Raw genomic sequence first — 69,753 nt, forward strand, 5'->3', positions numbered from 1 at the left:
GATAGCGAGGAATATACCTATCATAATATATAAATTTGTAAATCTATAGCTAGACTTAATAAGAAGAGTCACCACCAATCTTTTTTTCTATGTGTGATTGGTCACCTAATGAATCTACCATTTTAAGGAGCTCCTAAGCTTGACTAAGGCTCCCTAAAGAATAGGTTCTGACCTTCTAAATAGAATTAGGTTTAAAAGTTCAATTATTTGTGAGAAAGGTTATAACACCACTACAATGTGCATCTTAAGATGATACCATTTAATTTTAAATTATTCTAACAATTATCTTAGTTCTAAAGGTTTTTATTTTAATGTTTAAATATTGAAAATGACTTTTAAGATTTCTCCATCAATTTGGTAGAATTCTTAAAAATACTTCCTTACCTCAAGAGTATTTAACAATCTCATTTGTTTTCTTGCAAAAGCTCTATCATCAAAAAAAGGTTTAATCATTTTTATTTTAATTTTTTTATTAAAAATATATCTAATTATTTCACTATTTGGACCAAATTAGAAATATCTTCTCACCTAAAACTTTCTTAGATGATCAACTGTTTGCGATTACTAAGAATTTATCATTGGGATTTATTTTTATTTTTAATTTGTAAATTTTTTACTATTTGGGTCTATTTAGAAAATTTTTTTATTATTTTTGGAAAGAACATAATATAACAATTATTTTTCTTTATTTTCATTTAAATTCTTTCATCATTTGAGATAAATTTAAAGAAAATTTCTCACCTAAAGATTTCTTAAGAACTTTACTATTTGAAATTTCTAAGATTCTCATCCTTGGATAATTGTCAAATATTTTTAACCAAAAATTTTTATTTGGAAAAGAATACATTACTTTTATTAATTTCATCTAAATTATTTTACTATTTGAGATAAATTTATAGAAACTTCTCACCTAGGGATTTCTTAGAGAATTTATCATTTAAATTTCTACTAATCTCATCCTTGGGTAATTAGTATTTAATTCCAAATTTTTATTAAAATTTTATTTTTTATTTTGAATTCAAAATAAATATTAATTATTATTATTGAAACTTTATCTAGATTATTCTACCATTTGGGACAAATTTAGAAAAAATTTCTCACCTAAGAATTTTATAGAAATTTACCATTTATAATTTCTAAAAATTTCGTCATTAGATAATTATTATTTATTCTAAAAAAAATATTAATGTTTTATTTTATTTTATTATTATTTCTTCTAACTTTTTTTAAAATTTAATCAACCAAAAACACTTTCAAAATAAGTAAATAAATAAAATAAAAATACAAAAATAGGAATCGGCTTGGCTGGTGTGTGTGGCTAGGCTGCAAGCACGAAATTGGCTAAAAAGGCTTGGAAAATGGCTTAATTTGGCTTAGGTGTAGGTTGCTAGATTCTAGGATTAACTACCAGAATCTGAATTAATTACATTAGAATTTTACCCTCAATTGCTGTCAAACCCTTGCTTTTACTTTCTCCTCTATTTTTTTTTTCAATTGCTCTTTGATTGTTCTCGTTTTGTTCTGTGATTTAAATGTCTATTTATAAGGTACAATATGGAGAATTTCATATTGATTCTAACTTAAAAATTAGGATTATCATGAAAAAATAAAATTTATCTTTAAAAAGTTTAACTTCAAATTTAATCATGATAAAACTACATTATCACCAGCTATTCCTTTTTAATTTATTGCCATTCATTATTTTTTTCAATTATCAATTTTTTTTTAAGTATCCAAATACATTTTAAAAAATTAGATAAATATAAGGAAATAAAATTAAAGATAAACAACAAATAAGTAAGATAAAATAAGTAATAAAATAAAATAAAAAAGATAAATAAAATATATATATAGATAAATAATGTAAAAACACAATTTTGACAATTAAACTTGGATCAAATTTGAGCCCAATTGATTTAGGCCTTCGGCCTTGAAATTAAATCAGGCCTAGTTGATTTAGACCTTGGACTAAATTGAGTGTCTACAGTTGCCTCTCTTTGCTCATTTTCTATGCAATATGAATTGTGCAAAGATATAGATATTCATTACATCTGAATGTAGCTTACCAACAATTATAAAATCTCGAAACTCCAATGATTCACAATTTGAAATATTCAAGAACTTCACAATTGGACAATTAGTAATGCAAGTTGAAACCTAAAGATTCACAATTTAAGTTCAAAGAATCACCATTTTGAAATTCTAAGGTTTGCAATTCAACGATTAGCAAGGTTTAGTTTCGTAAGAATTTGATTCACAAAGATTTTCAAATTCTCAAAATTTCAATTTCACAAGGTTTTTTAGCTAACAAGAATTTTCAACCTCACAAGAATTTAGATTCACAAGAATTTGATTCTCAAAATTTCAGTTTCACAAGGATTAAAGATTCACAAGAATTTGATTCTCAAATTTTCAGTTTCATAAGGATTTAGATTCACAAAATTTTAGATTCGTAAGATTTTTCAATTTCACAAGATTTCAGATTTGCAAAAATTTAGATTCACAAGAACTCAGATTCATAAAATTTTAGATTCATAAAAACTTAGATTCACATTTGAGAGATTCACATTCAAAGTTTAATTCAAGGATTTGCATCAAAATTGCAAGACTTACGTACAACATTTAAATATTCACATTCTTCTAGAGATTCACTCCCAAAAGTTTAAAGATTTTTATTTAAAAAACTTTAGTAATTCATTTCTAAGATTTGAAGTTTTTCATTCAAATTCCAAGATTCACATTTGATAAATTTTAGAGTTTCACATCTATATTCAAAGGTTCTCGTTAAAAAAAAATTAGGGGTTCACATCCAAAAATTTCAAAGCTTCTTATTCGAGTTCAAAGATTTACATTCAATAAATTTTTGAGTTTCATATCTAAATTCAAAGGTTCTTATAAAAAAATTTAGAGGTTCACATCCAAAATTTTCAAAGCTTCTCATTCGAGTTCAAAGATTCACACTCGATTGATTTTAAAGTTTCACATATGATTTAAAGGTTCTCATTCAAAAAAAATTAGGGTTCACATCTAAAAGTTCAAAGCATTTTATTTGAGTTTAAAGGTTCACATTCGATTGATTTTAAAGTTTTATATCTAAATTCAAAGGTTCTCATTTAAAACGCAAAGATTCTCACTTAAAACTTAAAGTTTCTCATTTAAAACTTCTTAAAGATTCTAATTTAAAACTCTTTAAAGTTTTTCATTATTTTTAACTTTAAAAATACTCTATTAAAGGCTCCACAACTTTAAAATTCTAAATGTTCTCCTCATAAAAATTTTTCTTTTAAAGATTCTCAACTTTATAAAAATTATCAATCTTTCATCAAAGTCAAAACTTTGTATATAAAAAATGTCATGATTATGATGTAAATGAAACGATCTAGATTCTCTTAATAATGTAGACACCATATTTTAAACCATAATTCAAATGTTTACTACATGAGGCAAATGCATGGCCAGCCAAGGTTCAAATATTCACCAGATTATATACATGTATTCTTTAAATAACAATGCAAACACACTGCTTGGAATGCAAATATCAGTGTCATGAAATTCTTAGTTAATTGTGGTAGTATGGTTCTTAAGACTCCACCATCTCACCTTTTCTCTTTTTAGCATCTTAGCATTAATTATTTCAAAATAAAATTTATCAATCAATCCATATTATTTTCATCATTTGATCACAACTCAAAGGCATCCAACATAAGCAATTTTAGAAAATTTTGTCTACTGATTCACATTATTTCCATCATTTGATCACAATTCACAAGTTATGTCAACCAATCCATTACCATATTCCTCACTTGATCATCCCATGTGTCTTTCAAATAATCTTTTTAAGCTTTTTTCATCTTTTTTTTTTTTTGCCTTTTGGACTTCTTTTTAAAGGAATACACGAATCTTTTCTACATATTATCATTTATTTATTATCATTTCAATTTTTGACAAATATAATGCATCATATATTTTCTCAATTTATTTTGAGGATGCAAAAATAAAAGAGTACAAGGTGAATTAAGAGAAAGGTAATCAATATAAGAATGAGTCTGGTACAAAAATAAATGGACAAAGGAACAAATTCAAAACATATCACTAGGGATGATATTGAATGGTACAACAATGTCCACACAAAGAATACTCAGACAATTCTTCACATTAATCCAGAATTCCTTTTTAAAGACTCATTCCATTGTCTTTCAAAATTATATGGAGCTCATTGAATTTTCCCCAAACTTAAGGGATTTTTAGATGTCTTTCATCTTTTATATATTTGAACTGTTTATCTAAGTTTCAGCTCAAATGTTTTTCTACCCAAATCGTCATTTTAGGTTTTCAATTTGAGTCTTTATTTTCTTTTATTTTACATTTTTTTCATTTTCATTTTCATTTTTTCATTTTTTTTTATTTTTTCATTTTTTTCTCATTTTTCATCCATTATTAATATCTCTCACACATCAATCTCTAAAACAAATAGCATGATTCCATTATTCTATTAGAAGCATGCCTTAGCCTAACATATGATCATTCAATTTGAATATTCATATTTAATCAAAATGGACTTTTAAAGGTTATAATGTAGGCTATGATGAAGGGTCATGAAAGAAATTGATAAAATAGGCTCAAAACACATATTTACAGGGTTCAAACCAAATGATCATTTCCCATTATGTGATGCAGTTTAACATTTTACCCCATTCTATATCATTTCACTACTTTTTTTTTTTTGCATCTTATTTCTCACAACAGGATTCTCATTACTTCAACCCAAATCATTTATTGCATTCATTTTTTTTTGTAAAAGGTTATTTTTTTTCCTTTTTTTCTTCTTTTTTTTTACTCTATATCTTTAAAGCCTTCTGTGAACTCTTGTCCTTTTCCTGTTTCAAGTATGTTTTTCTCAAAACTTGCCCTTCAGTGTGAAGGATAATCTTTGGTTGGGATTCTTTAGGAAAAAAAATCATAATAGGCTCAAAAGAGGTAATAATAGATGGTTTTATGAATGGTAAAAGAAATATGGCCATATTTTATCTCAAACGTGAATGCTTTCTTTAAAGGTCATCTATTAAACAAAGACAAACTCATGGATCATTATAAATGATTGCATATCTTCAAGACATATCTATTTTATATCTGCTAACAGCTTACTTTTCTAGCTTAAATAGTTTCTATAGATCAATGTGAATGAGTTCTCAAAATTAAATCCTAGAATTATTGTTATCATTGTCTAAACATTCATCATTGAGAATGGGAATAAAAGACGTGAAAAAACAAAGCATGGAATAATAGTTGGGATAAAAGAGAAAATATAATGAAATACACCATACTTACCTTTTATTAAAATGATAAAAAATGAAATCTTATTACACAAAAAAATCGTAACATTACTCTGAAAGAAATTCCAAAATGACAAGTAACATCCAACCAACCTTAACGTCCTTGTCCATCTTAAAATTATGCCTCTGTGTAATTAGGTGAAGCATTTTTATTGACATCGTACCCCCTTAATTCATCAAAGCTCACCAAGCCTTTTCAGATCAAACTTTGCACCTTATGTTTGAAAGTAGGGTAAGTTTTAATAAAATGACTCATGTTTCTATTATAATAATCGCATGTCAATTAGCATCATACCATTTTAGATAAAATGGCTTCAATGGTTCTAGCATAACTAAAGATACCAAGTCATTCTTAACCAGTTTTAGGAATAACTCAGTGTAAGTCACAAGGATAAGATCAATGTAAGCCCTTTCTTGGTTATTTTGAGATTTTTTTAAACCACTTACTTGGTTGTTAAGCTTTGAAGCTAATGTAGTGATATGACTAGATCCATATACAAGTATTTGAAAAGCTGATTGATAAGTTGGTGGGGTAAGCTAGTTATGGAAATGGTTGGTAAAGGGCCTATGTAATACATTAACTGTGGGATAGTAAACAAGCTGAACAAGTGGTAGATATGAAGCATAGCTTCTAAATTGTTGCCTATCAAAATTTATAGCTTAGGCTTCGACTTATTTCTTTTTAGGTAACCCTCTTTTCTTGATGGTTTCTCTTTCATGAAGCTTGCCACTGTTGATGGCATTTTTAATAATTTCTCCTGAAATCACTATATCAATAAAGTTTTTTGTTGCATTCTTTATCATATTTTCATGATAGAGGATTTTAAAGTGCTTACAAACAACACTGTGATCTCTTTTTAATCAAAAATGACTGAATTTGAGTAATTATATCTCTCCACCTTTGGGCATACTTCTTAAATTATTTAGTCACCTTCTTCTCCATATTTTGTAAGGAAAAGTAATCAGAAGCTAAATCTATTATATGTCGATACTAACTGAAGAAGTCATAGGCCATTTTGCTCTAAGAGTGAATGTAAGTCTTATCCAGTTGGGCATACCATCTAGCAATAGAACCAACAAGGTTATCTTGAAATACGTACATTAATAGCTTTTTATTATTAGCATAGAAAACCATCTTATGACAATACATGGTAATGTGGGTCTTTGGACATTTTGTACCATCATATTTCATAACCTCTAGTACTTTAAACTTCAAAGGAATAACAACATATAGGATTAAATTTTGCCCAGTAACATCTATAAAACCATAAAAACCAATTCTCTCTACTGCTCATAACTTTTCCTCGAGCATATTTAGCTTTCTATTAGCTATTAAGCTTTCTAAAGTCTCTTTTTACTTAGGCCTTAGCTTCTCTTTCTCTTTTAGGTCATCCAAGTTAGATATTGGTATTGATTCTACTATTTTTTCAATAAAGACAAGATTTACATAACTTTGATAATGCCTTAGATTTGAAGTCGATGGCATTATAGGGTATGTATACCCTACAAGGTATGTGTATTACTATGATAGTGCATCCTGTGTGGACTAAGCTTGATGTGGCCCATAACTAGGAGGATAAAAAGGATCAACAACATCTTATGCGAAATAATCTTGTGGGTTGTTTTTTTTTTACACTTTTTCCCTTATTCAATTTATTCAAAAATGCTAGAATCTTACTCAACTCCTCTTCAAGCTTTTCTTGGGCTTTTTTTATTTTTTCCAAATGATTTGCATTTTCTTATTCTATTTGCCTAGCTCAAGCTCTGGTGTTGTATTGATAATGAATGTGTTGAATTGGGTTCTTAGATGGTAGAGCTATCTTTAAACCTTGTACCATAATTAACTTACTTATGTTACTAAATATGTATGTGAAGAAGCTTTCAAAATTAACTTAACTTTTTTAAGAATGAATGCATTGAATACTTGACATAACAAATTATGATTCATAAACAAATGAATGTTTTCAAGGCAATGTATGAATGCATGTATTGATGTTTGTCTCATTATGATGCGTGGTTGGATACATATGTTAGTGATACTGGAATAAGATACAACACACAACATACAACAACTTAATGAATAAGGATAAAGTAACATTTATCATGAAGGTGATATGAATGAAGTTCAAAAGGTTCACTCATATGTCCTAATTAGGGTTATATTCTAGTGATAGGTAGATATGGCTCTAACCTAAGGTTGGCTTCTTATTTTTATATGGATTAGGTTAAATCTAAAGGTTTCAAAATTGTTCTCACATCATTGTCCATCATAAACTAGTAAGACACTCAAATCTTCATCCATCATAGGCTACAAATGGAAAAGATTCAGTTTGAGTTAGAGTATTTCACTAGCCATTATAGAGATTATCATCTCATAAAAACATAGGTACTTTACTCTTTCTTAAAGAGGATAGAGCCTGAGTATAGAGCTTATGTGATGCATATACATGTGATGGTGTGTGAAGGAACACATATATCTTTATTCGTAATTTTCACAAGCCAAGTTAAATAATAAAAAAATAATAATTCAAGATCAAGCAAAAAAACAAAAGGATAATTCAAAAGTAATTGATGGCCTAACTCTCTGGTATCCCCAGTAGAGTCACCATACTATCATAACATATTGATTTGTAAATCTATAGGTAGACTTAACAAGAGAAGTTACCACCAATCTTTTTTCTAGGTGTAATTGGCAACTTAGTGAATCTACCATTTTAAAGAGCTCCTAAGCTTGACTAAGGGTCCCTAAAGAATAGGTTCTGACCTTTTAAACAAAACTAGGTTTGGGAGTTCAATTACGTGTGGGAAAGGTTATAGTAACCCCACAACGCCCATCTTAAGATGATACCATTTAATTTTAAATTATCCTAACAATTATCTTGGTTCTAATGGTTTTTATTTTAATGTTTAAATATTGGAAATGACTTATATGATTTCTTCATTAATTTGCAGAATTCTTAAAAATACTTTCTCACCTCAAGAGTAATCAAGAATCCTTTTTGTTTTCTTAAAAAAGCTCTGTCGTCGAAAAAATGTTTAATCATTTTTATTTCGATTTTTTATTGAAAATATAGCTAATTATTCCATAATTTGGGCCAAATTAGAAATATCTTCACTTAAAATTTTTTTAGATAATTAACCATTTACGACTATTAAGAATTTCATCATCGAGATTTATTTTTATTTTTATTTCTAAATTTTTCAATATTTGGGTCAATTTAAAAACTTTTTTTTGTTTCTTTTGTTATTTTTGGAAGAATATAATATAAATTTTTTTTTTGAAATTTCATTTAAATTCGTCCACTATTTAGGATAAATTTAAAGAAAATTTCTCACATAGAGATTTCTTAGGAATTTTACCATTTGAAATTTTTAAGATTCTTATCTTTGGATAATTGTCAAACACTTTTAGCGAAAAATTTTTATTTGGAAAAGAATACAATTACTTTTATTAAAATTTTATCTAAATTATTCCATAATTTAGGACAAATTTAGAGAAATTTCTCACCTAAAAATTTCTTAGAGAATTTACTATTTCAATTTTCTAAGAATCTCATCCTTAGATAATTAGTATTTAATTCAAAATTGTTATTAAAATTTTTATATTTTTTATTTTGAATTGAAAATAAATATTTATTGTCATTATTGAAACTTTATCTAAATTATTCCACCATTTGGGATAAATTTAGAAAAACAATTTCTCACCTAGGAATTTTAAAGGAATTTACCATTTACAATTTCTAAAAATTTCATCATTGGATAATTATTATTTATTCTCAAAAAAATTATTAATTTTTTTATTTTTATTTTTTTTTTTAGCTTTTCCTAAAATTTAATCAAGCAAAAATACTTTAAAAATAAAATAAATAATGAATAAATAAATAAAATAAAATAAAAAATACCAAAATAGTAACCGGTTTGCTCGGTTAGTGTGTGTAGCTAGGCTACAGGCACGAAACTAGCTGGAAAGGCTTGGAAAGTGACTCAACTCGACTCAAGTGTAGGTTGTTAGATTCTAGGATTGACCATCGAAGTCTGAGTAATTATGCCAGAATTTTACCCATAATTGTTGTTGAACCCTTGCTATTATTTTTCCTCTATTTTTCTTTCCAATTGCTCTCTGATTGTTGTCCCTTTGTTCTATGATTTAAAGTTCTATTTATAAGGCAAATATGGAGAATTTTAGATTGATTCCAACTTAAAAAATTAGGATTATCGTGGAAAAATAAAATTTATCTTTGAAAAAATTAACTTCAAATTCAATTATAATAAAACTATATTATCACCAGCCACTCTTTTTTAATTTATGGTCATTCATTCTTTTTTTCAATTATCCTTTTTTTTTTTTGAAATATCCAGAGAAATTTTAAAAAAATTAGATAAATATAAGGGAATACAATTAAAGATAAAAAACAAATAAACAAGATAAAATAAATAATAAAATAAAATAAAAATGATAAATAAAAAGATATATATAGATAAATAAAGCAAAAACATAATTTTGACATTATACTTGGATCAAATCTGAGCCTAATTGATTCGGGCATTTGGCCTTGAAATTAAATTGGGCTTAGTTGATTTAGACCCTGAACTAAATTGGATATCTACAACCAATGGTCATTCTACATCTGTATGAAACTTTTAGGCTAGTAGGATATATATATATATATATCTTAGGTCAGAGGAATATGCTAAAGAGAAACTGAGTGTGGAAAAAGGTTTTGCCAAGTTGTCCATCCAGATAGTAGGTGAAAAAAATACAACAGTCCAAGAGGAAAAGGTGTTGGTCCATTCATATCCACCAAGCTTTGAATTAAAAAAATTAGAGTATCATCGAGACTCTTGCTGTCCTTGATACCTTTCTAATATAAATATAACTCTTAATTGCTTATGTCATAACGTCTAGATCTGAGGATATATCACTAGACATTGACTTGAGGAGTTGCCACCAATTTTTTTTATTTAGGTGTGATTGACCACCTAAGGAATCTATCCTTTCAAGGAATACCTAAGCTTGACTAAGGGTCCCTAAAAGAATAGGTTTAGGTATATTAACCAGAATAGGGTTTGGGAGTTTGGTTACATACGAGAAATGTTATAGCACCCTCACAATGCCCATCGAAAGATGGTACTAGCTTGATTTTTCGTTATCCGAAAAGCTTTAAAAATTTTACCAAGTAATTAATTATTGAAAATTATTCTTAATTAACTCCAATACTTTTGGCAAAAAATTAAGAAAATTCCCTCACCTCAAGGGTATGCAAGAAAATTACTATTTCACTTGCAGAGACTCCATTGTTGGATTATTTAACATTTAAAAAAAATTCAAGAAAAGAAAGAAAAAAAGAATAAAATAAAAAGGAATAATGATTCAACTCTTGATATAAAATCTTTTTCTTTTCATAAAAAAAACTCATTGCTTATGTACAAGAAAAATTGATACTTTTAAGTTTTTCTTAAAGCATTCAAAAATTTTTATTTTAAGAAAAATTGATACTTTAAACTTTTCCTTAAAGTATTCGAAAATTTTTATTTTAAGGAAAATTGATACTTTAAACTTTTCCTTAAAATGTTTTTCTTGATAATTTTTATTTTTAAGGAAAATTAGTATTTCCAACTTTTCTTCAAAATATTTTTTTTGAAATTTTAATTTTAAAGAAAATTGATACTTTTAACTTTTCCCCAAAAATATTTTTTTTTGAAATTTTTATTTTAGGAAAATGATTAAAAAAATAAAATAAAATAAAAATAAAGTAATACCAAATAGTTCTAATTTAAAAAAAATAAATAAATAGAAAAAAAACCTTAAGGTGGCTCGGCTTAGCGGTTAGAATTATCTCGGCTCTAGGAAGAAAAACGGCTCGAAGGTGTGGCTCAACGAGAAGCGGCTTGGCTATGCTCGGCTCTAGGGGTCAATTGGCACTCGGGTTAAACGCGAGTCAAAAGCAGGCTGGCACTTGGGTTGAGTCAAATCTTGGCAAAACGCACGAATCCTTTAGGATTTTAAACCCAAAAACGACGTCATTTTTGAACGATATAAAAGGCTCCAACCTTCTACTCGTTCGTAGATTGCTTCTTTTCCTCTCTCTCTTCTTTTTTTTTTAAAGATCCCAGATTCTGATTGAATGTTTTATCGAAATCTGGAAAAACATGTCGAAAACTTTAAAATTGGTTGAAAAATTCGTCGAAAAATTCAAATACCATCGAAAAATTCACCGGAATCTGAAAATTTTCTTGAAATTTTCCAAAAAAAAAATGCTGAATTCTTTAAAAATTTTCCTAAAAATTCTAGAGTTGCCTTCGAACTTTTTTGCTTTTGTTTTCTCTTTGTTTTCTTTTTGTCTATTCTGTGTGATCTATGGACCTATTTATAAAGATTGATCAGAAGAGTTTTTGATCAATCTCAATTCCCTCTGGGATTTGGATTCAAATTTTGAATCCAAACTCAACTCTGTCAGCCCCCAAATTCACGGTAAAATACATTCCAAATTTTTTTTATCCTAATCCCAGCCAAAAATTGATAAAAAAAAAGATAAAGTAAAAAAAAAAGATAAAAATATATATACTAATAGATAGTTAATAAATAAATAAATATATTAATAGATAAATAATAAAAAATCTTAATAGATAAATAATAAATAAATATAAATAAATAAATAAATAAAAATAAAAATAAAAATGCAAATAGGCTTACCCATTTAGACCAAGCTCAATTAATCCGGGCTTGGATCAAATTGGTTGTCTACAGTTACCCTTCTTTGCACATTTTCTATGAAACAGGAATTGTACAAAGACGTAGACACCCATTCAAGACTCCACTTGACCCTTTTTTTTCTTTTTCTATTTTTTTTGTGTTAAAATTTTGATCAAAGCTCCTCTAAGTAGAGGCTCAATGCCTTTGAGAAACATAAACAGAGCTCCTCTAAGTAGAGGCTCAATGCTTTTGAGAAACATAAACAAAGCTCCTCTAAGTAGAGGCTCAACGACTTAAAAAAATAGACATAGCTCCTCTAATCAGAGACTCAACGACTTAAAAAATGAACAAAGCTCCTCTAAACAGAGGCTCAACAACTTTGGAGAAATAAATAAAGCTTTTCTAAATAGAAGCTCAATGACTTTGACAAAATAAATTGCTCCTCTAAACAGAAGCTCAACAACTTTGAAAAAAAAAAACAAAGCTCCTATAAACAGAAGCTCAACGACTTTAGAGAAATAAATAAAGCTTCTCTAAACAAAGGCTCAACGACTTTGAAAAAATAAATTGCTCCTCTAAATAGAGGCAATAAAACTTTGGAAAAAATAAATTGCTCCTCTAAACAGAGGCATCACAACTTTTGAAGATAAATTACTCATTGACAATCATGTCTAGAGGAGTCGAAGATCGTGTTTGAAGGAATTTTAGGAGATTATGCCTAAGAGTCTTACAAATCGATCCTGATACCAAGAGATATCATTTTCCAAGGATTAGAAACTTACCTCACAAGCTTTTTCTCAAATGAGAATTAGAAAATCAAAAGTCTTCACATCTGTCTTCTTCATGTAGGATCCTAGAATACCCCAGCTCTTTAAATTTATGCACTATACTTTTTGAATGTAGTATATGCTATGCAAAATGCAATGTGTGCAAAATTCAATGCATGCTATGCAAATGCTGGCTAATTAATTCATATTCAATTGTGGTACTCAAGTTTTTCAAGCTTTTTCTTAAGCCTCGAACCCTTTGTTCTTCAAAGACCAAGTTTGCGTAACTTTCAATCATCTCTTTCATTTAATTTTCACATTCTTTCTATAAGAAATCCCTTTCCAAATTAAATGTCCTTATTAAGAACTGAACATCTCAAATTTGACCTTATCATTCTCAACCTTTCCAATGTAATGTAGAAATCTTTCATATTATTATTCATTTATCAATCATTATTTCAATATCAAAAAGTAAGAATGTATTCACACATTTTTTCCATTGTAAGGTATTAAGTAGAAAAGAATAAAAATGGTTAGGCAATAATCAACAAAAGAGACACAATAAATGAAATAAAATGTATTTTATTAGCAAAAATGCTAGCAGAATTTGGCTAAGAAAGAATAGGTATGGGGAGATAATGCCCAAAAATGAATAATTGGATAATCATGATAACACATCTCAAAGTATTTTTCAAAAAACTCAACCACCCAATGCACTTAACAACTTAAAGCTCCTCAGAATATGCTAGCCTTTATGCCAATGAATTTTTAGATTTGATGCTGTGTTCCCCTTATCTAAGCTGTCTTTCTAGGTTTTCAACTTAGATAAACTCCCTATGACTCAAACCACCCTCTTGGGGTTTTCGCCTTGAGTCCTCATTTTTCTTTGTTTTTCTTACTTTTTTATTTTTTATTTTTTTTTTCAAGCATAATACTTCTTCACAGCATTAGAATTTATAAGATGTGGTAAATTATTTCCATCTGTCTCAGCTAGTATCAATGTTTCACCTAATAAAGTTCGTTTCACCATATATGGTCCTTTCTAATTCAGAGTCCATTTTTTTCTATTATCATACTGATTTGGGAGAATTATTTTTAAAACCAACTCTCTTTCTCAAAAGCAACGGGGTCAAACTTTTTTGTCATGAGCCTTCATCATTCTTCTTTGATATAGCTGACCATGGCACAATGTAGTCAATCTCTTTTCTTCAATGAAATTCAACTGTTCATAGCGCTTTTGAACCTATTCAGCCTCTTCCAATTCAACTTCCTTCAGAACCCTTAAGGATGGGATCTCTACTTCATTGGTAATACAGCTTCCATCTCATAAGCCAAAGAAAATGGAGTTACCCCAGTAGAGGTGCACACTAACGTTCGATATGCATGTAGTGCAAATGGTAACTTTTCATGCCAATCTTTATATGTTTTGATCATCTTCTCAAGAATTTTTTTTATATTTTTATTAGCTGTCTCAACTGCCCCATTCATTTTTGGACGGTATGACACCGAGTTATGATACTTGATCTTGTATTAGGCACATATTTCTTGCATCATCTTACTATTTAGATTCTTGACAATATCTAAAATGATTTTCTTTGAAAGTTCATATTTACAAATGATCTCTCTTTTTATGAACCTACAAACCATTGATCATGTTACATTTGCATATGATGCTACCTCCACCCATTTATATCATCATAAAAATAAATCTATACCAATTAGAAGCCTTTGGGGTAATAGGACCAATGACATTCATGCCCCACATCGAGAATAGCCAAGATGGTGCCAAAACATGTAAAGTAGATGGCAGAGCATGGATCTTGTCAGCATAGATCTAGCATTTATGACATTTGTGAGCATAGTCAATACAATTACTTTCCATTGTCAATCAATAGTACCCTGCTCTCATGATCTGTCTTACCATCATATGTCCATTAGCATGTGCCTCATATATTTTATCATGCACCTCTTCAATGATTTTTCTTGCCTCTGCCTTATTTATGCATCTTAGTAATACTTGATCATGACTTTTTTTATATAAAACATCTCCATCTAGGAAAAAGATCATAGTTAATCTTCGGATGACCCTTTTATTATTTTTCGTTGCTTGGATTGGGTATTGCTGGTTTTTAATATACTATAAGATATCATAATACTAGAGCTTTCCATCCTCCTCCTCTTCTATATTAGGGTAGTGCACTGGCATATCTTTGACATCTAACTTGATAGGTTGAATGTTAGTATTATTACTAATTCGGATCATTACAGCCAGAGTAGCCAAGGCATCAGTTGTCAGATTCTCTTTTCGAGGTAAATGATCAAACTGGATATCTTCAAACTATTTTATCAACTCTAAAATATACTCGTAATATGGAACGAGTTTTGAATCTCTCATCTCCCATTCTCTTTTCAATTGATATGTAACTAGAGTGAAATTCTCAAACACTTTTAATGCTTTAACTTTTCTATCTATAGCAGCTTGTAAACCCATGAGATATGACTTATATTCAATGACGTTATTTGTGTAATTAAAATTTAACCTCGTTGTTATAGGGTAGTATTATTCTTTTGAAGAGATCAGAATTGCTCTAATGCCATGTCATAAGGCATTGGCAGCTCTATCGAAATACATATTCCAACACTTCCCTTCATGCTTTTTTTTCTCTAATTGGGAAATAGTCATCAGATCTTCATTGAAAAGCTCTAATCTCATTGGTTCGTATTCTTTAGCAACATGATCTGTAAGAAATTCAGCTGTAACACTCCTTTTTATCGCCTTTTAGCTTACATATATGATATACTTTTCACCTAGCAATTCTCTCAGACAAAGAAAGTTTTTCAAAGATGTATTTAATTGGATCCAATTTTGATATAAGCCAAGTGGTGTGATAGAGCATGTATTGTCTGAGTTTTTTGGCAGTCTAAGCTAATGCATAACATATTTTTTCCAAAAAAGAATACTTAGACTCATATTCAATGAATTTTTTACTTAAATAGTAAATAACTCTTTCTTTTTGACCATCTTGTTGCCCCAACACACATCCCATTAAATTTTCGTATACTGTCAAGTATAAAATTAAGGGTTTCCCTGGAACAGGTGGTACCAACACTAGAGGATTTGATAAATATTGCTTAATTTTATTAAAAGCCACTTAGCATTCCTCGTTCCATTCTCTAGGATTATTCTTGCAGAGAAGCTTAAAAATGGGATCATATTTATAAGTAAGCTAAGATATGAACAGTGAAATGTAGTTTAATCTTCCTAGAAAACTTCAAACTTCTTTTGATGTACTTAGAGGTGACAAATTTTGAATGGCCTATATTTTGTCTGGATTGACTTCAATCCCTTTTTCACTGACCACAAGGCCTAGCAACTTCCCTGACTTTGCCCCGAAAGTACACTTAACTAGGTCAACTTGAGTTGAAATTTCCCCAATCTCTCAAATAGCTTTATGAGGTTGGTGACATGATCTTCGTCTTTTCAAGATTTTGTAATCATATTTTCCACATACACTTTAATCTCTTTATGCATCATGTCATGAAACAACATCCCCATAGCTTTTTGGTATGTTGCCCTAGTGTTCTTTAACCTAAAGGGCATGACCTTGTAACAAAAATTTTCTCACATGGTCATGAAAGTGATTTTTTTCATATCATCTGCAGCCATTTTTATCTGATTATACCCTGAGAACCCATCCATAAAGGAGAACATTGAATGTTTTACTGTGTTATCTACCGGTGTGTCGATATGAGGAAAAAAAAAGTTATCCTTTGGGCTAGCCCTATTCAAATTACAATAGTCTACACATATTCGTACCTTTTTATCTTTTTTAAGAATTGGTACTATATTGTCTACCTACTCTGGATACTTAGCCACTTGCAAAAAACTTGCATCAAACTATTTTTTCACCTATTCCTTGATCTTTAGTAGGATTTTAGGCTTTATTCATCTCAGTTTCTATTGGACTAGCTTACATTCTAGCTTTAAAGGTAATGCTCTACTATCTCTGTATTCAGTCTTGGCATATCTTGGTAAGACCAAGCAAACACATCTATGAATTCTTGAAGTAAATCTTTCAAGCATTGCCTATCTTTCGATGAAAGTGAAGTGCCAATTCTGACCTCTTTGTTATTCTCCTCATCTTTTAGATTCATCAAGTCAGTTATCTCATGATGAGGCTCAATTGGCTTACTTTCTTATTCAATCAATCTTATTAGGTCTGAAGGTATAACATACTCTTTAGAATCATCTTCATTGTCAAGTTCATCAGTGTTAATTGAATTTTCAAAACTAACCTCTTGATTGTTATCATAATTATCTTCTTATTTATTTAAAGATCTAAAATTGAATGAAATGGGATATATTGGCAAGATGTGTTTAGAAAAATGGAAAAAATGGCAATAATGAAGGCATAAGAAAAAATGAATGAAAATGCATCCTTCCTAATCTTTATTAAAATAATAAAAGATAAATGGCCCAAACAAAAAAGATCACCCCAATGCCTTGGGCAATAGCTATTGGGATGTACAATTACATTGAATTAGTCTCAAGAGTAAAAGGTATTTCAATGGTATTCCAATTGTTCAGCTCAAAATCTGATGGAAACGAGCAAACCCACCCTTCTTGTTCAAGCCTTGTTTTACCTTCAATAGCATGGATGGTCAACTAGGCGAGTGCCTTTTCCATACTTTCTTTTGCATTTGGGTACATGAATCTTTCAGGCTTGAAAGTCTCATATAAGTGCGAGATGATCATTAGTCTTATCATTTTACCTACTAGTCTTCTCTTGATCTCTCATTCTTCTATTTTATAGTCGAGGCCTAGCCTTTCACTGTTGTTCACCACTGTTGGGGGCTCTATTATTCCTTGTAAGTTTTTGCCCAATCCTACTCTTGGATACCAACCCTTATTAATGACTTGACACATCACTATCTTTGAAAAAGGTTGACTTTTAAATTCTTCACCCATAAAGTTGACTAACTCAAAAGATCGATAAGAGCATTCCATTGTTTCCTCAACGGTTTCCACATATGGAGCATTCAATGGTTGGGTCACTAGCATGTCCTTTTCTCTAAACACTACCATTAACATGCCTTTTATATTGAACTAATTTTTTGGTGTAGAGTAGAAAGAACAACCCCTGTCATGTGAATCCATGACCTTTCTAGTAGACAACTGTAAGATAGAGAGATATCTATTACTTGAAACTTTACATTAAAAGTGTATGGCCTAATTTACAAAGGCATCTCGATATCTCTCAGTACTTCTTTTTTGGTTCCATCAAAAGCTCGGACGATCATTTGGCTATTTTTCATATGAGAATAATCAATGGGTAACCTTGCCAAAGTTGACATAAGTATAGCATTGATAGTAGAGCCATTATTAATAATGACCTTGGCTATGATATAACTCTTGCACTTGATCATGATATACAAAGCCTTAGCACCTCTCCTTCCCTCCGGGGAAATCTCATCATCACTGAATGAAATATAATTTGGCATGACTAGATTTCTAGCCATGTGGTTCATATATTCAACAGATACATTATGTGCCACATATGCTTAGTTCAACACTTTCAACAGGGCATTTTGATATGGTTTTGAGTTTAACAGTAATGATAATAATGAGATTTGTGCTGGCATTTTATTCAACTATTCAACAACTGAATATTCACTATGTTTTATCAGCTTTTAAAAATTCACAAGCTTCTTTTTTTGACACTGACTTCGGATGATCCTCTTCAGGTTTCACTTCAAGGTTATTTCACTCTCTCTTACTTTGACTTTTTCTCTTATAGCCTTTTCTAATATTTTTGGAGTGTAACATCTTTCACTTCGGGTAATACCTCTTACACCAGTTATATTGGAGGAGTCAGTCTTAGAAGCATTCTTCTCTTACCCTTGAACTACTGTATCGCAGCCATATTTCCAAGGTACAACTTTATCATCTTTATATAAGAATGAAGTTGAAACTTTAAAAGTTATCAACATGGGAATGAGTTTATCTATGACTGACTTTGGCTTGTTCCTATAGTGAATTATTACCGACTTTAAAAATAATTTTACAGGCTTGTCAGTCATAGATACTTCAACACTCTTTGAGTCTTCATTTTCTTCATAAATTTTCATCTAGTATGAATCCAAGAGCTTTTGTACCTCTTGGCGAAACTGCTCATAAGTTTTGATAGAGTGACCAATTGTACCACTATGATATTTACAACTTGTGCCTGCTATATATGCCCTACGATAACAGTGCGAACTTATTAGATGTATCATGTCAGCTTTCATAAAGCATCAAATAGATGACTAAGAGGTACCTTAATATCTACCACTTTTTTCTTCAAATGGTGCTCATGTTCCTCACTCAAAGCATTCACATTGTGATTAGGCAAAGGATTACCACTAACGTTGGGTGCAGTTACCCCTCTAGTATCGAAGTTAATCATCCCATCCTTGATCAACTGTTGCACTTTATGTTTCAAAGTAGTGCAATTTTTGGTAGAATGACCAACAATCCTATAGTGATAGTCATAATAGGTTGTGAGATCATACTAGTTAGGGTAAGATGGCTTGAGTGGCTCTGTTTGCTGGAGCAATCAGATGACTGTTATAAAGCTCACGATATAACTTTGTATAAGTCATGGGAATTAGGTCAAATATAGGCTTTTTGTGAGTATTTCGTTGCTCTCGTAATCGACTCATTGGACGAGCTGGACAAGTTTGAGGTCTAGAGGTAGGTTGGGTATTAGGACTACACGTGGTATTTTAAGGCGTAAAAAAAGGTTGATATGTTTGGGGATAAGATGACTATAGGGATAATTGATATGGGTAAGGAGAAATGTTATTCACGGTAGGATAATATAAAGAGTATCCTTATGATGGGTAAGGTTGATAACCTTTGAATTGTTGCCTATCAAAGCTCACAGCTTGAGCTTCAGTCTCTTTTTTCTTTGGGGCTCTTTTACTTGATGCCTCCCTTCTTTCTAACTTGCCATTCTTAATGGTACTCTTAATAATTTTTCCTGAAATCACTAAATCTACGAAACTCTTGGTTTCATTTCCTATCATCTTTTCATAATAGAGAGATTTTAGAGTGTTGACAAATAGCACTGTAGTTTCTTTTTTGGTTAGAGGAGGTTGTATTTGAGAAACTACATCCTTCTATCTCTGAGCATATTTCCTAAAGGACTCATTTGCCTTTTTCTCTAGGTTTTGTAAGGACAAATGATTAGGACCTAGATCTATAATATGTTGATATTGACTTATAAAGTTATGAGCCATATCGTTCCAAGAACATATAAGGGTTCTGTTTAGTTGGACATACCACCTAGCAGCGATGCCCGTAAGGCTATCTTAAAAAACATGCATTAATAGTTTTTCATTATGTGCATGGGTTGCCATCTTTCGATAGTACATGATGATATGAATCTTTGGGCACTTTGTACGATCATATTTTTTAAATTTTGATACTTTAAACTTTGGTGGAATGATCACATCTGGGACTAAGCATAGCCCAACAGCATCGATAGAACCATAATATCCAATTCCTTCTATAGCTTGTAACTTTTGTTCAAGTATACTAATCTTTGAATCTTCTTGAGATTCCACCACCTTTACCTTTTCTTTCTCATTCTCTTTCAAGTCATCAAGATCAAGAACTTGGATTGGTTATACTGCCTTTTCAGTAAAAATAAGATTCACATAACTATGGTAATGTCCAAGATTTGAAACTGATAGCATTCCCTTGTATACAGGATATGTGAACTGCTAGGGCGGTATATCCTATGTGGATTGAGCTTGTTGTGGATCAAAACCTGAGGGATATAGAGGGTTAACCACTTTTTATGATAGAGGGCCCTATTGGCTTATGTTTTTTTTTATCTTTTTTCCCTTATTTAGCTTGTTGAGAGCATTCAAAATCTTACTCAACGCATTCTCAATCTTTTCTTATGCTTTTTTCAATTTTTTAAATTGGTGAGAGTTTTTTTGCTCTATTTGTTTGGCTCTAGCTCTTGTGTTATATCGGTGGGTGAGATTTTTGCTGGATGGAGCTATCCTTAAACCTTGAATACCATATTTTAGGATTAGCAAGTTTATATGACGAATGAGAATGCAATGAATAAAAATGCATGTATACGAAGAACATTTGCTTTGAGATAATGTTCAACTAAAAGATTTCATTCATTCCAAAGAACTTTTATTTACATAGAATTTATCATTCTAGAGTTGTAACCATAAAATCACTTGATTTGCTCATACTGGTCTCTTACTTCCTTGATGAAGTTCAGTAGGCGCTACCCATGTTCTCTTACTTGGGCCACCATTTGTTTCAATGCCTCTGCCTCTTTTACCATCTCTTTTACCTTACACACCCCTTTGCAAATTTGGGTCGTTAGGTGCTCAATGTACTTATGTCTTCTTAGGTTCTCTCTTTTACCACACCAGACTTGGTATGATAACTCTCTATGCTCTCTAACCAATGCAGCAATGTAGTCTTCTTGTTCATTCAACTTTTGTCTCAACCTACTTAGGTAGCTATTCAACACGTTATTCTCTGTATGTACCTGGGTACTTTCTTCTTCCAATTCAGCATATTCTTGCTTCAATTACGTATTTTTTAGTCAACTCAACGATTGTTATCTTTCTAGTTTTTGCTCTCACACATAAACTTTTATGTTCTTGGTGCAGCTCCGTTAGGTCTTCAACAGCTGTATCACGTTACCTAGCAATCTTGTAGACTTTAGCTTCCTATTTTTCAACTCTATCTTTCTATTGATCTTTATCTTTTTGAAGCCTCTGAATCTCTTACTTTAGCTAATCTTTTTCAGACTTGAATTCCTTTGTCACAAGCTCTAATTTTTGATAATGTCTCTTCATGCTTTTCTCTTGTTAGTGGTTAAAAACTTTTATAAGTGAATACCATTTTCTATCTTCGTCTTGCTTTCTAAGCCAAGTACCCATGAGTGACCTTATTAGTGAATGGTCTGAGACTCACTCTACAGGGATTTTTTCATGCTTTAATCACTTCATTCATCCTCTGAAATACTTTTTGCTCATTGTAAGAAAAATCTGATTGATGAAGCTTATGCGTAATAGGGATGAACTGTTTTGCCCCAAACTACCTTCTCACTAGAAATGGCACATAACTCATTGCTCTTCATAAACCCAGAAGTGGGACCACAGTGTTATCTCCACACTGATATAGTATTGGTTCATGATTCATCCATGGAACAAACCATCTCACATTAGCACTTGTCAATTTTTATAAGAAAGCTATCCACTATTTTTTAGACTTTTGTTATGTTCACCCACTTTCGTAAAATTCCTTGATCGAAGCTTGATTGCCAACATAAAGCTTCAAGAAAGCAACTTTTCTCCACTCGAAGTGGCTTTTCATCCATAAGTACAATAACTATATGCAGCCTATAAAATGCCCTCCATTCTGACGACAGTAACTCAAAGATCTGATAGTCTCTGCCAATATTACTGTTAAAGCATTACAACCATTGATCACACTTTCGAAGAAGTCAATCACTACTATTTCAATATAACCAAAACTTTTGGAAATATCGTCATTCCGTATATGGCTAAGACAAATATGTCTAACCCCCGTTCTTTATCGATATGTTGCACTAGGAAATCATGAAAGAACTTCTAAGGTAGGCAAATCTGTTCTTGTTTTTTCTTTATATGAGAATCCACAATCTCTTTGTCTATTCCCATGAGATGGGCCAAATCTTTACGAAATCCTGACTTGTATTTTTTAACATATATCTTGTTAGGAGCCTTGAGGAGTAGGCCCAACAAAGTCGAGTATTCTTCAATGGTTGGTGTCATATCAACTTCATTAAAGATGAAGCACTTGTATGCAAAATCTCAGAATTGTGCTGCAGTTCTAATTAGTTGATTGTCGACATTTACTATAAGAAGGTATGCTATATGCCCATGTCTCTGGTAAAACTCTTTTTGTTTTAGTGGACTCATCTTCTTTCATATATCAGCCAAATCTTCTAGATTATTTTGTTTGAGGAGGATAGATGTCTCTTGAGACAAGGTAAAAGCATATTTGATTGGTAAACAATCACCCATTTTTAGTTGAATCTTTTCTTATTGGACCTTTACTTGGTTGGGTGACTCACAAGGAGCTAATACAGACGAAGAACAAACTAGTCATTCTGTGAAGTCCATGAAAAACTTGTTGTTGAAAATAGTCTTTCAGGCAAATGTTCTTTATGCAACTTTATGATATGAGTATGGACCATGCAAACATGAATAAAAAAAGAGGTTAGTATATCAAATAAAGGAGATAAATAAATTAAAACGTCACACATAATAAGAAGAATGAATCCTATGCTTTTGGTCAATTCTAATGGGAAGAAGATAGCTCTATTTATAGGTTAGGCATTTCTAAGGTTCATTATATGTGGTTTGAGGTTAAAGTCTAAAGGTTCCTAAATTGCTCCTTATATCATCATCCATTACAAACTAGTAAGGCACCTCAATCCTTACCTATTACAGGCTATAAGAGGAAAATGTTCAATTTGAATGGGAGTATTTCACTAGCCATTGTAGAGGCATTAAAACCTCATGAAAGTAATAGGTACTTTACTCCCTCCTAAAGGGATGGAGCTCGGGTATAGAGCTTATGTTATGCACATGCATATGAATGATAGAATTAACAAAGTAAATAAATATGAATGAATAAAAAATCTATACAAAAGGTTCAATGTTATTAGGCTTTTGGATAACACAAATTTATTTGCTGGCATGACTTTTGAATTGCCTAGTGGAGTTGCCAAACTGTCATAATATCTAGATCCAGGGATCTATCGCTAGACATTGACTTGAGATGTCGCCAGCAATCTTTTTTGTTTAGGTGCGATTGGCCACCTAAGGAATCTATTATTTCAAGGAACACCTAAGCTTGACTAAGGGTCTCTAAAAGAATAGGTTCAGGTCTATTAACTAGAATAGGGTTCGAGAGTTCGGTTACATGTGATGAAGGTTATAGTACCCTTGAAAGTCAATTTGGTCAATGATTGCTTATTATCTAAGCCTTGCTTAATAAATTTGAGATTATTTTCTATTTTTCTTATTTATTTCTTTTCATTGCATATGCTTGCTTAATTATTTATTTATTTGTTATATATATATATATATATCTATCTATCATTCATTTTTATATGCATAACATAAGCTATCTACCCGAGCTTTACCTTTAGTAGAGAGTGAAGTATCTATGCCTTCGTGAGATTTTATGTATTCACATGAGTCTGAAAAACACGTCCACTCAAATTGAACCCTTTCTGCTTGTAGCCTATGATGGGTAAGGATCGAGATGCCATACTAGTTTGTGATGGACAATGATATAAGGAACAATTTGGAAACCTATTAGAGTTAACCCAAACCATATATAGTTAACTTTAAGAGCCCAACCATAAGTAGAGCCTTATCTTTTCACCCTTTTTAGCCAATCCAAAATTCAAGGTCATATTGTTATCTTACTTGCTATATGATGCTTATTCTTTTTTTTATTATTATTGAAGTGATTACCTAATTTTCTTGTTTTCTTTTTATTTCTTTTCTTCTTGTGCATATTTATAAACATACTTACAAATTGCATAGTATTTTTACCCTAAAAGTCATTTCAACAAAAGCTCTTATGGACTTTACAGAACGTCAGATTTGTGCCTTATCTATATTTTTCAAATGTGACTTACCTATAAATTTGAAACTAGAATTAAAAAAGAGGCAGTAAAAAGGAGATTGTTTACCACATGGTTATATTTCCACATTATCAAAAGAAGTTTGCATGCTCTTCAAATAGAATGATTTGAAAAGCCTATCAGATATATAGACTAGCATGACTCCTTCAAGGTAGAAAGCTTTTTTTCAAAAGTTTGGGCATATTGCATATCTTTTATCAGTGGATGTTGATAACTCACTCATTAAAGTGATGGTATAATTTTGAGATCTTTCATACTGTTACTTCATTTTTAATAAGGTTGATTTGGTGTTAATTATAGAGGAGTATTCAACTTTAGTAGGTATGTATCTACTATATCTAGATAGAATATATGTGAAAAAACACAAATCAAGAAATTGCAAGAAATTAAGCCAAATTTTGGGAGTGAGAAAAAAGATTATAGATTCATACATTCGAGAAAAAAAAGATCGTAAGAGTATTCCAGGGAAAATTCTCTAAGATTTCATTATTAAAAATTTGAATAATGATTAGAGAATGAATGTGTTCGCTTTAGCCATATATAGGATGATCATATTTCCTAAAGTCTTAAGCCATATTGAGATAGAAATGGTTGTTCTATTTGAGTAGATCAAAAAAGGGTAACTATCTTGGCAGAAACCATCAGATCTCTGAACTTTTGTAGATAAAATGACAAAGCAAGATTCATGGGTTGCATACTATTACTATATATGTGGATGAAAAGCCATTTCGAATGCAAGAAGAGTATTTTTTCTAAGCTCTTTTTTATAGTTGAGTCCCAATTAGGGAGTTCTCTAATTGCATTTGGCCACAAGCAAAGACCCAGAAATGATGGAAATGTTTGTTACAAAAACTCATAGTCGGTCAGGTAAAATGGTTAGCTCCGTGGATGAATCGAGAACCTTTGTTGTATCAATGTGGAGCTGAGATAGGGGTTCCACTTTTAGAGTTATGTGGGTTAACAAGTTATGCACCACTAATGGTAAGGAGACGGTATAGAGATGAATAGTTTACTCCTATGACTTGTTAGCTCAAACAATTTGATTGTTCATATGAGGAGCTCAAAACCTTTTAAAAGATTGATAGTATGATCATGGCCTGGAAGAAGCCTAAAAAAGTAAGTCATGTACCATTACTAATAAGGCCACTTAGAGGTATTTGATTTAGAGAACCAAAAGGGGCCAAAAAGTGGCATTTATACCTAAAGACCATTACTAGTTAAAGAGTCAAATGATGTGCCTCTAAAATCTGAATCTAAAATGAAAGAACTTGAAGTAGAGAAAGAGAAATTGAAACAAGAACTTCTGAAGCTTCAAAAAGAAAATGAACAGTGGCAAAACAAAGTAAAAAAATTAAAAGTCCAAGTCTACAAGATTTTCAAGGAATATAGCAAGGCCTAAAAAGTTATCCAAAAATGAGATGATGCTCTTAAGGAATTAAAAGAGCTGTGATAAACGTATAAGAGATTACAAATACAGGTGTAGGCCAAAGAGATAAATAACATGAATCTAGCTCATGAGAATGAAGAGTTGAAAATAGAATGTGCACAAATAGAATATGATTATGTTAAAGTTCAACAAGAAAATGAAATGCTCTCAAATTACATTTTGACCTTGAAACTGAAGTTGGATAACCAAAGAAACCATGTTAAAATGCTCACAAAAAAGCACAAGGAATTATCTTATAAGGTGTGGTTCAGCAAAAGAGAAGGGTTATGAAGACAATGATACATAGAGCATCTCACAACTCAGATAGGCAAAACAGTAATCAAGGTAGGTGAAATGGCATAAGAGGCTGAGGCGTTAAGAGCTTCAGTCACACCAACAGGAGAACATTGATAGAGATTGCCAAACTTCATTGAGGAGGCTAAATACTAGTATGAGCAAGTTAGGTCTTTCTATAGAGGGACAGTATTAGATTTGAAGTAAAATAGACTCTTGTGGAATAAATGAAAGTTTATTTTTGTTGAAATTGTTAAAAAGGCAAACATTTTTTTTTCTTTCATTTTTTTCATACATTGCATCACATTCATTCATTGTTACTTATTGTCATGACATGATCACTGATTTTAAATCATGGTATTAAGGTGCAAGAATAGCTATGCATTCGTATAATACCTAGCCTAAAGCCAGGAAAATGGAGTAGGATAATGCAAATCATCTTGAAAGAACAGAAAAAGTTCAGTAGATACTTGAAAAAAAATTTAGCAAAATTTTGGAAGCTTTGGAAAAAGAAAATAGAAGAAAGGCAATAGAGGAAAATACCTCACCTGAAGCTATTGAATCAACATATCCTCTAAGTTTCAGTCTATATCAAACCCAAACTACCCTAATTTTTCAACCATAATAGCCAACCATTTTAAATTATAACTACCCAAGAATGACTTATGTACTTGATCATGAGAATGTCCAAAATTATAATAATTTTATTTTTTTCAAAAAGGTAACTGAACCTACTCAACTCCCTACTTTGGATAACATAAAAGACAAAGAAAAGTTGCAAACAACTGCATCTTTGGAAAATTCTAAGACTAATTAAGCCATGAACAGGATTAAAGAAAGATTACGGGCTGTAAAAAGAATTGATTTCTACAAATCCATGAATGCAATAAGACTTTGTTTAGTACCAGACGTAATGATACCTCTCAAATTTAAAGTAACAAATTTTGAAAAGTATGATGGTACTAAGTACCCCATCACATATATCACAATGTACTGTCACAAGATGATAGCACATGATAGCAATAAAAAGCTATTCATATATATCTTTCAAGACAACTTGATTGGATCTACTGTAAAGTGGTATGTGTAACTGGATGAAACCTACATAAAGTCATGAAAAGATCTGACCCAATCCTTTATTAATCAATATCACCAATCATTGACATGGCTCCGATCGTTTTTCATTGCAAGGTATTGAAAAGAAAAAATTTGAATCTTTTAAGCAATATGCCCAAAAGTGGCAAAATGTAGCTGCTCAAGTACAACCTCCTTTGATAAAAAAAATTACAGTGCTATTCATGAGCACTCTAAAGTCACCATACTATGAAAAAATGATAGAAAATATGACTAAAAACTTTGTTGATATAGTGATTTTGAGAGAGATCATAAAAAATACCATCAAAAATAGCAAATTTGAAGGAGAAGAGTCTTCTAAAAGAGTGTCTATAAAGAAAAAAATTGAGACTCAAGCTGTGAGTCTTGAAGGGTAGTAATCCAAAAACTACTTTCGACTAACCTATCCCATATATCACAACATTGTAAATCATACTTCCACTTCCCCTTACCAACCAACTACATAACCTTCTTATCCATCCTCGCCACAATCACTTGCCTATCCAATCGACATAACAAGTAGTGCTTGTGAACCACAAACAAGGAAAAGACCCACTTTTGATCCTATACCCATAAGCTACATAGAGTTATATCAAGAGCTTTACAAAAATCACCTAATTACCTCCGTTCCTACAAAACAACTTAAACCTTCATATCTCAAATGCTATGATACCATCATCCACTGTCAAGCAAAAAGTGCAACATCTGATTAAAAAAAGGCTAATAAGTTTTGATGCTAATGCAAACTCAGCACCTAATATTAGTAAAAACCCTTTACCCAATCATACAGTTAATGCCTTAGACAAAGATAAAAAACACATCAAAAGAAGGGTAAAAGAGCTTAAGATGTCATTCAACCAGCTGTATGATGCTTTATATAAGGTTGGGTTGATACAACCAGTAGCCTCACACACTTATACAGGAAAATACATCCCTAATCAACGATGTAAGTATCACACTAAAGTTTTAGGTCATTCTGTTAACATCTGTAAACAATTCTGTGATAAGGTGCAAAAACTAATAGACTCATACCAAATATAATTATATAAAAAATCAAAAACCTTAAAAAATATTAGGGTGGCTATGACAGATAGGTGGGTGCCAAAACCACATTAAAAAAATATAAAGACTGGCACGAAAAATAACTTTTACTTTACATGCTTATCGGACATCTTTATGTACTTCTACCAGGGCAATTCCATTTTTCCTAGTCTACGAAATGAAAGCATATTGCTAGTAAAACTAGAAATCTCATCCTTGAGAGTCTTAAGAAAAGTGAGATTAGAAAAAGCTGAATGGATTCAAGAATGCTATAAGCAATTAAACTTTATTAAAAAAAAAGATTGACAACACTCTACCACAGCCAATTGTACCAAAAAAGAATAATGAGAGCTCATGACAAAAAAGTTTGACTTGATCAATTTCAAGAAAAAGAATTGATATTGAAAAGAATTCTTCTAAGCTAACATGATGATCAGAGAAATGGACTCCAAATTGGGAAGGACCACATGTTGTAAAAAGAGTTTTTTCAAGAGAAACCTTAATCTTGTCAGAAATGGATGGAGATGAGCTTCCTTATCCCATTAATTCCAATGTCATGAAGAAATACTTTACTTAAACAAAGGAAAAAAGAGGAAGTTCAAGTTGAAAACCCGAAAGGGTAGTTTGAACAAAAAAAAAAGAAGTTCAAGTTAAAAACTCCGAAAGGTGGCTTGAATGAGAGCATCTTGGATGAATAGAATATGGCATCACTTGAAAGGCATAATAGAGACAATAAATTTCAAAGAGTTCAAAAATGTTAAGGCATCATGTTTTGGTTAAATTTTTTATGACATTCAAGATTTGTTGCCATGATTACCTTATTGCTTACTTGATTGCTTATAGATCTGATCTCAGTCTAGGTCAAATCATTTTTAGACTTGCAATATCATTCCAATCATTAATCTATGATCTTGACTTGGTCTTGGTCACTTTCAAACTTGCAACATCATTTCAACCATTAATATATGACTTCGACTCGATCTTGGTTACTTTCAGACTTGTAATATCGTCTTAGTCATCTTATCTCAATTCAAGTCAAATCATTTTAAGACTCACAGCATCATCCCAATCATTAATCTATGACTTCGACTTGATCTTAGTCGCTCTCAGACTTGCGTCATTATCCTAGTCATATGATTTCAATTCAAGCCAAATTTTGATTTAGGCCAAATCATTTTAAGACTTGCAACATCATCTTAGTCATTAATCTATGACCTTGACTCGATTTTGATCACTCTTAGACTTGCGACATCATCCTAGTCATCTAATCTCAATTCAAGTCAAATCATTTTAAGACTCATGACATCATCTTAATCATTAATCTACGACTTTAACTCGATCTTGGTCGCTTTCAGACTTGCAGTATCATCTCAATTATTCAATCTAGACTCAGGTAAGATCATTTTAAGACTCACAGCATTGTCCCAATCATTCCTTTTTTACCTCAATTTGATCTTGGTCACTTCTAGATTTGTGTCATTATACCAATCGTCCAAGCCAGATTCACATCATCATCATAATCATTCATCTTCGACCTTGACTCGATCTTGGTCGTTTGTTGACTTGCGACATTGTACCAGTCATTCAACCTAGCTTGATCTTGGTCACTTTTCAACTCGCGGTTCATTTTTTATCAGTTTTACTCACTGATTTAACTCAAACAAAATGGGTATCTAGGTCTTTGCATCATCTCTATCTAATAGTGATGTGCAAAGAAGGGCAGCTGTAGACACCTATCTGTGTTTGGGGTCTATCGCATCAATTTTTATTATTTTTTACCACTATTGTTACATTATTATACTATTATTACATTACTACTATACTATTATAATATTATTATAGTATTATATTATATTATATTATATTATTATTATAGTATGTTGATATTATATTACTATATTATATTAGTATTATATTATATTATAGTATTTTATTATATTATATTAGGTTATCATATTATAATTTTTATTATTATTATATCTAATATTATCATTACTTTTATTATTTTTATCAGATTTTCTTTCCTTTTCCTGATTAAGGCTAAACAAATTATGGAAACTGAAATCGAATCAATCAATCAAAGGTTTTAATGCAGAATCATTTATGGATAATGGTTGAATTCAATGGTGATCAAATCAATGAAAAAAATCCCGCTCGAGTAGAATCCAATCTCAAAATTCAAGCTTGGGATTGATTATGTCCATTTTCTAAAATCAATTCTAAAAGGGCCTATAAATTGAACATGAAAAAAAAAAGGTAGTGAAAAAACTAGGGTTATTATTTTGAAAACAATTTTTGGGCAATAGGTTTTTTAAAAAAAAATTTGGTTTTCTGGGATTTGGATTCTTAGGAGTTTTGGGTTTGATCTAGAGTTTCTAGGTTTAGATTTGGGATTCTAAGATTATATTTAGATTTTTAGAGGGATTTTGGAGAATTCGGGAAAAATCCTTTTTTTTTTGGAAAATTTTAAAATTTTGGAAGAACATATGAATTTTTTGATGAAGTTTTTGGTGGGAGTTTGAAGTTTTCAATGAGATTCTGATGAGATTTTCAAAAACTGGTGAAGTTTCCAGATTTTGGTTAAATCTCTATGTAGGTTTTTAGAGAGAGGAGAAAGAGTTTTTAAGTTAGAGAGAGTGTGGGTAGAAGGTTTTTGAAGCTAAGCATAAAGGCTTAGCTTTTTTACTGGTCCAAAATGATAACGTTTTGAATACCTTAGATCACGCGTTTACCCAATAACCCACTTGAAGATCCGCTTGTAGACCTGACCCATTTCGCAGGTTTCTTTTTTTCATTTTCATTTTATTTTTTGATTTTATTTTTAATTTTTCTTTTTTTTCTTAAGTTTTATTTTATTTTCAATATTTCTTTTAATAGTTTTGCTAGTTTTCAGAAAAAAGAAAAAAAAAATCTTTTTTGGAAAACAAAAGAAGCAAAAAATAAAAAAAAAATCTTTTCAAAAATAAAAAAAGCTAAAAAAAAAAATCCTTTCAAATAAGTTTAAAAAACAAATAAATAAGTCTAAAAAAGAAAATTTTTTAAATAAATTTATAGAATCTACAAAACTATTAGAAAATTTTATAAATTAGTTTTTTTAAAGAAAAAAAAATAATAGAATATTTTTTCCTCTAAACTATTGAAGGATTGTTTTTAAATTAAATCTTATCAAACTATCGGGAGACTTAAGGAAATTCACAAAATTTTTATAAATCTTTGTACAATAAAATCTCACCAAACTATTGAAAAATTTGTCTTAAAGCAAGTATTACCAAACTATTGAGATACTTTACTAATTTTTTTGAATAAAATATTATAATAAATTCGACGAGGAGCTTCTTTAGAAAAGGACATTAGTCTCTATAAATACTCCAAAGGTGAGGGAATTATCTTAAATTGCTATCAAACTATTGGAACAATTTTAAGATTAATTTTTAATATTAAATAATCTGACAAATTATAAATATGATCAAGGTTTGGATAATTTGAAATCAAACTGGTATTATCATTTGGATGGGCACTGTGAGGGTGTTATAACCTTTATCACACATAACCGTACTCCCAAACCTAAAATCTAGTTTTGCAAATAAGAATTTGTTTCAGGTGACCAATCACACCTAAACAAAAAGATTTGTGGTGACTCCTCTAATCTATACCTAGTGGTAAGTCTACGGATCTATAAATTATGACAAGGGTTTTTGAATTTTTAGCTTTATTTTATTTTCTAGGACTTTTGCACTTGGTTTAGTTTTTTTTTTTTTTTTGGAACTAGGATTCAACTCTTGTTTAATTGGATTTCTTTTAGGTTTTTGGGGATTTTGGATTCAAGTTTCTGATTTTTTTTTTTTTGGAATTTTTGGAAAATTCTTTGAATTTTCTTATGAAGGGTTGAAGTTCCCAGCAACCGGCATTAAAAATCTTGCCAGCTTTCAGAATTTTTTCTCCGGATTCTGGGCACCATTGAATTTACTATTTGAATGCTAGAGAGAGAAACAGAGAAAAAAACGTGTTAGAGAGAAAAGATTCCAGTAGTTCTAAAAAGAAAAAAAATGAGATTTAAGGGTTTTATTCTTGTATAAAACAACACTATTTTTTGGATTCATAAAAACCTGGGATCTACGCATTTTACCACATTCCAACCTAACCTACAGTGTGGCCCATCCTTCAACCTGAATTTCCTTTTTGCTCTGAGCCAAGCCATGTCCTAGTTGAGTGTCGAGCCATGTCGATCCTTGTGCCTACAGCCGCACTCTTTAGCCACTAAGCCAAGCCGACTTGAGGTATTTTTTATATGCTTATCTTATTTATTTGTTTTATTTACTTATTTATTTATTTATTCATTTATTTATCTACTTGTTTTTTAAAATACTCTTACAAAATCATATTTAAATAAAAAAGTCTTACCAATAAATTGCAGAACCAATATTTTATTTTCAAAATAAAGCTTTACCAACATATTAGAATGCTTTACAAATTTTAATTTAAAAAAAAATAATTTTTAAAAAGCCCTTACCAATATATTAGAGGGCCAATATTTTATTTTCAAAAATAAGGTTTTATCAACATATTGAAAAGCCTTATAATTTTTTTATAATTTTGAATAAAATAAAATAAAATAATATTTCTTTTTTTTTTCATAAATTCTTATAAATATATTGGAGGATAATTTTTGATAGAAAATTTTATCAACATATTGAAAGGTATTCTGACCATAAACTAGGTTTGTAGAAATTTACTTCTACAAGCAAAATTAAATGAATTTGATGGCAAAACTTTTTTAAAGCATGACAAATAATCTCCTTGAATACTTTTAAAGTAAGAAAAAATTCTTAAATTATTACCAATATATTGGAGTAATTTAAGAAAAATTTTTATTGTTAAAATTATAAATATATTTTAAAGCTCGGATAACTTGGAATCAAACTAATATCATTTTTTGGATGGGCACTGTAAGGGTGTTATAACCTTCCCTACGTGCAACTATACTTTCAAACCTAAAATTTGGTTTCATTGACTAGAATCTTCTATTTAAAGATACCTAAGTTAATCTTGAGATTTCTTTTTAAATAAGATAGATTTAGTCAAATGGCCAATCACATCTAAACAAAAAAAATTAGTGACAACTCTTTTAATTTATGTCTAGTGATAGATCCACAGATTTATTCGTTATGACAAAACTCAAATATCAACATTTATAACTATTTTTCGTATTCTCAAACATTCTCCTTAATTAAAACAAATAGTCTGAATAAAAAATTAGGTATGCTTAATTTGTTTGAATTGTTAAGTTACTTTGTTCTAAGTTTTAAAATTTTTAACTTCTTTTCATATATGTTCAGATTTTAGGTTATATAATTAGAGACAAGTAATTTATATTCATATTTCATATAAAAATTGTTTTTGATTTATAAGATTTAAATTTAAATTATAATTTCAAATTCTTTCTAATAATTAGATCATGTAAAATCAAGATATATTTAAATTTATACTTTATTCTTATTCTTAACCTCTTTATTATTAGAATAATTAATCTATATAAGTATATACCATATATATTCATATCCATAATGTCTTTTATGAAAATGAAAAAAGTACTCATCAAAGAAGAATCAAAGCATGTGCAAGGAATATGAACCTTTGGAATTTGCCTAGTACAAACAGTTAGAGAAGCATTTCTAAAATACAACATGTATAGGGTTTAAAAGAATAAAACTTTGACAAATAGGTTTGGTTTTTGTTTTAATAATTATATTTATTTATGTTGAAGTCATGTAAAAAGTGAGATATGTTAATTTAAAATTTAATTCAGTTAATTTATAAAATTATTTTTAAAAAATAGTATTTGATTGAAATTTAAATCTCAATACCTATATTTTTTTCTTTTATTCCAAATAACTTTTTTTAAAAAGAAAAAATTAGTCATGTGGATTTTTTTTTTGTTGACCTTTTATCTTTTGTTAATCTACCTTTGGTCCAACTTTTCTACAGTATACTATTAATTTAATAACCATCACTTCTTTGAATAATTTTAACCTTACAATTAAAGAGGTAAAACTTTTCCATTGATAAGAACTTACTCAAGTAACTTCTTGGTCAAGAAAATAGCTATCTCCATATTGAAATTTAATCATGAAATTAAATCATTAATCTTGCTACATAATTCATCCAATATGATTTAATTTGATTGGAACATATATCTAAATTTAAATATACGTGCAAAAAAAATAAACAGATGATTCTTAAGTGATGAAAAAATTTATGTAATTTGAAACTTAACTCTGTTAGTTTATGTATATAGTTGTTTTTGGAGATGATATTTATTAAATTTGATACTTAAATTTTAACACTTTCTCTCATTTCAAAGCTACGATCCTCTTTTATTACAAGAAAAAAAAAACTAGAAATAATCTTTTATTTGTAACTTTAAACCGGTGAATTTAAATTGCTAAGACTTTGACGTCATATTTTCATTGGCAAAGTTTATTTACATTTATTTGTAGAGAAGAAAAGGCCATTTGGCCTAACAATCAATATCCTTTTGAGCAACTTCGCAATAGATGAGCATTGGCCTCCGATCTGCCCAACAACTAATCTACTGAGGAATTGGCAGAGCTTGAGGCAAAGATTGGTTTAATGCTGAAATCGTTTGTAGTTTGCAGTCAACAGAGATCAATTGAGCAGAGTTATTATTGTTTTCCTTAACAGAATTCATGTTGATTATTTGTAGCAAAACACGCTCCAGCTCTTCACCATCACTCCATTCATGAATCTCAGCCTTGACGGGCATAGGATTCCTGCAAATTAAATCACAGACTGGAAAATTCTGCCTTGGCATCATGTACTCTGCTTCTCCAAGCCTTCGACTTGGACAATAATCTCTGGCACCATCTCCTAGGTAGATGATTTTTTTCTTCCCCTCTAAAGAATCTTGAATCCTTTCAATGATTATCCCCTGTTACACAAAGCAGAAGCCAAAATTAAAATTTTTGACATCTTATTTCATGATTTTCATTAAATTTATATGATTGTTGACCCATGTCAAGATCATTGGTTTCGTTTATGTCCTTATAGGAGGCATTACTTTAACAGAATAAGTGCGGTCAAGAAAAGAAGTTAGACATATCTAAAATGAGGAGAAAAGAAGTTAGACATCTAAAATGAGGAGATTTAAAAAATAAAGAAATAAAGAAAAACTTCCAAGCTAGTTGGATGAAATTGACTATGTACATGTGGAATACCATCAAGTAATAAAATTTTCTAGAAATTTTCACTTACATGAAAAATTTAGGTCTACAAAAGTTTGGTGTCTTGATTTAAAATATTTACAATTGTGATATTAATGAAATTAAATCTCATGTTACTGATGAAAAAGATATGATACCTTGCACATATTTGAAGGACAGAGGTTGCAGCCGTGGGAACTCTTTGTGAAATCATGGTAAGGGATGATCCTCATCCTCCCTTCTTCATCAACAAAGCTGGGGTTGGTGTTGATCTCTGAGAAATATTCCCTCAATCCAAGATGTTCCAGAATTGTCTCAATAAAGAACATGTTCGCATCACTCACAATCCTGAGTTCACGCCTGAAAAAATATTCAAACCAATTTGATCACCTTAAATTTCTATTTCTTCAAACTTTAGTTTTATAGTCACAGGTCAAACACCAAGAGGAGAAGCATAGAAAAAAAGGAGTACCCTAAAGGATGAGCTGATTTGACGATCCTAGGATGGATAGGAGCTCGTTCAGAACCTCAGCAGTGTCATCAATGGTTTTTCCCTGGGCATGAAGCTCCTTCATCATCCTGTCCTGTAATTTTATACCACAAACACTGAGTTTCAATTTTTATAAATGTAAAGCCAACAGAAATAGAAATTGCAGAGGGCTTAATATGGGTTACCATGAGAGAATTCCAGGGCATGGTAGGAAGAAGCTGGTTGAACAAGTCGGTGAAACCCAAGTCATCGACAACCCAGTTATCACTATCACAGTCGATGATGGTTTTGTCAAAATAAAAAACCACAACAATTCCAGCCATCTCTCTGAATGAAAATCAAACAAAACACAAAACAAGAATGGAAAAACTCGACGACTCTTTGAATGTTGTTTTCTTGGTATAGAATCACGTAACAGGGGAAGGGTATTTATATGCAGAAAAATGTTATTAGGTTGAAACAACGGATTTTTCTATGCCAAAGGAATATTACGTGAAGGGGTTATAAGGTGTAAGTAGGAAGCACCAAGCAGGCCACAAGAAGCCGTTTTCCCTGCAAGCTTCCTACGCAAAACATACTAATCTGATACAACTGCTTGCAAATTATTTCTCTGGTATAAGCAATGTTAACCGTTTGATGGATGACTTTTGAACCATGTGATCAATCAAGTTCAGTCAGCGGATCAGGGGTAAAAGGGTGTCGGTTAATTATGAAAGGGTTTAGGTTTAAGGTTTAAGGTTTATCAAACTCCTCTCCATTGCTTCATTCGCTTACTTGTGCCTTTCCTAGCCTCCTGTTTTTGCAAATCAAATCCCAAACTGGGAGATACTTCCTTGTCATTGCTTAGTCCCCATCTCCCAGCTTCAAACTTGGACAGGAATCGCCAAGCCCATAGCCGAGGTAGATTATTGTTTTCTTCTCCTCCACGAGCATGAGAGAGACTTGGATCCTTTCAATCACAATACCCTATTAAGAAAGAGTACAATCATTAATCAATAGGATGGGAAGAAAATGAAGATAACTTAAAAATAATTAGTAGCATATAATTATATATCTTACAGCTAATCATGCTTTGGATTCATTACGTGTACTTAAACATTAGAATTCAGTTGCGGATGCATACGGTATAATCGGGTATTCATGTACACCTCCACAGATTCGAAAATAAAAAGTGTTTTCTTTGGACGCCTTCAAATTTTGTTTTGGAGACCTTCAAAATTTTCTTTTTGAACATATCTTTCTTAATTCCTTATTCCTTAATCCTTCACTTACTGCCACTATCTAATATCCAATCACATCTCACAGCCAGTTAATGCCCAACACCCAGTAAACATCCACTATAATAAATGGACACCTCCATAAAAATATCTTGCATCTGCTACTGTTAGAATTCAGTCATATTTGATGCATGCATGCATGGTTCACGTTGTTAGTAACTAGTATGATTTTCAAGTTAAAAACGACGTACCTTGCACATGTTTGGGAGGCAGGGATGATGACATCCATGAGTAGATTGAGTGTAATCATGGTGAGGCAAGATCCTTAGCCTGCCTTCTTCATTTACGAAACCTGGGTTACTATTGATCTCTGAAAAGCATTCCCTCAGGCCATGATGCTTCAAAATTGTGTCGATGAAGAACACCTTCGCGTCGCATACAATCTTCAAATCATACCTAAAATTAATAGTGCCATACGACTTTTTTTTTTTTTTTTTCTAGCGAGAAAACCAGAAAGAAAAATTAAATATACATGCCGGTAGGACTGAAGTTGGCAAGAAGGAAACTCCTAAAGCTAAGAAATGTTGCCAGAGAGCTTATTAAGTGTATGGTCCTTTAATTACTTCTTGCGACAGAGGAATAATATCACAGGCTGCAATCCCTGAGAATGCAACTGTGGCATCTGCTCTCTCAACAAACGATTGGACTCAATATCTCACTGCTTCTCTACAGATGAGGGATATGCAGCAGATGTTGGCTGGTCTGACCTTCACTGAAGAAGAAGATGTTGTTGGCTGGCATCAAAGTCTGGCAAGTTCATACTTTCAAATACATGGGACTGGATCAGGGATAGGCAACCCACTGTGGTTTCGCATAAATTGGTCTGGATTCCTCTTCACTCCCTAAACATAGTTTTATTACTTGGCTTGAGGTTATTAATAGATTGAGCACACTACCTAATATTAGGAGTTAGTGCACTCAAATGTCAAAAATCACTTGCTACTTTTGTGATAAAGAGGAAGAGACTAAGAATCATCTTTTCTTTTCTTGTGACTTCTCAAAGCAAGTTTGGCAATTAGTTTTAGCAGAAGTGAAGTGTGTTTTTGATTGCAACATCCAAAAGTGGCAGCAGGAGCTTGATTGGATTATTCGGCATACCAGAGGTAAAACTTTTAAGACTATAATTTCGAGAGGAGCGTGAACAACAAGTATAAATATATCACATATGCCATGCGAGCAATTCTCCATAACTTGGCATTTATTCTCCAAACATTGACAAATACTTTCCCAGACATTAGTTTTAACGTAGTCTTGCGTTTTAAAATTTGTAAAAAAATATGAATAATCCATCTACTAGCTCTGTATGTAAAAAATTGAAGGATTGTATAGGAAATACTGAAGCTCTTTCTTTGATTTGTGGACTGGTAGCCACCTACTTCTTTGGACCAATGAAATACCATTTATGAATAAAAAAAAAACGAAAATATACACGAACAGAGAGAAAAATGTATACATAGCCTAAAGCATGAGCGATTTAATGGCTTGGATGATTCGGGGATGTATTGGAGTTGTTTTAGAACAGCTATAATGTCATCAATTTTTGTTCCATGTGAATGAAGTTCTTTCATTATTAGAACCTGTTTTGTACATAAAAAAAAATTAAGCCCTGGTTCTTAAGTTTGGAAAAGAAGGAAAAAGAAAAGCAAATAAATTAAAAGACTAACCATAAAAGAGTTCCAAGTCATGGTAGGGAGGAGTTGATTGAACAACTATGTAGCAGATTTATGAAACCTGGAATTCAGGTTAATTGATTTATAAAATCATCATTGAGAGATGATATCTAACTGAAACTCAAATTTTAATATTTACAATTATTTTTTATTTTTTCAAACGGTCTTCTTAATAAAAAAAAAAAAAACAATCTATAATAAAAAATTACACACCCTTAATTTGTTTGAATTATCAAATTAATTTGTTCAAAGTTTTAAAATTTATAACTTTTTCTCTTATACGATCAAACTTTATGTTATATAATCAGAGACAAGTAATTTATAATCATATTTCATATAAAAATCATTTTCAATTTATAAGATTTAAATTTAAATTACAGTTTCAACTTCTTTCTAATAATTAGATCATATAAAATCAAGATATATTTAAATTTATGCTTTATTCTGATTCTTAACCTCTTTATTATTAGAATAATTAATCTATATAAGTATATACCATAAATATTCATATCCACAATGTCTTTTATAAAAGTGAGAAAAATTCTCATCAAAGAAGAATCAAAGCATGTGCAAGGAATATTGAATATTGAACCTTTGGAATTTGCCTAGTACAATCAGATAGAGAAGCATTTTTAGAAAAGCTGTATAACATGTACAGGGTTTAAAAGAATAAAACTTTTGACACATAGGTTCGGTTTTTGTTTTAATAATTATACTTATTTATGCTACAATGTAGTACTTGCAAAAAAGAAATTTATTTTAATTGAATTATAAATTTATTTTTAAAAATAATATTTAATTAAAATTTAAATCTCAATATTTATATTTTATTCTTTTATTCCAAGTAACTTCTTTAAAAAAAAAAAAAAAGAATCATTTGGAATTTTTTTAGACTTTTTATGATTTGTTAATCAACCTGTGGTCCAACCTTTCTATTGTATATTATTAATTTAACAATCACCACTCGACTTAACTATTCTTAACCTTGCAATTAAAGAGGTAAAATTTTTCCATTGATAGGAACTTCCTTAAGTAACTTCTTGGTCATGGGAATAGCAATCTTCGTATTGAAATGTTAATCATGAAAATAAATCATTAATCTTACTGCATAATTCATCCAATATGAACTAATTTGATTGGAACATATATCTAAATTTAAGTATACGTGCAAAAAGAATGGGCAGATGATTTTTAAGTGATGAAAAAAAAATAAAAATATTCTTTTAATTTGAAACTTAATTATATTAATTCATGCATATAATTATATTTAAAAAATAATACTTAATTAATTTAAAATTTAAAACACAACACCTTCTCCCATTCCAAAGTTACTAGCTCTTTTGTAAAAATAATAATAACAATAATAGTCTGTACCCCGTAACTTTAAACTGGTAAATTTAATTTGATAAGATTTTGCAGTCATATTTTCATTGAAAAAGTTTATTTACATTTATTTCAGAAGTAGAGGAAAAAAAAAAAAGGCCATTTGCCCTAACAATCAATATCCTTTTGAGCAACTTCGCATTAGATGAGCATTGGCCTCCGATCTGCCCAACATCTAATCTACTAAGGAACTGACAGAGCTTGAGGCAAAGCTTAGTTTGATGCTGAAATCGTTTGCAGTTTGCAGTCAACAGAGATTAATTGAGCAGAGTTATCATTGTTTTCCTCAACAGAAATCATGTTGATTATTTGTAGCAAAACACGCTCGAGCTCTTCACCATCACTCCATTCACGAATCTCAGCCTTGATGAGCAAAGGGTTCCTGCAAATTAAATCCCAGACTGGAAAATTCTTCCTTGGCATCATATAGTCTGCTTCTTCAAGCCTTAGACTTGGCCAGTAATCACCGGCACCATCTCCAAGGTAGATGATTTTTTTTCTTCCCCTCTAAAGAAGCTTGTATCCTTTCAATGATCATCCCCTGTTACAGAAAGCAGAAGCCAAAATTAAAATTGTTGACATCTTATTTCATGATTGTCATTAAATTTATATGATTTGACCCATGTCAAGATCTTGGGTTTGTTTACGACCTTATATGAGCCATTACTTTAATAGATTAAGTGGGGTCAAGAAAAGAAGTTGAAATATCTAAAATGAAAATAGATTTAAAAAATAAAGAAATAAATAAAAACTCCAAGCTAGTTGGACGAATTTGACTCTGTACACGTGGAATACCATCAAGTAATAAAATTTTCTAGAAATTTTCACTTAATATGAAAAATCTAGGTCCTCCTACAAAAGCTTGGTGTCTTGATTTAAAATATTTACAATTGTGATATTAATGAAATTAAATCTCATGTTAGTGATGAAAAACATATAATACCTTGCACATATTTGGGGGGCAGAGGTTGCAGCCATGAGAACTCTTGGTGAAATCAAGGTAAGGAATGATCCTCAGCCTCCCTTCTTCATCAACAAAGCCGGGGTTGGTGTTGATCTCTGAGAAATATTCCCTCAATCCAAGATGCTCCAGAATTGTCTCAATGAAGAACATGATTGCATCACTCACAATCCTGAGTTCACACCTGAAAAAAATATTCAAACCAATTTGATCACCCTATATTTCTATTGCTTCAAACTGTAGTTTTATAGTCACAGATCAAACACCAAGTGGAGAAGCATAGAAAAAAGGAGTACCCTAAAGAATGAGCTGATTTAATAGCGGGGACGATCCTAAGATGGATAGGAGCTCGTTTCAGAACCTCAGCAATGTCATCAATGGTTTTTCCTTGGGCATGAAGCTCCTTCATCATCCTGTCCTGTAATTTTATACCACAAACACTGAGTTTCAATTTTTATAAATGTAAAGCCAACAGAAACAGAAATTGTAGAGGGCTTGATATGGGTTACCATGAGAGAATTTCAGGGCATGGTAGAAAGAAGCTGGTTGAACAAGTCGGTGAAACCCAAGTCATCGACAACCCAGTTATCACTATCACAGTCGATGATGGTTTTGTCAAAATTAAAAACCACAACAATTGCATCCATCTCTCTGGATGAAAATCAAACAAAATGCAAAACAAGATTGGAAAAACTCAACTACTGTTTGAATGTTTTCTTGTTGGTATAGGTCACGTAACAGGCGAGGGGTATTATATGCAACGAACGGATTTTTTTTATGCCAAAGGAATATTAAGTGAAGGGGTTATTTGGTGCAAGTAGGAAGCACTAAGCAGGCCACAAGAAGCCCTTTTTCCTGCAAGCTTCCTACTCAACACGTACTAATCTAATACAACTGCTTGTAAATTATTTCTCTGGTATAAGTAATATTAACCGTTTGAAGGATGACTATTGACCATGTGATCAATAATCAAGTTTAGTCAGCGGATCAGGGGTAAAAGGGTGTGGGTTAATTATGAAAGGGATAACGTTTATCAGACTTCTTTCCATTGCTCCATTCGCATAATTGTGCCTTTACTAGCCTCCTGTTTTTGCAAATCAAATCCAAAACAGGGAAATTCTTCCTTGTCATTACATAGTCCCCATCTCCCAGATTCAAACTTGGACAGAAATCGCCAAGCCCATCGCTGAGGTAGATTATTGTTTTCTTCTCCTCCACGGGCATGAGAGAGACTTGGATCCTTCCAATCACAATACCCTATTAAGAAAGAATTCAATCATTAGTCAATAGGATGGGAAGAAATGAAGATAACCTAAAAATAATTATAGCATAAAATTATATATCTTACAGCTAATCATGCTTTGGATTCATTACGTTTACTAAACATTAGAATTCAGTGGAGGTTGCATATGGTATAGTCGGGTATTCATGTACTCCTCCAAAGGTTGGAAAATCAAAAAAGTTTTCTTTGGACACCTTCAAATTTTCTTTTTGAACATATCTTTCTTAATTCCTTATTCCTTAATCCTTCACTCACTGCCACTACCTAATATCCAATCACATCACACTGTCAGTTAATGCCCAACACCCAATAAGCATCCACTATATTAAATGGACACCTCCATAAAAAAATTTCTTGCATCTGCTACTGTTAGAATTCAGTCATATTTGATGCATGCATGCCTGGTTCATGTTGTTAGTAACTAGTATGATTTTCAAGTTAAAAATGATATACATTGCACATGTTTGGAGGGCAGGGATGATGAAATCCATGAGTAGATTGAGTGAAATCATGGTGAGCAAAGATCCTTAGCGTGCCTTCTTCATTTACCAAACCTGGGTTGGTATTGATCTCTGAAAAGCATTCCCTCAGGCCATGATGCTTCAAAATTGTGTCGATGAAGAACACGTTCGCATCGCATACAATCTTCAAACCACACCTGAAATTAATAATGCCATACGAGTATTTTTTTTTTTTTTTCTGGCGAGAAAACCAGAAAGAAAAATTAAATATACATGCCGGCAGGACTGTAGTTGGCAGGAAGGAAACTACTAAAGCTAAGAAATGTTGCCAGAGAGCTTATTAAGTGTATGGTCCTTTAATTACTTCTTGCGACAGAGGAATAATATCACAGGCTGCAATCCCTGAGAACGCAACTGTGGCCTCTGCTGTCTCAACAAACGATTGGACTCAATATCTCACTACTTCTCTACAGATGAAGGATTTGCGGCAGATGTTGGCTGGTCTGACCTTCACTAAAGAAGAAGATGTTGTTTGGCAGGCATCAAAGTCTGGCATGTTCATACTTTCAAATACATGGGACTGGATCAGGGATAGGCAATCAACTCTGGTTTGGCATAAATTGGTCTGGAATTCCTCTTCACTCCCTAGACATAGTTTTATCACTTGGCTTGAGGTTCTTAATATATTGAGCACATTAGCTAATATTAGGAGATTCTGAGAGGAGCGTGAACAACAAGTATAAATATATCAAATATGCCATGCGAGGAATTCTCCAAAACTTGGCGTTTGTTCTTCAAATATTGACAAAGTCTTTCCTAGACATTAGTTTTAATGTAAAGTTTTGCCTTATAAAATTTGTAAAAAAATATGAATAATCCATCTATTAGCTGTCTGTGAAAAATTGAAGGATTGTATAGGAAATGCTAAAGCTTATTCTTTGATTTGTTGACTGGTAGCCTCCTGCTTCTTTGGATCAAAGAAATACCATATGAAAAAAAAAAAAAAACTAAATATATACGAACACTGAGAAAAATGTACGCATAGCCTAAAGCATGAGCCGAATTTAATGGCTTGGATAATTCGGGGATGTATTGGAATTGTTTTTAGAACAGCTACAATGTCATTTATGTTTGTTCCTTGTGAATGAATTTCTTTCATCATTAGATCCTGCTTTGTACATAAAAAAAATAAGCCCTAGTTCTTATATTTGGAAAAGAAGAAGGAAAACAAATAAATTAAAAGACTAACAATAAGAGAGTTCCAAGGCATGGTAGAGAGGAGTTGATTGAACAACTATGTAGCTAGTCTAGGATTTATGAAATCTGAAATTCAGGTTAGTTGATTTATAAAATTACTCTTAAGAGATGGTATTTAACTGTAACTCAAATCTTAATATTTATAATCTTTTCTTGTACTCTCAAATGACCTCCTAAATAAATAAATAAAAAGTCTATAATAAGAAATTAAGTATGCTTAATTTGTTTGAATTTTCAAGTTACTTGATCCTAAGTTTTAAAATTTTTAACTTTTTTAATATATGTTCAGATTTTAAGTTATATAATTAGAGACAAGTAATTTATAATTATATTTCACATAAAAATCATTTCTAGTTTATAAGATTTAAATTAAAATTAAAATTTTAAATTTTTTCTAATAATTATGTCATGTAAAATCAAAATATATTTAAATTGATACTTTTTTCTGATTCTTAACGCTTTATTATTAAAATAATTAATCTATATAAGTATATACCATATATATTCATATCCATAATGCCTTTTTATAAAAGTAAGAAAATCCTCATCGAAGAAGAATCAAAGCATGTGCAAAGAATATTATGTAATACCTAAGTCCAAGTTATTATAGCTTAATTAGTGATCCAGCCCATAAGTATCATTAGTAAAAAAAAAAAACCTAAAGAAGAAAAAGAAAAAAGAAAACTTATCAACAACTTTTGTCATAGTTTTCTTTGAGAAAAAAAAAAAGGGAAAATTTTAAGAAATACTTGGGATGAAGAAGAGAGGAAGAGATAACACAAATCAATTCTAGAAATCACTTATTAAGATAAAATTTTACTTAAAACTCTTGAAATTTTTATGTTTTATACAATTTTCTACAAACCCCAAGTTATATTTTTATATCTTTTCAACTTCAAAAATATTTCAACGACCTCCTAGTGACAATCTGATGAAATTGAAGGTGCTAATGGAAAGGTCTCTTTAAAGCCTTTCTAATGGTATGTGTGGTACTTCGTTTAGTTAAGTAATTTAAGAGAATTTAGTGTTTTAAATTTTTTATTTTTTGGTTTTTGATAATTACAGATGCCCAACTTTGACCCATCGAAACTTTTTACCCTGATGGCCGATTTGGTTGAACTTTTTATGCTTTTGATAGTACAAAATGTGAATTTTCTATTGGTATAGTTGGTTTGTTTAGATTATTTATAAGCTAAAAGAATCGAAACTCCAAAATAGACTTCATGAATCTAAAACTCAAAAAATCAAGGCTGTTTATGATGATTTGTCAAGTTTTGACCATTGAAACTTTGGTTTTTAGAAATTAGTTTTGCCAAAACAAAATTCTATTTAGAAATTAGTTTTGCCAAAACAAAATTCTATGTTGTAGTATTACATCCTTACTTTAAATTCGCGCTTCATTTTGTCATTAGGAACTATAGAATGTTCAAGCTTTTGTGGCTCAAATTAAACCAAATGATCACATAATTTAAAAATTCTTATTTTTAATTATTTTAAAAATTATTTTCGACCAATATTTAATGTGTTTAGTTATAAATTACTTAAATTTCAGTTATAGTATTTTAAAAGAATTTTCACTTATTTTAATATATTTTATTGTGTTAATTTTATATTATTAGTATTGTTAAAAGACTATTAAATTATATTTAGATTTACAAAAAAAAAATGATTACTATTAAATGTTAAAAATTAAATATTTGAAAAAATTTATATTGCTACTGATTTTTATGTTTTAATCCTTAATTTCATATTTATACTCCATTCTAGGTATTTTGCTATATTAAAATAAATTTTATTTTATATACTAAAAGAAAATATTTTCAAATAGTTTCAAATTATCGAAAAGTTTGCTACATAACTCAATTTGCTTGTGATAACCCATGAAAGGTTTGCCTCATTAAATTTATGTTTTTGGGTTAAATTTTGATTTTTGAATATTTCTTGAATTATTAGGATATCAGGAGAATTGAGTAATTCATTGTTTAAGTTTCAGTTTAGCGCATCAAGTAAGTGACTTGATATCCTTTCGATTTCTGTCCCTAAAAATCAATCTCAATATATTTAGAGTTGAAATATATAATATATATTATTTTGTCCATTTGTTTTGTAAATCAGGTTGAGCATGTAAAATGTATCTATGATTTATTTGTCATGAATTTGGAATATGGTTTGACATTGTTTTGATTTTTTAATATGGTTTCAGAATAATATATTTATATATCCATCATTTGTTAGAATATAAAATTTTACTTTGGAATGATTATGAAAATTACTTTGTATAGATTATATTTTGAGAAAATTTATAAATATTGAATTTATATATGTTGGTAATCTGAAAACATATTATGGTTTTGTCTCATAGTATGGCTATGTTCTGACCCTATTAGTGGGGATTAATTTTGGCTATGTTGACATATACTTTATGCTATTGATGCCGATTTTTAACCGTGCCATTAGTTGAAAATAGTTATTTTTATTCACTGTACCATCAGTGATATATTTCTGTCCCATTGCATTAAAGGAGTTACTATGATTTTTGTTCTGTCCCATTACATTAATGGGTTAATTATAATTGTCAATGCAACGATTTAGTTGCTTTTGCTATATTTTTGTCTCATTACACTAAAAAAAAAATTTTGATTTCGACTTATGCCACAAGAGTTAAGTGTGGTCATAGTATTTTACGGAAGACTAAATAAATTTATAATTTTGTGATATTTGATTCCATTTTGTAATATAAGAATTTGGTTTTGAAAATATGTTTGTGAATACAAGACTACCTAAAATATTTTTGAATCATTTAGTTAATGTTTTGTGGCATACTTAATCCAACTGAAGGGATGTTGAGTACTTGTTGAGACATCTTACTCATTTTTTTATTTTTCTTTATTTTTTCAAATTTTAGTGTTTGTGTCTTGGGAGATTGAATCTTGACAATTACTTGGATTAGTAAAATTAGCATCTCTCTTTAGATTGGTATTCTTTCAAAGTGAGTATTTTATTATTGATTCTAAAAGATTTGTTAGTAAGAACTTTAGTATATTCAACCAACTTGCAAAGAGTATAATTTTATAGACTTGAGATTCTGTAAAGTATTAATTTAGAGATTATTGAAGATTTTAATTTAGTTTGATATCTGTTGCCTTATATGCTTGTGAGATTCATCTCACGAATATGCATTGTTAGTACATTCTAAATCTTTAGGTTTGGGGCTTGACATATTGAACCCTTGGAATTTGCTTAGTACAATCAGATAGAGAAACATTTCTAAAATAGAAATATAACATGTATAGTGTTTAAGAGAATAAAACTTTCGACATGTAGGTTTGGTTTTTGTTTTAATAATTATATTTATTTATGCTACAATCAAGTACATGCAAAAAGTGAGATATATTAGTCTAAAATTTAATTCAACTAATTTATAAATTTTTTTTAAAAAAATAATATTTAATTAAAATTCAAATCTCAATACTTATATTTTTTTTTTTTATTCCAAATAACTTCTTTTAAAAGGAAAAAATGAGTCATGTGAAATTTTTTTGTTGACTTTTATGTTTGTTAATCTACCTCTGGTCCAACTTTTCTATAGTACACGATTAATTTAATAACCATTGTACCGCTTAAATAATCTTAACCTCACAATTAAAGAGGTAAAACTTCTCCATTGATAAAAACTTACTTTAAGTACCTTCTTGGTCATGAAAACAGCAATCCCCATATTGAAATGTTAATCATGAAATTAAATCATTAATCCTACTGCATAATTTGTCCAATATGAAAAAATCTGATTGGAACATATATCTAAATTTGAATATATATGCAAAAACAATAGACAGATGATTTTTAAATGATGTTAAAATTTGTGAAATTTAAAATTTAACGCTATTAATTTATGTATATAGTTGTTTTTGGATATAGTATTTAATAAATTTGATATTCAAATCTTAATATTTTTTTTCATTTCAAAGTTATGATCTTCTTTCATAACAAGAAAAAAAAAACTATAAATAATTTTTTATCTGTAACTTTAAACTGATGAATTTAAATTGCTAAGACTTTGCAGTCATATTTTCATTGGCAAAGTTGATTTACATTTATTTCAAAAGTAGAGAAAAAATGGCCATTTGGCCTACCAATCAATATCATATTGAGCAACTTCGCAATAGATGAGCATTGGCCTCCGATCTGCCCAAAAACTAATTTATTGAGGAACTGGCAAAGCTTGAGGCAAGGCCTGGTTTGATGCTGAAATCGTTTGCAATTTGCAGTCAACAGAGATTAGTTGAGCAGAATTATCCTTGTTTTCCTCAACAGAAATCATGTTGATTATTTGTAGCAAAACACGCTCGAGCCCTTCACCATCACTCCATTCATGAATCTCCGCCTTGATGAGCAAAGGGTTCCCGCAAATTAAATCCCAGACTGGAAAATTCTTCCTGGGCATCATATAGTCTGCTTTTCCAAGCCTTAGACTTGGGCAGTAATCACCGGTACCATCTCCAAGGTAGATGATTTTTTTCTTCCCCTCTAAAGAAGCTTGAATCCTTTCAATGATCATCCCCTGTTACACAAAGCAGAAGCCAAAATTAAAATTGTTGACATCTTATTTCATGATTGTCATTAAATTTATATGATTGTTGACCCATGTCAAGATCTTGGGTTTGTTTGTGACCTTACATGAGCCATTACTTTAATAGATTAAGTGGGGTCAAGAAAAGAAGTTGACATATCTAAAATGAAAATAGATTTAAAAAATAAAGAGATAAATAAAAACTCCAAGCAAGTTGGACGAATTTGACTCTGTACATGTGGAATACCATCAACTAATAAAATTTTCTAGAAATTTTCACTTAATATGAAAAATCTAGGTCTTCCTACAAAAGTTTGGTGTCTTGATTTAAAATATTTACAATTGTGATATTCATGAAATTAAATCTCATGTTACTGATGAAAAGCATATGATACCTTGCACATATTTGGGGGGCAGAGGTTGCAGCCATGAGAACTCTTAGTGAAATCATGGTAAGGAATGATCCTCAGCCTCCCTTCTTCATCAACAAAGCCGGGGTTGGTGTTGATCTCTGAGAAATATTCCCTCAATCCAAGATGCTCCAGCATTGTCTCAACGAAGAACATGTTTGCATCACTCACAATCCTGAGTTCACACCTGAAAAAATATTCAAACCAATTTGATCACCCTATATTTCTATTGCTTCAAACTGTAGTTTTTATAGTCACAGGTCAAACACCAAGAGGAGAAGCAAAGAAAAAAAGAGGTACCCTAAAGAATGAGCTGATTTAATAGCGGGCACGATCCTAGGATGGATAGGCGCTCGTTTCAGAACCTCAGCAATGTCATCAATGGTTTTTTCTTGGGCATGAAGCTCCTTCATCATCCTGTCCTGCAATTTTATACCACAAACACTGAGTTTCAATTTTTATGAATGTAAAGCCAACAGAAAGAGAAATTGCAGAGGGCTTAATATGGGTTACCATGAGAGAATTCCAGGGCATGGTAGGAAGAAGCTGGTTGAACAAGTCGGTGAAACCCAAGTCATCGACAACCCAATTATCACTATCACAGTCGATGATGGTTTTGTCAAAATCAAAAACCACAACAGTTCCAGCCATCTCTCTGAATGAAAATCAAACAAAATACAAAACAAGATTGGAAAAACTCAGCAACTCTTTGAATGTTTTCTTGTTGGTATAGCAACGTAACAGGGGATGTGTATTTATATGCAAACAATGGATTTTATTTTATTCCAAAGGAATATTACGTGAAGGGGTTATTAGGTGTAAGTAGGAAGCAATAAGCAGGACACAAGAAGCCCTTTTTCCTGCAAGCTTCCTACGTGACACATACTAATCTGATACAACTGCTTGTAAATTATTACTCCGGTATAAGCAATATTAACCGTTTGATGGATGACTTTTGAACCATGTGATTAATCAAGTTGAGTCAGCGGATCAGGGGTAAAAAGGTGTAGGTTAATTATGAAAGGGATTAGGTTTAAGGCTTAAGGTTTATCAAACTCCTCTCCATTGCTCCATTCGCATAATGGTGCCTTTACTAGCCTCCTGTTTTTTTGCAAATCAATTCCCAAACTGGGAAATTCTTCCTTGTCATTACATAGTCTCCATCTCCCTTCTTCAAACTTGGACAGAAATCGCCAAGCCCATCACGGAGGTAGATTATTGTTTTCTTCTCCTCCACGGGCATGAAAGAGACTGGGATCCTTCCAATCATAACAACCTATTAAGAAAGAATTCAATCATTAGTCAATAGGATGGGAAGAAAACGAAGATAAGTTAAAAATAATTATAGCATAAAATTATATATCTTAAAGCTAATCACGCTTTGGATTCATTACGTTTACTAAACATTAGAATTCAGTGGCGGATGCATATGGTATAGTCGGGTATTCATGTACACCTCCAAAGGTTGGAAAATCAAAAATGTTTTCTTTGGACACCTTCAAATTTTCTTTTTGAACATATCTTTCTTAATTCCTTATTCTTTAATCCTTCACTCACTGCCACTATCTAATATCCAATCACATCTCACAGTTAGTTAATACCCAACACACCTCCATAAAAAAAATCTTGCATCCGCTGCTGTTAGAATTCAGTAATATTTCACGCATGAATGCATGATTCATGTTAAAAATGATATACCTTGCACATGTTTGGAGGGCAGGGATGATGAAATCCATGAGTAGATTGAGTGAAATCATGGTGAGGCAAGATCCATAGCCTGCCTTCTTCATTTACCAAACCTGGGTTGGTATTGATCTCTGAAAAGCATTCCCTCAGGCCATGATGCTTCAAAATTGTGTCGATGAAGAACACGTTCGCATAACATACAATCTTCAAATCTCACCTGAAATTAATAATGCCATACGAGTTTTTTTTTTTTTTTTCTAGCGAGAAAACCAGAAAGAAACTTTAAATATACATGCCGGCAGGATTGTAGTTGGCAAGAAGGAAACTCCTAAAGCTAAGAAATGTTGCCAGAGAGCTTATGAAGTGTATGGTCTTGGGACGGAGGAATAATATCACAGGCTGCAATCCCTGAGAATGCAACTGTGGCATCTGCTCTCTCAACAAACGATTGGATTCAATATCTCACTTCTTCTCTACTGATGAGGGATATGCAGCAGATGTTGGCTGGTCTGACCTTTACTGAACAAGAAGATGTTGTTTGGCAGGCATCAAAGTTTAGCAAGTTCATACTTTCAAATACATGGGACTGGATCAGGGATAGGCAACCCACTGTGGTTTGGCATAAACTGGTCTGGATTCCTCTTAACTCAGCAAACATAGTTTTATCACTTGGCTTAAGGTTCTTAGTAGATTGAGCAAAGTAGCTAATATTAGGAGTTGATGTACTCAAATGTCACTAGGGATCATCTTTTCCTTTCTTGTGGCTTCTCAAAGCAAGTTTGGCAATTAGTTTTAGCAAAAGTGAAGTGTGTTTTTTATTGCAATATCCAAAAATGACAGTAGGAGCTCGATTGGATTATTATAGGTGAAACTTTTAAGACTGATTCTGAGAGGAGTGTGAACAAGTCTAAATATATCACATAGGGCTGAATAGTTCATTCCTATGACATACAAACTCACTCAATCAAATTTTCTACATAGTGAGTCAAAAATACTGTAAAAAGTGGATAATGTGATCAAGGCATGGATGAAGCCCAAAAGAGTGAGTCCTTCGTCAGTTATTGATAAAGTCACTTATAAGTATTTGGTGTGGAAAGCTAAGAGGGGCAAGGAGGTTATGTTTACACTTAAATATTATTGCCAGCCAATGAATTAAGAGTTGGATAAGATACTCTCAGAGTTAGAGTTTGCAAGAAAAGAATTTGAAGCTAAGAAAGATAAGATAAAGCAAGAGATTCAAAGGTTTTAAGAAAAGAGAAAGCAATGGAAAGACAAGGCAGAAAAGCTAGAAGTTAGAGTCCACAAGATCTCCAACGAGCGTGATACAATAGTTAATAATTTGGCCAAAGTTTATTGACAACATAAGAAGTTAAAAGCTGAAAGTAAAGCCCAAAAAGTTGTTAAAGAGCACGACAATACCCTTAAAGAGATGATAGAGCTGTGTCAAAAACAAAGATTATGTATCCAAGTGAAGGCCAAAGAAATAAATATCATTTATTTGACTTTTGAGAATGAAAAGTTGAATAGAAAATATTCCCAAATGGAGGATAATTGTGTTAAAACCCAAAAATGAGATTGAGATGCTTAGAAGGTATATTTAGACATTGAAGTAAAAGTTGAAAGAACAAAGAGTTCACATCATGATACTCACAAAAGAGCATAGAGAGCTATCCTATCAAGTATGATTCGGCAAAAAAAAAGTTTGAGAAGGTAAAAGTACATAGAGCATCTTGCAACCCAAATAAGTAAGGTAGTGATCAAGGTAGAAGAAATGGTTGAAAAGGCTAAGGCATTGAGAATATTGGTTACACCAATAGAAGAACATGGACAGTGTTTATTAAATTTCATTGAAAAGGCTAAGGATCAGTATAAATGGGTTAAATGTTTTTACAAGTAGAAAATAATAGACTCAATGTAAAACAGACTTTAGTGGAATAAATGAAAATTCACTTGTGTTGAAAATTTTTAAAGAGGCAAATATTTTTTTTGTTTCTTTTTCATACATTGCATTCATTCATACATAATTAAACTTTTAATCATGATAGTCCATATAAGACCACTAATTTAAGGTTATGGTATACAAATTCAAGGATACATCAAACACCAGTACAAAACCCGAGCTCAAGCTAGAAGAATTGAACAAGACAATGCAAGTCATGTTGAGAAATTGGAAAAAGCTCAAAAGGAAATCAAGGGAAAATTGAGCAAAATCTTTGAAGCTTTGAGTAAGTTGAATAAAAGAAATATAATAGAAGAAAATGATTCACGTAAAGTTATTAATCTTTTGTATCCTTCGAGTTATGGCTTGTACCAAGCCCAATCTACTCAAAGCTTCCCACCATAATAGCTCACATTTCATACAAGTTATATTTATTCGAGAATGCCACATGTACTGACACCAGAGTATCTGCACATCATATAACTTGGGCTAAGACTAAGGTAAACTTATCCAAAAATAAGATAGAGCTATTTTTGGTCCAAATTCATTAAGTAAATACAAAAATAAGATGGGCTAGACTAAGGAGATTATATTCACACTAGCTAAAAAAGAAAAGCATGAATATGGATGAGATTATGGTCAGATTCATTATTATGTAATCTATAACAGTAAATGAGTTCACATGCAAATTCTTTGATTTTAGGCATGATTTTAGCAATACAATATAAAAGTTTTCATGCTTGGAAGGATGTTCTTAGCCTAAATATTTTCTATTATTTTTTGGTAGAAAGCAGAATAGAGTTTTCTTTATCCTTAAGTAATCTTTTATATTATTTTTTAAGTTTTATATCTCTTAAGTGGATTTCCTAGAGTGATGAACTTTTATTTTTCTATATCCTTGATTAGAATTCTTAGGGTGGTGTTTTTGTTTCTCTTAATTTCTAGTTTTGGTGGTGAACTTTTATCTCTTTTAATCCAATAATCATATTCTATCATTATTCAAATCCTTGTGAGCTATTTTCTTTATGAGTTTTTATTTACAGTTAATTTCATATTTTAAACATCAATTCTCGGCATCAAATTTGTATTAGAGCTATGGCAGGTCATTGTCATCAAGCATCAACAGAAGAAGTTGAAGCCAACACTGACATTACAACAATTACCAATGTTGACCTAAATGATGCCCTCATAAAGGAGATACGGTAACAGATCCTTCGACTATAACATCAGTTGTATATACAAAAAGAGAAAAAGAAAAGATAAGGAGGCAACAAAAGAGAAACGAAGAAGATAAAGGAAAAACCAATTAATACCTTGGAAATAACAATAATCTGATGATAACACAATATCTCACCTATAGTAAGTTAGAGACTATCTAAGCAGAAACTAATTTCAACTTAATATATTCAATCTAATGATAAAGATTCCTGAGTTCGAAGGGAAAAGGCAACCTAAAGAATTCTTGGATTAGCTATACACAGTGGAACACATATTTAATTACCATGATACCCTTAAATATCGTAAGGTGAAGCTAGTGGCCATCAAACTTAGAAAGCATACATCATTTTAATGGGAAATATGAAGAAGCAAAAAGAAAGAGAAGGCAAGAGAAAAATTATAATTTGGGAGAATATGAAAAGAAAGTTGAAGAGAAAGTATCTTTCAGATAACTTTTGACAAGATATCTTTCTTAGGCGCTATAACTTAAAGTAAAGAGATCTGTCAGTGGAAGAGTATATAGTTGAGTTTAATCATCTCATATTAAAATACGAATTGGTAGAATAAGAGGAGCAGACTATTATTTGGTATCTTGAAATATTAAAGATTGAGATAGCTAATGTGGTATAGCTACAACCCTATTAAATTTTTAATGGTGAGCTTACCCTTAAGGTGAAGAGATAACAAAAAAAGGCCAGTGGTAGCAACATAAGATTTAGGTCTCGATAAGGCAAGACTTTTTTAATGCACAAACCAAAAGATGTTTTCAATGTCAAAGGCTTGGACATATTGTCTCAAAATGCCCAAGAGAAAGATTGTGACTTTAGTAGAGGAAAACTTAAAAAAAAAAAAGAAAAGAAACTGGCTGAAAAGGATTAAAACCTTGAAGACGAGAAAGAGGTAACCTATGGTGATTGTGGAGCATCATTAGTCATACAATTCAGCTTGAGTACCGCAGCTACTAAGAAAGAAGATTGATTGTGTAAAAACGTATTCCACACTTGGTGTACTATTTATAAGAAGGTATGTGATGTTATAATTGATAGTGAAAGTTTTAAAAATGTTATTTCTACCTTTATGGTGTAGAAATTAAGCCTCAAAATAGTGGATCACCTTTAACCATATAAGCTGTCTTATTTGTAGAAAAAGAATAAAATCAAAATTAGCAAGAAGTGTTTGGTTCTTTTTTTCATAAGAAAGCAATACAAGGATGAAGCATGGTGTGATGTAACTTTAATAGATGCTTGCCATTTACTGCTTCAAAGATCTTGGCATTATGATAAGAAGGTTATTTATGATGGTTACTGCACCAGTTACACATTTGTGAAATATGGATGCAAAATCATTGTAGGCCCCACCAAGCCCATGGCGATGTCAAAACCAACCAAAGGTGAAGGAAACAGCTTGTTTACCAAGGCTAATTACAAAAAAAAAAAAAAAATTAAGATGGGCGATGCTTTATATGCACTAATGTTGATTGAGGGGAATAAAGATAGGAATGAGCCCCCTATAGTGATATAACCATTATTCGCAGAATTTCAAGATATTGTTCAAGAAAAGTTATTAGTTGGTTTACCACCAATAAGGGACATTCAACAGTGTATAGACCTTATCTTAAGAGCTATTTTACCCAACAAGGTAAAAATTTTCTTGAAAAGTTATGTGAGAAAAAAACTAAACAAATGGAAATTTATTTTACTACAGCTAGAATTTGCCTACAATCATTCACCAAATCAAACCATTGATTGTAGCCCTTTTAAAATTATTCTTGTTAAGAATGCAATCTGTCTTTTGATTTTAAGTCAACGTTATACTAATCAGCATTTTGATGAAGATGTAGAAGAAAGAGTCAAGAGTATCAAAATATTTCATGAACAGGTTTAGAATAGAATTTTGTAGAAAAATGAGAAATATAAAAGGGCAATAATTATGCATCAAAGACATGTGAAGTTCAAAAAACATGACTTGGTGTAGATTAACTTGCAAAAAGAGAGATTTTCTCTAAAAAAGTTTGACAAATTACAACCTAAAGCAAATGGTCCATTTATAGTTCTCCAATGCATTGCTACAAGATAGAGCTCTCCAACACTTATGAAATATCTTTCACTTTCAATGTTACTAATTTGTCACCCTACCATGGCGAGAATACTAGTTCAGACTTGAAGATAAGTCTTTTTCAACTATAGGATATTGACACTAGAATGTCTGTAGATCATACAACTTGGGCTGAGACTAAGGCAAGCTTATCTAAAAATAATATGGGCTTATCCTTAGTCCAAATCCACTAAGTAAATGTAGAAATAATGTAGGTTGGACTAGAAAGATTGTGTTTACACTAGTTAGAGAAGAAGAGTATGAATATGGATAGGATTATGGTCAGATTCATTATTATGTAATATGCAAGAGTAAATGAGTTCACATTAAATTTCTTGATTTTATACACGATTCTAGTAATACAATCTGAAAGTTTTCATGCTTGGAGGGATGTTCCTAGCCTATATATTTTTTATTATTCTTTGGTAAAAAGCATAATAAAGTTTTCTTTATCCTTAAGTAATTTTTTAAATTGTTCTTCATGTTCTATATCTCTTAGGTAGATTTCTTAGAGTGGTAAACTTCTATTGTTTTATATTCTTGATTAGAATTCTTAAAGTGGTGTTTCTATATCCCTTAGTTTCTAGTCTTGGTAGTGAAATCCCTTTTAATCCAATAATCATATTATATCATTATTCAAATCCTTATGAGTTATTTTCTTTGTGAGTTTTTGTGTTTGTAGTTAATCTCCATATCTCAAACATCAATTCTTAGCATCATGCACCTAGCCAAGCGAATATCCAAAGTTATATCAACCCTGCCTTCACTTAAAAGGTAGTTGAACCGGTTTAAGTTCTCAATTTGAATGATCCAAAAGAGAAATTAAAATTAAAGATGACTGAGTCTTTGAAGGACTCTAAAGTTGATTAAATGATGAACATGCTCGATAAGAGATTGCAAGCTATGAAAAGTATTGATTTTTAATTTACCAGAGTTTAAAAAATATGACGATATGAAATGTCACATCATGTATGTTACAATATACTATTGTAAAATGGCAGCTTACGCTAGTAATGAAAAATTACTCATGTATGTATTCCAAGATAATTTAACTGGTTTTGTTGCAAAGTGATATGTCAAGTTAGACAAAACTCGTACCCGATCATGAAAGGATCTAACTCATTTTTTCATCAACCAATACTACCATATCATAGATATGACTTCCGATTGCCTTTCCTTACAAAATATGGAAAAAAATGATTGAGTTTAAAGAATTTACCTCAAATATGGCAAGATATAACTATTCAGATCCAACTACCTTTAAATAAGAAAGAGACAATGACTCTATTTTTGAACACTTTGAAGTTATCTTATTATGAAAAGATGATAGGGAGTATGACTAAAAATTTTGTTGATATGGTGATCTTATGCAAGATCATTGAAAATGCAATTAAGAATGGTAAGGTTGAAATAGGAGAGTCATCGTGGCCAAGAAGATGCCCAAAAAAAAAAAGTGAAACTCAAACTATGAGTTTCGAAGAGTAATAATTTAGAAATTATACTCATTACCCATAACTTATTTACCTTACATACTATTCTACCAAAAATAATGCTTCAACTTTTCCATACCAACTAGTTTCACAACTTTCTTATATACACCTATCAACCAGTATTCAGACCACCCACCAACGCATACAACCGTAATACCCCTCTTACTGTAAGGCCCTCAATGTGCCCATCCAATCTAATAAGTGGTCCAAGAAAACCATGAAATAATCGAGAGAAGCCTATTTTCAACCCCATTCCCATGATTTATACAAAATTGTATCGAAAACTCTACAACAATCATTTGATTGCTCTTCTCTATATAAAACTACTTAAAAACCCTTTTATTTTAAATGGTATGATCCCGCTACTCATTATGATTACCATTATGAAATCATAGGTCATTCCACTAAAAATTACACTACTTTGAAATATAAGATGCAAAATTTAATCAAAGATAGGCTGATTAAATTTGACATTATTGAAAATAACATTCAATGTCAATGGTAATCTATTGCCCAATCACACTGTAAATGTTTTAAATGAGGACAAGGGACGTTGTATGAAGAAGAGAGTAGAGGAGATTAAAATTCTATTTAGTAAATTGTATGATACTCTATATGCGGTTGGGATGGTACAATCAATGGACCTACACACCTACCATAAGAGATGCATCTTAAATCAAAGGTGTAAGTACCATAATGAGGCTTCGAGCCATTTTATTGGGACTTGCAATCAATTTTAGGAAGACGTATAGAAGTTAATGGATTCCTATCAAATTGAGCTATATAAGAAAGGAGAAGCCTCAAGAAGTACTAAGGTGTCTATGACTAATAAGTCAAAGTGGGTACCAAAGTCAATAACTATTTATTATGGCAAAAGGCCAAAATTAATTATAGACAAGCTTGTCCCTAAGTTGGTGACCTTCAAAGTCCAAAGCCCGTTCCCATATAAGGATGAGAAGGCTATACCGTAGAGATATGACTGTGAAGTGACAATTAAAGAACAAGATAAGACCATGCCCAAGCTAGACGTCACCAACATAATTGGTATAGGTGATATAACTAGAAGTAATACCCCAGCCCAAATAATAATTGGGCTAGAAAATACTAAAGCCCATCATTTTATTAACACATTATTTAGTAAAAGAAAAATAGCTAAACTATTAGATGAAAAAAAAAACTTAATTATCGTGAAACAGAAAGGAAATAGAGTTCTTCTTCCCCATCTTCCTTAGGGTTAGAGAATACGAAAAATCAAGTTGGAGATTCACAATCAGAGGCTACAATCAAGTTAATCCCTTAAAGGTGAGTACATACCCTCTTTTTATTTGAAAAAAAATATCAAATTGATTGCTATTATTTGGAGTTGAAGTTTTGAGAGAAAAATCAAGAAAAATCATGAAATCCTTCATTAATCTTGATGATCTATTTGGGTAAATTACTGGGCTTTGTTTATTTCATGTTTTTAAGATTTATTGATGATTATTAAATGGAGTTTGAAGGCTGAAAGTAAGGATTTAAGTTTTTAAAGATTGAAGGAGAAATTCTATTTTTGGGAGAGATGTTGTGATCTGTAATAATGAACTAAAATAGAATTTTGTATTAATGGATAGATTATTGCTGTGATTATTATATATCATTGGAAAGCATGTTGAATCTAGTTTCTAATGAAACAAACAAAAGTCAAATCTGAGTTTTCTATGAAGAGTTGTCTAATTTTAACTTAAAGATATGCAAGTTGTAAGACAACAGCATCAGGGTCGAATTACGAAATTCTTCTTAATTTGTATACAAGGATTTATAGATTAAGGCATATATGTTTGGAAAGCTTATTGAGTCTGTTTTCCAATGAAACAAGCGGAATTGAATTTGGAGTTTCCTGTGAATAAATATATAGTTTTTATTAGAAGGTATACAGGCTGTTTGGGAGCAGTATATGATGTGAATTTCAAAAATTGTTATAATTAATCTACAAGGAATTACGAGGTGTACCATATATGGTTAGAAAGCTTATCCAGTCTAGTTTCTAACACATTAAATAGATCATAATTTCGATTTTGATATATTGAGATATGACTGTTTTAATGAAAAGAGGTCAGGCTGCCAGTATTAATTAGTTAAGTTAACCCTTTGTGTAACTTAGTTGATTTTTGTATAAATGGTCTCAAAAAGGGTTGATTAAATTCTAGTCTGTTGAAATGATCTTGGATAGGCCATTAATTATTTTGGGGGAAAAACTAAGTGGTGGAATCGAAAAGAGGTAAGTAGAATCTCACACACTTTGCTTATTTTTGAAACTATGTATATATGTATGTTTCTAATTGAATGAATATTTTATTTCATTATTTTCAATGTAAGAAAATAGGATCAAGCATATGATTATTTTGTCTTTCTTTATATAAACGATGGATCATGCTTATGAATGAAATGAAAAAATGATTTATGTTTAAAGAATAATTTTATGATAGCTATATTTTTACATCCCTGGGAAGTGGGATCATCGACACCAGAACTAGTTCTACAACCCTGGCTAACGGGTAATAGTAGTTAGCAAAGACATGATCATACAACCCTGGCTAATGGGTATTAGTAGTTAGCGTAAGCCTTGGCTAACGGGTTATAATAATTAGCAATGATCATGAGAATGAAATTATCAATACAGCCAATGTCACGAGTTATAGCAGTGACCATAGCTAACGATAAATGAATGATAATGATGATTTATGATGAGTTTAATGATTGATCCATGATTTGGTTTGATTATGATATTTGAATGGTAGCATATTTTGCAATGATTTATGAAGTGACATATTTTGATATTGATTTATGAATTTATGAAATATTTGATAAAACGATGATCTTGAAATGTTTTGATATTATGATTTGATGAATGTTTTGAATGATCTATATGATGTGTAAGAAAACGATGCTTGATCTGGTAAGGTGTGTGAGCTTATACTTACTGAACTGTGGTTTGCTCATTCTCCTTTTACTTTTTCTTTACAGATGACTAAGTGATAAGTTCGGTTAGTCTTGTGTGAAGCTAGAAGATGAAATGGGTAAGATTACTTAATCGTCAGAGAATATGTTGGCCAATGATATTTTAAGAGGCAGTTTTGTATTTAAAATGGTTTGTATTTGGATATATAAAGATGTATCATTAGTTGAATTAAAGATATGAATTTTACTTAGTAGATTGTTTTATTGAAGAATTTTAGAATGTTTAAGAAAGAAGGCTTCATATTACTTTGAGATTTTTTTTAAGGTAATATAACCGTGTTACGTCTTGATCTCGGGACATGACAGAGAGGTGCTATACTCTAAAGATGGTGGAAAAGGAAAAAAAATCAATAATGATTAAAAAGCAAGCTGAGCTGGAGATAGTTTCAAAAAAAGATAATCCAATACCAGTGTTTGAAAAAGAAGCCTACGAGTTCTTGAAGCTGGTAAAGCATAAAAAGTATTTTGTAGTGGAGCAACTAAACAAGATGGCAGTTAGGATCTCTTTATTATCATTATTATTGAATTCAGAACCGCATCATAATGTCATATTAAAGGTCTTAAACTAAACTTATATAGCCTACAACGTGTCAATAGAATATATGAATCATTTGGCTGGGAACCTAGTGGTGCCACATTATACAGCCTTTAACGATGATGAAATCTTACCAGAAGGTAAAAGAAGCACAAAGGTTTTGCACATTATTGTCAAATGCAAGAGTTACATCATAGCCAAGGTGCTTATTGATAATTTTTCTATTATTAATGTTACACTTATATCTATTTTAGTGAGGCTGGCCATTGATATGTCCTATATAAAAAACAACCATATGATTGTCTAAGCCTTAAACGAGACTAGGTGTAAAGTATTATGAGACATTGAAATGCATTTACAGATTGGGCCTTGCACATTTAATGTAAAATTCTAGGTTATGGAGATCTCACCTTCTTATAGTTATTTGTTAGACAGGACATAGATTCACATGAAAGATGTTGTTCCCTCCTCTTTACACCGGAAAGTTAAGTTTAATATAGAAAGATAACTGGTGATCATGGTTAGAGAAGAGATTTGTTAGTAACTCAGTCTATGAATGTTCTTTATGTAGAGGCTGTGAAAGAATCATTGGAGTGTTCTTATCAATCTTTCGAGCTTGTCAATACTGTGGGCTAAAGGTCCAAATTACACTAACCAGATTTCACTAGAATTTTGGTTAGCTAGATTATCAATAAAGATTGGTATCCCAGAGCTGGGTTGGATAAAAACATGCAAGGAATAAAAGAGCCTCCAATAATAATAGAAAATAACGAAAGATTAGGCTTGAGATATGAAGTTAAAGAATAAAAAATAAAGATGATGAGAAACAACCAATGAGGAAAAAAAATAGTAAGGAATATACCTGTAATAACATATAAATCTGTAAATTTATAGCAAGACTTAACAAGAAAAGTTACCACCAATTTTTTTTTTAGGTGTGATTGGTCACTTAATAAATCTACCTTTTCAATGAGGTCCTAAGCTTGACTAAGGGTCCCTAAAGAATAGCTTCTAACCTTCTGAACAAAATTAGGTTTGAGAGTTTCAATACTTGTGTGGAAGGTTATAGCACCACCACAACACCCATTTTAATACGGTACTATTTAATTTTAAATTTTCCTAACAAATTATCTTGGTTCTAATGGTTTTTATTTTAATATTTAAATATTGAAAATGACTTCTAAGATTTCTCCATTAATTTGGTAGAATTCTTAAAAATACTTTCTCACCTCAAGAGTATTTAAGAATCCCATTTATTTTCTTACAAAAGCTCTGTCGTCAAAAAAAGGTTTAATCATTTTTATTTTGATTTTTTATTGAAAATATATCTAATTATTTCACCATTTGGATCAAATTAGAAATTTCTTCTCACCTAGAACTTTCTTAGATAATCAACCATTTGCGATTACTAAGAATTTCATCATCGAGATTTATTTTTATTTTTGATTTCTAAATTTTTTACCATTTGCGTATATTTAGAAATTTTTTTTGTTATTTTTGGAAAAACATAATATAACAAATTTTTTTTTTTGAAATTTCATTTAAATTCTTCCACCATTTGGGATAAATTTAAAGAAAATTTCTCACCTAGAGATTTCTTAAGAATTTTACCATTTGAAATTTCTAAAATTCTCATCTTTGGATAATTGTCAAATATTTTTAACCAAAAACTTTTATTTGGAAACAAATACAATTACTTTTTATTGAAATTTCATCTAAATTATTCTACAATTTGAAACAAATTTTGAGAAATTTCTCATCTAAAGATTTCTTAGAGAATTTATCATTTTAAATTTCTACAAATCTCATCCTTAGGCAATTAGTATTTAATTCCAAAATTTTATTAAAATTTTATTATTTTTTTATTTTGAATTGAAAATAAATATTAATTATTATTATTATTGAAACTTTATCTAAATTATTCTACCATTTGGGATAAATTTAGAAAACATTTCTCACCTATAACTTTTATTAAAATTTACCATTTATAATTTCTAAAAATTTCATTGTTGGATAATTATTATCTATTCTCAAAAAAATTATTAATGTTTTATTTTATTTTTTTATTATTTCTTCTAACTTTTTCTAAAATTTAATCAAACAAAAATAATTTAAAAATAAATAAATAAAATAAAAAATACCAAAGCAGGAACTGCCTCGGCTTGGCTAGTGTGTGTGGCTAGGCTACAGGCACAAAACTGGTTGAAAAGGCTTGGAAAGCGACTCAACTCGACTAAGGTATAGGTTGCTAGATTCTTAGATTAACCACCGAAATCTGGGTAATTATGCCAGAATTTTACCCTTAATTGTTGTCAAGCCTTTACTTGTACTTTTTCCATTATTTTTCTTTCTAATTGCTATCTGATTGTTGTCTTTTGTTCTGTGATTTAAAGGTCTATTTATAGGGAACAATATAGAGAATTTCATATTGATTCCAATTTAAAAAATTAGGATTATCATGGAAAAATAAAATTTATCTTTAAAAAGTTTAACTTCAAATTTAATTATGATAAAACTAAATTATTTCCAGCCACTCTGTTTTAATTTATGGCCATTCATTTTTTTTTCAATTATCCATTTTTTTTAAATATCCAGATACATTTAAAAAAATTAGATAAACATAAGGAAATACAATTAAAGATAAACAACAAATAAGCAAGACAAAATAAGTAATAAAATAAAACAAAAAAGATAAATAAAAAATATATAGATAAATAAAATAAAAACACAATTTTGACAATTAGGCTTGGATCAAATCTGAGCCCAATTGATTTGGGCCTTTAGCCTTGAAATTAAATTGGGCCTAGTTGACTTAGACCCCGTACTAAATTGGGTGTCTACAATTGTCTCTCTTTGCTTTTTTTCTGCGCAACAGGAATTATGCAAAAATATAAACATTCATTACTTCTGAATGTAGTTTAATAACAATTATCAAATCTCAAAACTCCAAATATTCACAATTTGAAGTAATCAAGAATTTCACAATCCGACAATTAGTAATGCAAGTTGAAACTCAAAGATTCATAATTTAAGTTCAAAGAATCACCATTTTGCAATTCAAAGGTTCGCAATTCAACAATTAGCAAGGTTCAATTTCACAAGAATTTGATTCGTAAGGATTTCAAATTCTCAAATTTTCATATTTGCAAGGATTTTGGACTTGCAAGAATTTGATTCTTAAGGATTTTAGGTTCACAAGAATTTTTAAATTTGCAAGAATTTGATTCTCAAAATTTTAATTTCACAAGGTTTTTCAGCTTAACACGATTTTTCAACTTCGTAAGAATTTATATTCACAAGAATTTGATTCTCAAAATTTTAGTTCACAAGGATTAAAGATTCGCAATAATTTGATTCTCAAATTTTCAATTTCGCAAGGATTTAGATTCACAAGAATTTGATTCACAAAATTTCATATTCGCAAGATTTTTCAATTTCGCAAGATTTCAAATTTGCAAGAACTTAGATTCACAAGAACTCAAATTTGTAAAATTTTAGATTTGCAAGAACTTAGATTCACGTTTGAGAGATTCATATCCAAAGTTTAATTCAAGGATTTGCATCAAAATTGCAAGCCTCACATCCAACATTTGAAGATTCATATTCTTCTAGAGATTCACACCCAAAAGTTTAAAGATTTTTATTTACAAAAAAAACTTTAGGAATTCATTTCCAAGATTTCAAAGTTTCTCATTCGAGTTTCAAGATTTATATTCGATAAATTTAGTAGTTTCACATCTATATTCAAAGGTTCTCATTAAAAAAAATTTGGGGTTTACATCCAAAATTTTCAAAGCTTCTTATTCAAGTTCAAAGATTCATATTTGATAAATATTTTAGTTTCATATCTAAATTCATAGGTTCTCATTAAAAAATTTAGAGGTTCACATCCAAAATTTTCAAAAATTCTCATTCAAGTTCAAAGATTCACATTCGATTGATTTTAGAGTTTCACATCTAATTTAAAAGTTCTCATTCAAAAAAATTTGGGATTCACATCCAAGAGTTCAAAGCCTCTTATTCGAGTTCAAAGATTCACATTTCGTTAATTTTAGAGTTTTACATCTAAATTCAAAAGTTCTCATTTAAAACTCAAAGATTCTCATTTAAAACTTTTTAAAGATTCTCATTTAAAACTTTTTAAAGATTCTCATTTAAAACTCCTTAAAGTTTTTCATTATTTTAACTTTAAAAATGCTTTATTAAAAGGCTCGACAACTTTAAAATTCTAAATGTTCTCCTCATAAAACATTTTTCCACTTAAGGATTCTCAACTTTATAAAAATTCTCAATCTTTCATCAAAGTCAAAACTTTGTATATAAAGAATGTCATGATTATGATGCAAATGCAAAAATCTAGATTCTTACAAAAATGTAGACACTATAGTTTAAACCATAATTCAAATATTCACTACATGAGGCAAATGCATGGCCAGCCAAGATTCAAATATTCACAAGATTATATACATGTATTGTTCAAATAACAATGCAAACACAATGCTTGGAATACAAATATCAATGTCATGAAATTCTACTTAATTGTAGTAATATGGTTCTCAAGACCTCACCATCTTATCTTTTCTTTTTTTAACATCTTGACACTAACTATTTCAGAATAAATTCTATTAATTGATCCACATTATTTTCATCATTTGATCATGACTCATAGGTTTCACAGCACTAGCAATTTTGGAACAAATTTTATCCACTGATTGATATTATTTCCATCATTTAATCAAAATTCATAGGTTACATCGACTAATCCATTACCATATTCATCACTTGATCATCCCATGTGTCTTTTTAAATTATCTTCTTAAGCTTCGTCCATCTTTTTATTTTTTTACCTCTTCAACTTTTTTTCAAAGAAATGCAGGAATCTTTTCTAAATATTATCATTCATTCATTATCATTTTCAATTCTTAACAAATATAATGCAATCACATATTTTTTCAATTTATTTTAAGGATGCAAAAATAAGAAAGTACAAGGTGAATTGAGAGAACAATAATCAATATAAGAATGAGTCTAGTACAAAAATAAATGGACAAAGGAAAAAATTTAAAACATATCACTAAGGATGGTATTAAATGGTATAATAATGTCTAAACAATGAATATTCAAACAATTCTTAACATTAATCCAAAATTTTTTTTCAAAAACTCATTCTATTGTCTTTCAAAATCATATGGAGCTTATTAAATTTTATCCCAGCCTTAAGGGATCTTCAAATGTCTTTGATCTTTCATATATTTAAATTGTTTATCTAACTCTCAGCTCAGATGTTTTTCTACCTAAATTGTCCTTTTAGGTATTCAATTTGAATCTTCATTTTCTCTCATTTTACATTTTTTTATTTTCTCTTTTTTTCATTTTTCATTTTTTTTCTTTTCATTTTTTCATTTTTTTCATTTTTTTATTTTTTCTTCATTTTTCATTTTTTTCCTTTTCTCATTTTCCATCCATTATTGATATCTCCTGCACATCAATCTCTAAAATACATAACATGATTCCATTGTTCCATCATAAAGCATTTCTTAGCCCAATATATGATCATTCAATTCAAACATTCATATTTGATCAAAATAAACTTTTAAAGGTTATAACGTAGGCTATGATAAAGGTTCATGAAAGAAATGAATAAAATAGGCTCAAAACACATGTTTAAAGGGTTCAAACCAAAAGATAATTTTCCATCATGTGATGTAGTTTGGCACTTTGCCTCATTCCACATCATTTCACTACTTTTTTTTCTTTTTTTTCATCTTATTTATCATAAAAAGATTCTCATTTCTTTATCCCAAATCATTTATGGCATTCATTTTTTTTGTAAAGGGTTTTTCTTTTCTTTTCTTTTTTTACTCTCTATCTTTAAGGCCTTTTGTGATCTCTTGTTTTTTTTTTTTTCACGTATGTTTTTTCTAAAATTTATCTCTTAGTATGGAGGATGATCCTTGGTTAGGGTTCTTTAGGAAAAAAATCATAATAGGCTCAAAAGGAGTAACAATGGATGGTTTTATGAATGGTAAAAAAAATATAGCCATTTTTAATGTCAAATGTGAATGCTTTCTTTAAATATTATATATTGAACAAAGACAAACTCATGGATCATTATAAATGACTACATATCTTTAAGACATATTTATTATATATCTATTAGCAGCTTACTTTTTTTGCTCAAATAGTCTCCATAGATCAATGTGAATGAGTTCTGAAAACTAAATCCTAGAATTATTGTTATCATTGTCTTAACATTCATCATTGAGAATGAAAATATAAGACATGTAAAAAAACTAAGCATGGAATATTGGTTAGGATAAAAGAGAAAATATAATAAAATACATCATACTTGCCTTTTATTAAAATGATAAAAAATGAAATCTTATTACATAAAAAAATCCTAACATTACTTTGAAAGGAATTCTAAAATGACAAGTAACATCCAACCAGCCTTAACATCTTTGTCCATCTTAAAATTATGCCCCTGTATGATCAGGTGAAGAATTTTTATTAACATTTTGCCCTCTGATTCATCAAAGCTCATTAAGCCTTTTCGAATCAAACTTCACACTTTGTGTTTGAAAGCAAGGCAAGTTTCAATAAAATGACTCATATTCCTATTATGATAATCGCTTGTCGCATTAGCATTATACCATTTTGGATAGAGTAGCTTTAATGGTTCTAGAATAACTAAAAATACTAAGTCATTCTTAACTAGTTCTGGGAATAACTTAGTGTAAGTCACAATGCTAGGATCAATGTGGGCCCTTTCTTGGTTATTTTGAGATCTCCTTAAACCATTTGCTTGGTTGTTAGGCTTTGAAGCTAATATAATTATATGACTAGATCCATATATAGGTATTTGAAAGGTTGATTGATAGGTTGGTGGGTAAGCTAGTTGTGGATATGGTTGGTAAGGGGCCTACAAAATACCAATAACTATGGGATAGTAAATAGGATGAACAGGTGGTGGATATGAAGCATAGCTTTTGAATTGTTTCCCATCAAAATTCATAGCTTAGGCTTTAATTTCTTTCTTTTTAGGCAACCCTTATTTCTTGCTAGTTTTTCCTTCTTGAAGCTCGCCACTCTTGATAGCATTTTCAATAATTTCTCTTGAAATCACCATATCAATAAAGTTTTTCATTACATTCCTTATCATCTTTTCATAATAGAGAATTTTAAAGTGCTTACAAATAACATTGTAATCTTTTTTTCAGTTAAAAATGACTGAACTTGAGTAGCTATGTCTTTCTACCTCTGGGAATACTCTTTAAATGATTCAATCACCTTCTTCTTCATACTCTGTTAGGAAAGATGCTCAAGAGTTAGATCTATTATATACTGGTATTAGCTGAAAAAATCACATGCCATCTCACTCTAAGAGTGAATGTAGGTTTTATCCAATTGGACATACCTTCTAGCAGTAGAACCACTAAGGTTATCTTGAAATACATACATTAACAGCTTCTTATTATTAGCATAGGCAATCAACTTCTGACGGTATATGGTAATATGAGTATTTGGACACTTTGTACTATCATATTTCTTAAACTTTGGTACTTTAAACTTTAGAAAAATAACAACATTTTGGACTAAACAGTGCCTAGCAACTCCACAGAATCATAAAAACCAATTTCTTCTACTATTTGTAAACTTTTCTTGAGCATATTCATCTTTTTATTAGCTATTGAACCTTCTAAAATCTCTTTCTACTTAAGTCTTAGCTTCTCTTTCTCTTCTAGGTCATCCAAGTTGGAGATTGGTATTGATTCTACTATTTTATCAGTAAAGACAAGATTTATATAACTCTGGTAATGCCTTAGATTTGAAGTCGATGGCATTATTAGGGTATGTATACCCTACAAGGTATGTGTATTGCTATGGTGGTGCATCATGTGTGGACTAGGCTTGATATGGCCTATAACTGTGAGGATAAAGAGGATCAACAACATTTTTATGAGGAATGGTCTTACAACTGATATTTTAATCTACATTTTTTTCCTTATTCAATTTATTCAACGATTCTAGAATCTTACTCAACTACCCTTCAAGCTTTTCTTGGGCCTTCTCTATTTTTTCCAAACAATTTACATTTTTCTATTCCATTTGCCTAGCTCAAGCTCTGGTGTTATACTGATGGTAAATGTGTTGAACTGGGTTCTTAGATGGTGGAGCTATCTTTAAATCTTGTACCATAATTAGCTTGCTTATGTTATTAAATGTGTTTATGAAAAAGCTTGCAAAATTAACCTAACTTTTTTAAGAATGAATGCATTGAATGCTTGACCTAACAAATTATGATTCATAAGCACATGAATGTATGCACAGCAATATATGATGCATGTACTGATGTTTGTCTCATTATGATGCATGGGTGGATACATATGTTAGTAATGCTAGAATAAGATACAACACA

At 30.6% G+C, this 69,753-nt stretch overlaps 3 protein-coding genes and 2 pseudogenes across 5 annotated transcripts; all 5 read right to left on the reverse strand.

The window, feature by feature from the left end:
• Nucleotides 1-34,744: 34,744 nt before the first annotated feature.
• On the reverse strand, nt 34,745-37,082 carry LOC111280453 (inorganic pyrophosphatase 2-like; annotated as a pseudogene). Its single transcript, XR_016335138.1, has 4 exons — nt 36,290-37,082; nt 36,087-36,198; nt 35,773-35,974; nt 34,745-35,343 (listed from the first exon to the last, which is right to left on the reverse strand). The product of XR_016335138.1 is annotated as an inorganic pyrophosphatase 2-like (transcript).
• Nucleotides 37,083-40,430: 3,348 nt separating this feature from the next.
• LOC111280454 (inorganic pyrophosphatase 2-like) lies at nt 40,431-42,241 on the reverse strand (annotated as a pseudogene). The gene is made up of 4 exons (XR_016335003.1): nt 41,905-42,241; nt 41,692-41,813; nt 41,378-41,579; nt 40,431-40,975 (listed from the first exon to the last, which is right to left on the reverse strand). The product of XR_016335003.1 is annotated as an inorganic pyrophosphatase 2-like (transcript).
• A 39-nt stretch (nt 42,242-42,280) lies between these two features.
• On the reverse strand, nt 42,281-48,113 carry LOC111280582 (inorganic pyrophosphatase 1-like). The gene is made up of 6 exons (XM_089757059.1): nt 48,084-48,113; nt 44,388-44,432; nt 44,185-44,306; nt 43,131-43,335; nt 42,424-42,652; nt 42,281-42,342 (listed from the first exon to the last, which is right to left on the reverse strand). The coding sequence occupies exons 1-6, from the start codon at nt 48,111-48,113 to the stop codon at nt 42,281-42,283; spliced, it is 693 nt and encodes a 230-aa protein (XP_089613185.1).
• Nucleotides 48,114-48,428: 315 nt separating this feature from the next.
• LOC111281233 (inorganic pyrophosphatase 2-like) lies at nt 48,429-50,116 on the reverse strand. Its single transcript, XM_022868908.2, has 4 exons — nt 49,889-50,116; nt 49,676-49,797; nt 49,361-49,562; nt 48,429-48,956 (listed from the first exon to the last, which is right to left on the reverse strand). Exons 1-4 carry the CDS (start codon nt 50,024-50,026, stop codon nt 48,597-48,599), a joined length of 822 nt encoding a protein of 273 aa, XP_022724643.2. The 5' UTR covers nt 50,027-50,116; the 3' UTR covers nt 48,429-48,596.
• Nucleotides 50,117-50,468: 352 nt separating this feature from the next.
• On the reverse strand, nt 50,469-51,165 carry LOC111280583 (inorganic pyrophosphatase 2-like). Its single transcript, XM_089757060.1, has 4 exons — nt 50,986-51,165; nt 50,872-50,941; nt 50,770-50,774; nt 50,469-50,651 (listed from the first exon to the last, which is right to left on the reverse strand). The coding sequence occupies exons 1-4, from the start codon at nt 51,163-51,165 to the stop codon at nt 50,469-50,471; spliced, it is 438 nt and encodes a 145-aa protein (XP_089613186.1).
• Nucleotides 51,166-69,753: the final 18,588 nt, after the last annotated feature.

This window comes from Durio zibethinus, chromosome 28, assembly GCF_047325235.1.
Source record: "Durio zibethinus cultivar Kanyao isolate XHJ-2024 chromosome 28, ASM4732523v1, whole genome shotgun sequence".
NCBI classification, from domain to species: domain Eukaryota; kingdom Viridiplantae; phylum Streptophyta; class Magnoliopsida; order Malvales; family Malvaceae; genus Durio; species Durio zibethinus.

What these genes read in the sequence shown, in the direction of transcription:
- LOC111280583 (XM_089757060.1), bottom strand. Translation starts at nt 51,165, where the DNA reads ATGAAGAAGGCAGGCTATGGATCTTGCCTCACCATGATTTCACTCAAT. An exon ending in GCAAGATTTTTTTTATGGAG is followed by an intron (nt 50,942 to 50,985) that starts GTGTGTTGGGTA and finishes ATTGGATATTAG; the next exon opens with ATAGTGGCAGTGAGTGAAGG.
- LOC111281233 (XM_022868908.2), bottom strand. Translation starts at nt 50,026, where the DNA reads ATGGCTGGAACTGTTGTGGTTTTTGATTTTGACAAAACCATCATCGAC. An exon ending in TGCCCTGGAATTCTCTCATG is followed by an intron (nt 49,798 to 49,888) that starts GTAACCCATATT and finishes ATAAAATTGCAG; the next exon opens with GACAGGATGATGAAGGAGCT. An exon ending in GCCCCCCAAATATGTGCAAG is followed by an intron (nt 48,957 to 49,360) that starts GTATCATATGCT and finishes TTTGTGTAACAG; the next exon opens with GGGATGATCATTGAAAGGAT.
- LOC111280582 (XM_089757059.1), bottom strand. Translation starts at nt 48,113, where the DNA reads ATGGGGATTGCTGTTTTCATGACCAAGAAG. An exon ending in TGCCTTGGAACTCTCTTATT is followed by an intron (nt 44,307 to 44,387) that starts GTTAGTCTTTTA and finishes TGTACAAAGCAG; the next exon opens with GATCTAATGATGAAAGAAAT. An exon ending in TGGAAAGAAGTCTGATAAAC is followed by an intron (nt 42,343 to 42,423) that starts GTTATCCCTTTC and finishes CATGGTCAATAG; the next exon opens with TCATCCTTCAAACGGTTAAT.